This window comes from Arctopsyche grandis, chromosome 9 (assembly GCF_051622035.1).
Source record: "Arctopsyche grandis isolate Sample6627 chromosome 9, ASM5162203v2, whole genome shotgun sequence".
NCBI classification, from domain to species: Eukaryota; Metazoa; Arthropoda; class Insecta; order Trichoptera; family Hydropsychidae; genus Arctopsyche; species Arctopsyche grandis.
In genome coordinates, this window is record NC_135363.1 from 31,458,278 (window position 1) to 31,530,366 (window position 72,089).

Consider the following 72,089-nt stretch of genomic DNA (forward strand, 5'->3'; position numbering starts at 1 on the left):
AGCCGCCGTTATAATTGGTTTTCGAGGATTATCTCCTAATTGTTGGCTAACAATGGAGACCCCCCGAATGGACTTAGTGGTCGGTAACGGCATTCTGTCACTTCCCGCTAGAGTTCTCAGAACTGACAGCGCGAAAGTATGGGACTGTATGCCGAGACCGTGGAACTGCGTATCTGGTACTGATGACTGACTATAAGAATAATATAATACTCTGATTACTAACAAAATTAAATTAAAATTGTACAATAGAAAATTATCAGTAGATCAGTAGCTATTAAAATAGATATAAGATGTATTGTGAACATAATTTGGTAATAATAAAAAGCATTTAAAAATCAAAATCAAAATCATATACACAAGTCATACAAGTGATCATTTAAACAAATACACAACTCATACAAGTCATCAAGACCATTCATTTAACTGCATTGAACTTTATTGAAATGTATAATACATATACAATTGATAATCAACAAACATTTCAGCACATAAAAGACAACATTCAAGCTGTCATAAATGTAATTCGTCTACTTTTGTGTGAAAAGTTAACGGAAACTCACCTTCAAATTGTGTTGTGTTGTGTAAATTATAAACTTTCAGATACAAAAAATGATTTCCAATTTTCAATCATAAAATAAATATGTTTTATTTGAGAAAACTTTTGATACAACCGTTGGTTCACCCTCTATAACATCTTAACAAATTAATAAAAATAATACGAACACGTCTTTGGCCTTCGCATGTGAAGATGTTGCGTCAACTTTTTTAATTTCGCGCCATAAGTTTTTCCCTACAGATGGGGGAAAAATTACAATGCAAACCATAACTGCTACTACTATCTACCCCGAAAAAAAAACAAAAAAGTTTTAAGCAGTGAACCTTTGAAATCCCACATAATGAAAACTGCACGAGCGAAATACATAATTGCCTTTCTACACTGCTAGAAAACTTTCACAATGAATATATTACGTACAAAGTGCATATATGTAATTCTATACGAAGAAACGTAGAAGTTTCCCTGCGAGCGTACAAATATTATGTTTAATTTGTGGCATTAAAAGGGCACGAGCAAGATGGTTAAATTTAATATAAGCCATATATTATGCAAGTTATGCACATACGAGTGAAAATTTAAAACGATGTTAAAAAAGCGAGATAATGAATTAAAAAACTGAATAGTTAATATATATATGCTACATATGAAGCATCTTTGTCAGAAGATAAAAATCGTAAAACTTTCATAGTGAAAAATAAATTTGTTGGTCGCGTTGTAATTTCACTCTCCGCAAAGTTCTCTAAATACTGGCATTTCAGGATGAAAAGCATAAAAGAAAGTTAACCAGGGAATAGAATCCCATGGCGATCCTTTTGTACAACAAAAACCGTTTAAAAGTATCAATGAAATTTGAACGGTCAGTTTATTCGCATCATTTTCTCGTTATATCCCATTTGCCCTGTCGGACTTTTCAAGCTAAAAATAAATAAATTAAACTGTTTTGTGCAAGAAAGTGTATATGTACATATATATATATATATACACTCTATGTAGTGGGCCTAAAGTAAATTCGTCTGCTTTGTTCGATTAATAAACGTATACGCTTTTCTTATTTTGATAAAATTATCCTCATAGAAAAATATAAGTGGACAAGTAGAAAAACTGTATACAGAAAACAGGGCAAAAGAAACGATCATATACATTTTATTGTTTTATTTTTGAAAACTTTACTAAACTTTTATAAACCAATTTATAAACAGTTCTTATAGAGTCTTAAGTGTACAGTAGTTTAATTTGTAATTATAATATGCACATTTTATTACTATGTAGAATGGAATTAATTTTGTCGAACCTGTATTTACCAATAACTTTAAATATTTTGATCAGGTATTCTAATAAAAAATCAGTTGATAAAATAAACCATTAGTGGATTCGGATCACTAGACAAACAGTTAACTATACTTCAGTCAATATTTTACATTCAACAGTTAATACAGTTAAATGAACAGTTTATTTTAATAATTGGTTGCAAATCAAATTAGTTGCAGACCAAACGGATAAATCAACCGACTCATTTCGTATACACACACGTATGTACATAGTTACTGACCATTGAATTCAAAGGCTACGGACTAATTCTAATCAAAGCTTAGATGCATTGCTAACACTGTTCGACACGAAAAATGGTTCAGAGACGATATATGACTTTTATTATATATCTATGCCCAGTAAACACGAATCTGGTAATAAAAAATGTTGATTGGCTCGAGATTCGGAGATATATAATATGTGTTTTTTAAATCGCGCGATTTTTCTATATCTCGGTGTTGTTCGGTTGACGTCTCAAAATCTGTCAATTTCCGGTTCAAAATGAATATTGGAATCTATAGTCGGGTATTTTATCTTTTATTTTTAGTACCTTTCAGCTTTCAAATCTCTCTAAGTAGTCGTCCAGTTTAAATCAAAAGTCAAAAGTACGTATTTTCACTTGGGATTTTTTCCCACTGTTAATACTATTTTATATTGAGTATTTTCTATTGAAACGTGTTTATTGGAATAGTTTTCTAGCTACACTATTTTTTGTTTTCGTTTAAAAATGTTAGTTGGAAGTGTGCTGAATTTTAAATCGGTAAAATTGCATTGAAAAAAAAAGTTGTCATTTGTCGAACAGTATAATATGAGATTGAATATAAGACGATTTCAATGATTTTTTCATATTTTGTACGTATTGTAAAACGGCGTATTATATCATACTTACAAGACTCATACGTTGCATTTATTATTATCATTTTTCAAGCAATACATTTTTATTTCGCTGCAATACGTCCAAGTTGCATTTGTAAAGAATAGACTGAAAAATGCCATACACAATGAATTTTCCCGACATTTTCCTCCTGAAATGTTTACCGTGTTTTCTTTCACTTTTCAATATCCGAAGGAGGCGAACAAAGGTCGCCGTAAGCTCAACTTATGCATTTATTCCCGGATCTTGATAGAAAATCCAGATGGAAAGTAGCTGGAAAATCCGCAACGTGCTATGTACTAAACGAGTCGTGTCATTAGATATACAGTTTAAGTGTTGGGACGAAAACTTAGTGGCGATGAAAGTGCAACGATGCACCGGGAAATTAGTCGGTGCATGCTGCGTTTATTGCATGCCAAGATCAGACATTGATGGTGGTTGTAAAATTTTGCGACAAGAAAGTATCGCACCACATACAGGGTGGGGCAGAAACAATTAGACGATTCATAACTCGAACTTGATCACTTAAATTGATAAGTGAACATTTACTAGTGTTTTGAGTAACGACACAGTGATTCTAAAGGGATAAATTAGATTAGATATAAATAATATGAATTTGATCCTTAACAGCTTCAACAAAACTTGATGGAATTTGAAAGTTTGATTCAATTTTGGACACAGTGATGTGATGAAAATATATGTACATACTATGATCATAAATATATATGTATGTCCATTTTTGAATTTGTATCGAATTTGAAGTTTGTAGATGCTGGAATAATTCAGGTTTTTCCTTTCAAGGTAATTCATGTGGTTTATTAAAAGGAAAAACCTGAGTTATTCCAGCATCCACACACTTAAAATTCGATTACATATATATTTACATACAATATCTGTGCACCAAGCCATCGATATGTAATATATTTTTATATGGTATAATAATAGACTCGAAACGCAATTAATGAAATTAAAATCACCGTGTAGTATTTATTTTATTTTCGTGGCTTTACACAGACGCTATCAGCAAACTTTCACAATGGCGAGGTTCACTTGAGTCCTAGAGCTGAGGCTTTGGGTCCTTTATCACGAACGAATCTGAGGCCAAGTTTTTGTATAGAAAAGTTAACACCCTCGTCATCGGGAACAATAAATTCATCTGAAACACCGCAAAGAGGACGCGTTTCCACGAACAAGACAATAAAACAACATAATCGTGCATTTTTCGCGACTCACTTGTACCGACAGGATATATTTTTATTTTTAGTTTCAATATAATATATCATTTCAAAGAGTTTTTGAAAACCTTTCGACTAAGATTTAAAATATGGAAACCTGTTGTTAAATATCTAGCATCTAGTTAAATGTAAATGTCTAGCATCTCTCCAACGAAATCAGTTTTTGCAATACCCCTGAAAATACATTTTCCACAAACCACCATTGAAAAGGTGTACAAACCAACCAGATGAATTAACACTCACCCTTAGACCGTATCTGCAAGATTTATACTATAGGCACAATGTAGAGTATAACGATTCAAATATTATGTAATTTAGTCTTGTTTGTGAGTACCTTTTCTTGGAATGTGCCAACATTTCATATATATTTAAGGCACCTATATTAAATATTCTATTACATATATCTATGCTAATTCGTCGTCTGCCTGGCAAATATTATATGCTTGTATGTATGTATTATGGCGATGTTATTTCGGCGTCAGTCTAAGCATAACAACCGACAAGCAAATAAACTACGTTCTGCATGCTAATTGTTAACAAACCCACCCACCTGCTGAAAGCCCCATTCCCACCGTTTGAGAACAGCCTGTTGAAAGGACAAGTCTATTTACCAAAAAAGAGCTTTTCCCACTCGCTAATAGCATTGAAAAGGTCTCCAACGCACAGTATTTCCGAGTGTCAATTTGCCTGGACATTTTCAATTACAATATTTTCCGAAAAACTCAGATATTTATTTTTATACTGTCATTTATCTTGACTTTTACGTAATTTAAATGAATTTTGAATTAATAGCTCATGTAAGTTCATCACATTTAAATAAACTTGTAGCGTAACAAATTTGTTAAGTAACGAAGCAGATTTGTACTAGGTGCGTTTTTGACTTCTGGGATGGAGGCTATTTAAAGCCTTTTCGAAAACAATTTCTATCAATTGTTAAACTGATATTATAGGAGGAGATGTTTATGAATATTTTACTAGAATTTTATTGAAAATGATAAATACTTTTGTAGATATTTCAAATTTGGGCATCTATCCCGGGTTTGGTTTTTTTTTTCTAAATATATAAAGTTTTGTAAAGATTTCAATAAAGATATATTCTCGTGCAGGTAATTGTTTATACAATTGTCAAAGTTAAACTATTGAACTAATTGAAACGACAGAAAAAAGTTGCAATAACTTGCGAAAACATCTTCATTTTCTACGTCAAACTTTAGTCTCTTGTTTGGGACACTGATCAACAAATATTGGTCGATTGTTTACCATCATTGAAACGTAAATATACGAATATAAGAATGAAAACATATCTGTTGTGTAGTTTAAAAAGTCAATTAACCGATTTTATGACTAATAACTATTTCTTCTTAATATAATATACATACAAATATTCAAATAAAAATAAATTAAAACTTAATTCGGTGCGAAAGTAAACTATCACTTCTAGTTCATGGCGTTGTATCAAAATCTGATAAAATAAGAAAACATATATCAGTGAATCAAAGTTATACATATTTTAAGCTTAATATACACGTCACATTTTTTCGAAAAATAGTGTTTTAAAATAAAATAAGCGCATTTCGAGAGAAATCAGCAAACGGCAACACTGTGCGACATACTCATCCCGAACATCTACACTTTCCTACAAATACATATTCTATTTCGGCTATTTTTGCAAAATACCAATCAATTGCTTTGTTTTCGTGATAAACTTGCTAAGAGTTTTGGTGCAATAGTATGTGAGATGTTTGTAAATATGATAGAACTGGAATAAGACCACATTATAATACAAATAATTTATTTTATTTTAAAACTGACCGTTATGACTGATTTTAGTTTTAAATATACCAGTTGAATGGTCCTGTATTCAAATCTTAACCAGAATCGAAAAGTTTATTCTGGATGATTACGAGTATGTATGATTGTCGTTGATCTGGATGATAATAAAAGGAAGCTAAATTAAATTGTATGCAAATTTGGTCAGTTTATTGAGTAAATACTTTAGTGGTTTCAACAAAATGGCCATTGTATAAAATCACTCGATTTAGGTTTCAATGAACCGTTTAATATTATATAAGCACAATAGAACTTCATAATCTTCATAATATTATATAAGCACAATAGAATTTCTAATTTCAAAATAAACTGACTATTGAATTAAAGTACTAGTCGCTAAATATAAACTACTGAACAATCAACGTATACAATATATGTGTTGATTATATATGGTGATTTCGAAAAATTATGTTAAAACAGCACAAGAATCTCACTAAATATTTTCTCGATGTGAAATATTTAATTTTATGTTTGTGATAATGTAACGTGGGAACATGAGAAAGAATATCCACTGGATTCGTGGATGAACAATAGAGATCCCGGATTAGGCTATCGGGACTAAGTAAGTGCCCGAACCAATGATACGCTGGAGTTCTCACAGATTTGGGCGAGTGCGTGGGTATAGAATAGACTCGCTACGACCTTTACGTACGTAGACAATAAATACATTAATGGATCGGGGAAAGTGTACTGTGCAACTTGTCCTTTATAAGGAGGTACACACGGTAGATTACATTATTCTGGAGTAAGCGGTGGTTTCGTGTGAACCTTTAAAGTCGTTGAATAAATGCTGTGAAGCGACTTTGGCCTTTCATTTGGATCCTGAACTAGAGTTTCCAATCATTCGACTTCATCAAGTATTCGAATATCGAATAGTAAAAGTCTAAATATTAGAATAGTTTTAAACAATAGAAAACAGTGTGAAATATTATATAATTCAAAATAATTAAAATGAGTGGGTCTACATTTAAAAAATACATTAAAAAGAAAAAATAAATTTATCGTCATACATAAACTTTATTTTAATTTTAAAAATAATAATGTGTTAAACATTTCTCACCCTTAATTTTGTTTTTATTATTCCTGCTGTGAAGAACACTCTTTTAGTAGCAGTTGACGTTGGCTTAATTGTTAATAAAGTTTTTAGAAGGATATCTAAAGCTTTGGTTCGTTTTTTAAAGTTATCCAAGTACTTGAAATCTTTTTTTAACCTTTTGGAATTATCTTGGAATTTGAAAAACGTACTTTTATAACGTGCAAGCGCGTTCAATCAATTTATTTAATTTGATAAAAAATACCCGGATCGATAACGTCTCATTACGAACTCCGAAACACAAATGAAGTTCAAAATAACATAAATGAAACGAAATATGTCTGCTTATTCATAAAAATTGGGTTCCCGCTTCTAACTTTATTTTCGTTTCCATTTCAAATAAACCCTGCAATAAGTTCCCTTTCGTAAAATACATAAGTTCAATTTCTAAAACGAGGAATTCCAATGTCAAGTTCCACAAATCCATTACACTGAGGCGATGATAAAATAACTCCGAGTCGACGACTAATACGTCTTTCACACAATACACTGTTGCGTTACACATTTCGAGCTAAAAATAAAAATATATTCTGTAAAAAAAGTTCTAAATCTCAAAACCAATTAAAACGACGGCTCCTTTTTCGCATACGTTACAATACTAACTAAGGTATAATTTCTAACCGTTGTCTACTGACTAGAATATACCGTTTGATTCAATCACTGGGCATTTATTACAATAACTGATCAGAGTCCTTTAAACTTGATCAACTATATAAATACAGAAGGTTATATTAGTTGAACTATTATTCATCTAAGATTATTTTTATTTCGCTTTGGTACATATTCTCACTGCAAACCATTTCAAAATCACAAAAAGGGCTATTGAAGCATTAAAAATCTTCCCATTTTCCAAGCTAAGTGAACATGTTTAGATGAGTGGTACATTAATGTACGTATAATATTATATCGATGTGGAGATGATATCGTTCGGAAACTCAATATCGAGATAAAGACGTGTGCAAGTCGAAGTAAACACCAATTACACTCGACCACAGAACAGAAGTTGAGCACCCCTGAAATGGAGAATGAGAGTCGTGCAACAAGTATGAGCTTATGGTTTGTAATGGCTTATGATACGATTCTATCTATCGAATTTAAACTGTCATATTAACCCTATTCCTAGTACTATAAATTCAACTTCATATATGTATGTATTTGGAAAAATGATGGAATCTTACAATTTATAAATTATATTTTGGTGAATATTGTTCGAAAAGTTGCCATGGAACGAACAGATTTTTAATAAATCACTTTTATGTGTAATTTTCGGTTTGCGTAGTATGAATATTCAATTTAATTAACAGTGCAATCAAAATTTTGCTGTAGTTATTTTAAAACGAAGCCACGGAATTAATATTTGTTGTGGTAAAATGATAATACATACATACATGGTCATTTAATACGAATAGTTAATAATGTGAGTTGTATAATTGCTTTGTTTACACTGTAAATTTAATACATGCTGTGTCAAAAACAACTGGGATTTATTTTCGTATATCCGTTTTATTTTCATTTATCTACATACACGCTACCACAAGCCAGCAGTATGGCTTAATGGTAGCGTGTATGTTTAGCACCAAGTGGTCAGTGGGTTCGATCCGCCATACTGTTGGTTAGATTTGGGGGTATTTGTGACTCCATATCGATCGTTTCTTATCAGAGTTTGCCAATTTTATCTGATCATTGTTGAAACGGTTCCTCAAAATTGGCAAAAAATCATCTTTCCTGTTGTCACAATCTTCTGTATTTATTGTGTGTATAATTTGTAAAAATTATGTACAAAATCTAAATCCATAGATGTCTCAATGGATTAATTCTGTAATTAATTTTTATTTCGTGTTGTTCAGCTTCTGGAAATTCAGTGATTTATTTAATAATAAAATGCTGCATTGTTTGTAATTAATTGTCCAGGAAGGCGCATCGGGGTCTTCCTGTCAAGCCTTCCTGGTATATATCTATAACATATGTATGTACGTAGTAACAAAAGTTTAAGTTTTACGTAATGGGACCTCGAGATTTTGACTGATTTGAACTAAGGATCGATGATTGTTTACATCTTCATGGTTAAAAAGGTTGTTTTTGGCACTTTTTATATTCCCCAAATACATACATAGATTAAGTCATGGGTTGGTTACATATTTTGTGTTTTTTTTCAAAGAAAATGTTTATCATTTTAGAAATCATTGTTAAAAGTAATCATTATAGATTACAAATAACATTATCTTGAAATATATGAATGATTATGTAGACAAATTTATTTTTATGAAATTTAGAATTTATAAATGTACATATACAGGGTGTTATGAAAGTAAGTGTAAAGCCTTAAAGGGTTGATGGCTCATATAATTTAGATTATATATTGGTATTAGAACATAAACAATAAATAATTAAAAAAAAAAATTTAAGTCGCTTGAGAATGGCGACCTTTGTTTGGTGCGCTCCCTCAATTTGGTTTTTACATCCTAATTCTGATAATTGGCAAGACATCTGCAAGAGTGATATCTTAAAAGAAAGGGAAATAAACAGGCATGTTGTAGATGAATTTCGGATGGCAACATATCTTTTCTCAGCTCCTTTTAAGATTTCATTCAGAAGTGAAGTCAATTTTGACTCTTTTAATTTTAATAGGTTGATTGTTTTAGTAAAATCGTGTACTAGCCGAACTTGACAACCACTGATTTATATGTGTAATTTCATAATTTAAATTCGCATCAAACGAAGCAAAAGTATTGATGAAATAATTCGTTTCATATTTATGGTTCAATCTGTATGCTGTGATAAACATTTAATCACCGGTAGATAATACTAGTTTTAATTACTAATTCTAGGCTTCTCACTTTTTATTAAATTATACTCGTATTGTTGTTCGTTTGGACTTTGAAAATTAAATATATCTAATTCAATACCAAATATGATACAGAACCTATTAAATTTTATAGTAGATATCAGTAAAGATAAGTGGCTTATGAATATTTGATCAAATTGATTTGATTTTTTTTAATAGCACACATTACGTATTTCAATACAATTTATTATGACAAATACTTAAAAGGCTGTAATGAAATATTTATACATTAATGCATTGTATTTCACAATCAAACCAGTGATTTTATTTTTATTATCAAGCACGTATGTACGTATGTATTATATGTACTTTCATATTATATTACATTGTATAGGTATGTACATAGAATACTTTAAATGATTTATTCAAATGTGTATTTGAAGTACCTGAAAATAATGGATTTCGAATTGATTAAATCACATAATTGAATATAAATCGTACTCAAATTGGTCAAATTATTGACCAAAACCCTCTACCGCAAAGTCGATGTAACCCGATCGTGATTAATTATATTTGCAATCGTTGTATTTTGATGGGGAAAATTTACGATCTGGAAAAAAACATTTCTCATTACATTGCTGCTATTATTTTATCCAAAAAAAATAAAAAATAAACTGGTTAAAAATACATTACATGAAGTGCAATTAGCACTCGAACGAATAAATATAAGATAGGATTAGGAACTGGGTAAATGTTTGATACGATGTAATTGAAAGAAAACATTAAATTTTGTGTACATCAAATTCCGAATATATTTAATTGTAAGTTAAAAAATAAATATACAATATTTCACTTACATGTATTGCATTAAAATATAATAGATATTGCGCAAGATAGTGATCGATGCTATCAATATTCAAATTATTGATAAATCTTATCTCACCGTTCTTGAGAAATTATCGAAATATCCTTGAGTTATATACAGGATATTGTTGACACTTATAAACATCGATACATATTAGCATAAATTTCCGGCAAACGTTAGATTAATCGTAAGCCGAAGATTAGTACGTATTCATACAAACAAGCGCCATTTTGTACCACTATTTTTTTTCCTGACATGCGATCAATTTTAATGGCTTAAATGCATTGAAAAATCAACTAGACGGTGAAGATTAATTTTGAATTATCCGATTAGTGAACTGGATTTTTTATCTAGACTTTTAGCGCGCGATTATATACGGTGTTTGCTTTATTTATGTATATCTAAGTCTAGATTTTTTGTAAAGAAATTTGGTCATGTGCAAATCCTCTCTAATCCGCATTAATTTAATCGAACATTTTAAGGCCGGTTAATCTTTTCTTTCCTCTTTTTTATGATAAGCGAGATTAAATTCGCAATATTGTTCGCGTGACTTTATATTACATCACAAACAGAATCGTGCACGTAATGAAGTTAATATACTTTAATGCCCGCGATTTAATATAAATGCCATTTCATTTAATATTTACTCTTTCAATTTAAGTACTGGAGTTGACAGTCAATTTGTTCAACACGACTTCTCATTAAAAAATGTAGTATTCTAAGTAAATATATAGACTTTCAAGTAGTGTCATTAAATTTCCATAACAACAGGCTTTCGACAAAAAATCTTCAAGCCTCTTTTTATCTAAATCCCCTGCTAAAATAGGCCTTATTCTCATAAATTCTATTTTTCTTATTTTTTTTTACTATTGACAAACATTCTACATATGTACATATATTTGAAATATTATTGTAATTATAATACATTCTTATAAAATTGTAATACGTGATTTAATGCGAGTTTTAATATGAACACGTTCGTCTTGGGCAAATCTCATATACATATGTATAATTTGGAAAGAAACTTTGTATATAACCTTCGTTCGTTGGTTCGTATTTTTTTTTCGATTCATAGGCGCTGATTCAATTTTTTTCGATTCATAGGATTCGAAGTTCCCGGGGGCAAAGGCGACGAGGGCGAAGCCCTAGGGGGCGCAGGCACCGAATTCTGGTATACATGTAATTTCGAAAGAGACTTACTATATGTGTTTGTTTGTTCGTGACAGTCAATTTAATAAATTAAATTCAAATGAATATTCAAATAAATTTATATAAATTAAGCGGTTTATATTACAAATACCGAGCGAAGCCGGGTAATACAGCTAGTATTATATAAATACAAAAATAGCTATGATCATTATGGAGGGCTAAATGTATATAATACAAATAAATAGACCTAGTTTTTTTGGGTAATAAAAGAGCAAGTGAATATACGAGATCGAGATCTCCCAATAAAACATACATAATAACACGTTTCTGTTCAACTTTTCTTAAAAATATTTCATTACAAATAATTTAAATACATATTTCTGGCAAGTGAAAGTTTCTATGAAAACATTCAATAACAGTTTTCCTGAAATTAAATAAAAATTTTAAGCAAAGTGTTTCTGTAAACCCAGTCAGATGACAATAATGCTTCACAATAAATCATGCAAAATTTACGAATGATTCGGCATTCGAAAATATTCGATTGCTCGTACTCATTCGTCATACACTTCTCAATTATTCAGTTATGGGAAATTGACCGTTTCGATCTAATTCGTTGTTAAATATCGATTCGCATTCTCGGTGAATAATGCAAATATTAAACGTACGTGTTTGTTTACCGGTTTGAGATCGGAAAAGTGCGTGTATTGTTTATCGTTTTTTTTCATTTATTCATCGGATACGGTTAGAGAGCCAATGCCACCGATACACGTTCGATTTCTTTTGAGTTTTTTTTTAATATAATACAGACATACATATATTGCGAGAGATTTATTATTTATTTTTTGTTCAAGTTTTCGTAATAGCGTGAAGAATCGCTTTGAAAAATTGTCGCTTCCGATCGTGCGAGGGATTTAATGTTACACTTGAATATGTGTGTAAGTTTATTGCTTTGAATCGTAAAGATATTTTATTGATAGTTAAGATATTGATATTATATGTATCATGTAATATTTTAGCAGTTGGAAGATATAAATAGGAGAAACTTTATAGTCAATGAACACCACTATGTATTTAAGAAAAAAATCAATTCCAATGTTTTTTTTATATTTATATGCTAAATTAGATCACAAAAAAGTTCACGTTTCAAAAATATTTACATATATGAAACACTATAAATCTAACATTTTAATTATAAAGAAAAACTTTCAATGTTTTCATGGTAGTTAATTTAAATAAAATTAATGAAATTCTGTCCCACGGTGCATCGAATCTTATATAATTAAGCAAACTTAAATTGTATAAGTTTTGTTATAGTGCACTAGTTGTTTTACCCGGCTTCGTTCCGTATTTATAATATAAAAAGTGTAAACATGGCGCATCTAATAGTTAATATTCATTTGATTTTTTATTAAATTTATTTGAATCGAAAAAAATGTATATCGAATCGTCGTCATACATAGTTTCCAACCAAAAATACTTACAAACTTACATACAAAGTCTCTTTCGAAATTTTATAATAGATTTAAATGATTATGTGTAATTATCTATGTATATGATTTAGGTCTGTCAAAATCTATCGATAATATTAATGAAATATTTCATTAAAAAATTCTAGTGACTATACATATGTATAATATATTTGATAAAGAAAATTTAAATGGATTTATTTTTTTTTAAACATAATAAAAATTGATAAAAAAATTTAATCAATTTTTGGTGGCATTGAAAATGCATAGCTAAGATTTTAAATATTTAAAAAAATTGGAATTTTTAGTTACAAAATTCGTCAAAATTCAAATAAAAAAAACCTTAGAAAGGGCTCGGATTCCTTCCAAAATTCGTCTTCAATATAAAATATGGTATTATTATTTTATTTTTATTGTATAGATATATCATATGTGCTATGCCAGGAATTACCCCGAAGTGAAACATGTCGTTAGATTTTTTTTTCATGTGTAAGTATTAACAATTATTTTTCAAACATAACAAAACAATAGAGAAATCTATGGACAATCAAGAAAATCTTTGATACAAAGTAAATTTGCGAGAAATACATTATGTAGGTAGCATATTTATCATGAGATTTAACAAATCCGAGATGCTAATAACTCGAATTTGCGCGAAACTGAGGGAGAAGACCGATTTATTGGATCCGCCGTAAAGAATAAACGTATAATTTTCAATTTTTGCCTTTTTATACAATTTAGTCAAGGCTTTGTTTTTGTGTTAACGACCATAAATGCCATAATTGTCCATTTATTTTAATATCAATATTAAGTTCAAATCTCGAGCGTAGTCAATAAAAATATTCGATTTTCTCAATGATTATACGTATTCGTATTCCATAAATAAATTAATAATATCAACAACTTAATTTTTTATATTGAAATTTTATTAATGTAAATATTTCAAAATACGAAACACGAACTCGAAATTAACAAAAAATAAAAGTCAAATTCTACCGACCGCTATATGCACGAACAATGTTATTTCTTGACCAAAAATGCAATGCGAAACTGAAACGAAATGTAATTGACCATCGCAAGTCGAGTGGGGGGTGCATGATTTATTTAAATTTTACATAAGTTTCATGCTAGATCGGTTATCGACTATTAAAGCCCGCTCTAAAGATCAAGGAATTTGACCCTTAAAGCCCTCAACATGAGGCCACCCCCCCCTCTCCCCAACGAATACAGTTTAAGAGACCCTTTTGTCGGAGAACGAGACGGTTGTTCATGCATATCCCACAAGAACAACCGCACATCACTGCTCTAATTTAAAAAAACCACACTGTAACCAAGTACAAAATAAACAACAACGCATGGACACATAAAGCGCGCATGCGTTAGGAATTAATACCTGAAATGTGCCGTGCGAATGCACGCATACCTCAAGTAAACATATGGTTATCGACTATACTATTTTATAACCTTTATATCTATTTTATAACCTTTTCCAAATATTTTAATACTATAGTTTAATTATGCAATGTTCTACATATTTTGTCATGCCTTTATTCTTTACTTTTTAATTTGTTTTCCTTATATTTATCTTTTTCATTTTTGTAAAAATCTATTATTGGACTCGGATGTTACATTTATTATTTATTTACTATTTGTTTTTTTTTATACATATCTATGTACATCCTGTCTGTTGATTTTTCAATTAATAAAATAAAATAAAAATAAATAAAATAAATACTAATAGTAGGTAAAGAAATATAGATTTGCAGATGATTTTATTTTATTTTATTACATCAATTAATCATGCACACTCGCCTAACAGAACGCTCTAAAGCCACGAGTGTGCTAAACAGATTAAAATAGAAATATAAATACATGAATTACAGAATAAAACATAGATAAAGTAAAAAAAAGAAAGAGAAATAAAAATATATATATACATATTTACACATTTGTATTGCATACTATTTCAAACTTATTGTGTTTTGTCTTTAGTGGTCTACATGTTTATTTATTTATTTATAAGACATCAATTAATCAAGCACACTCGTCTAACAGATTGCTCCAAAGCGACGAGTGTGCTAAAAAGATTAAGAAAGGGTACATGAAATACAAGTAAAATAAATAGAAGAAAATATGACAAAATAAATTCTTAAAAAGTTCTTAACTGAGCAACTCAACCGTTCTAATTGGTCGCGACTTCTGTAACATAGGAAGTGGTGCAGAAAATGACGAGAGATCTGACAAATGTCAATGGCACCATCCAGTGAATGATGATTTCGCATTCACACTTCCATCGCTTCTGAGGGTGTGAACATATTTGCGATGACTTTCGCATGACGTCACGCGCATAGGTACGTCATACGTCGCTAATTTCCAGTCCGATTGATGGGATGAATTGAATTGTTTTTTTTTTTTTTTCTTTTCGTCTTCTTCATCATTTTTATTATGTACTTCACGTGACCGAACGAAATGAATAACGTCACGGAACGACAAATTTTCGCCGGCTCAGCTGTCGACCCGCTTAACCTTTAACCGGCGCATGTGAACCGGCGTGTATGGGTCGCACAAGTCGGCACGTGACTTATCAATATTAATAAAATGGTCGGCAAAAGTCAGTGCTTCAATAATGACGGCGAGTGCGTTGGTCGCGGACGTCTTTTGACAGTGCTGTGAGTGTGTGTGTGTGTGTGTGATAAGAAAGAAAAGCAAGGAAAAACTGTGGGAAAACTTTGGATTCGATTCGGAGCTGCTGTATGGTACGAAACAAACATTAACAAACATGTGAAAAAATATTACTTCTTTTTTATCAAAAGTTTGCATCTTCTGGTCGCAGTTGTTGTTTACTCAATTGAGTATTTGTTTATGCATTGTAGGAATCAGAGGTCAAATCTGAGTATTCGATTTTTTTAATAATGTTCACAATACATCTTATATCTATTTTAATAGCTACTGATCTACTGATCATTTACTATTTTACAATTTTAATTTAATTTTGTTAGTAATCATATTATTATATTATTATAATGTTATTATGTACAGCGTAATAGGAAAAAGAGCTCAAAAACCTATTTACAATTACATATCTACTTTAGTATGCGGTCTACCTTCACGTATTTACTTTAATATGCGGTCTCACTGTATCAGTTATAGCGAGTGACACTGAGACTGAACAATACCGACCCTAACAACCTAACCTATCTTAAATGAATAGCGCCAACCCTAACATAACCTAACCTAACTCGACCCTTAAATAAATAGGTGTTGGCTGCTCTTCCAAGGCCGTATCTTAACCTAACCTAACCTGACCCTTAAATAAATAGGTGTTGGCTGCTCTTCCAAGGCCGTATCTCTTATGAACCTACTTGTAATACATAGGTCATTGTTTATAAGGTGCCACTTTAGTATGCGGTCTACCCTCACATATCTACGTTAGTATGCGGTCTACCTTCACGTTTTTACTTTAATATGCGGACTCAGTTTTAGCGTATTACACTGAGACTGAATAATACCGACCCTAACAACCTAACCTAACCTAACCTAACCTATCCTGACTCTTAAATATGTAAATAGGTGTTGGCTGCTAAGATATTTTATCTGAGTTTTAGTTCATCAATATTTTCACAAAAAAAAACATATCTTAGCAGCCAACACCTATTTATTTAAGGGTCAGGACAGGTTAGGTTAAGTTAAGGTTGGCCCTATTAATTTAAGATTTGGTTAAGAGATATGTATCTGATGATGATATTTTGATAGAAATGCTTCGACAATATTATGGGGCGGCAGGAAAAAACAAAAATTGTAATAAACATTTCATTGCTACGATACAAATAAAAAAAATAGTAGACTGCGATTCAAAGGTAGATCGCATGCTAAGGTAGACCGCATACTAAAATAGTACCCAATTTTCATTTCCTTTGAAGGGAAAATCCCTAAAAAGTAACTTTTTTTTGTTTAAGTTTAATTTTTTTTTGCTTTTTATTATTACTTAATTATGTTTACAATACCATCTGTATATATATTCTAATAGCTACTGATCTATTGATCATTTTCTATTTATAAAACTCGATTTATGATACAAATTCGCTGAAAAAAGTACCGTGAAATTTCCCACAGGCAAAGGGCTAAGAGCCCTGCGAAAGGCTTTGAAAAATCACTAAGAAATTGTTTTAACTATTTAAAAATGATTTAAATCGAAAAGAAATACATTTGAACCATTATATTTGAAAGTGGCATAAGTCCACTTCATTTTGAGAATTTATTTAATTTATTTATTTAAATTTCATTTAGCAATATTGGACATGCGCTATTTTCAAACATTGCGGCTCATATAATCCTTGTGCGGTTGTTTTTATATCATCATTTACAGTCATTCACCATCCGCTTCAACACGCTTCTATTCGTCTCTGTTTTACCCGTATTCTTCTTTTCACCCTATTACATTCTTTCGGGTACCATTCTAGCATTTCCTTTGTCCATTCTTCAACATAGCTACGTGACCTGCCTATTGCCATTTAAATATTTTCACTCTCTCCATTATATCCACTCCTCTTGTTATACTTGTCACCAGGGCCGCCGAGAGGAACTATTAGAAAAATACCTTTATGTTGGCTTTTATAATAAGTAATTGAATAAGAAAGTATGATATTAACATTTATGATTTCTGACACGGGGCCCCTCGAGTAGTCCGGGCCCTGGAACTTTACCACGGCTCCCCTCCCCTCTCATCGGCCCTGCTTCTCACCCACGTATTCCGTTTACTATCTCTTATCATTATGCCAAGCATACGGCGTTTCATACTTCTTTGAGTGCACTGGACTTTATGTAGCATTTTGGCGTTCAATGTCCAAGTTTCACATTAATGTTTTTTATATACATATTATATGTAGAAATCATGTGTAAATCTAAAATGCGTCGTAGATGGAAATTTCATAGTATATGCATTTACATACATATATAAAACAGGCACCTTACATAAACTGATACATACATACATGCGCATTTTTCCATTAAAATATAATGGAAAAATGTAGTATCACATTTTCTCATTCAATTTTTTATATTAAAATATTGAAAAGTCATTTTTTAGAATACGATATTTAAATATATGTAATATACAATATATATTCCAGCGTTTTTTATACTTTGTATACATATATGTATGTTCAAATGATTAAATTACAATATCTATGTATATTAAACATAGAATTGAGTATTTATTCAAAGTGCACTAGTTTACTGTTGAAATCAGAATTTTTTTTTTGGATTTATAACTGTTGGGATTTATCACTTAAATTGACCTTTAAAGAATAATCTTTTCCATATGTTTTATTATCTAATAATCTAATATTGAGAAATTCTGTAAGATTAAACAATAGCTAGCAAATTTAATAACTGTTATAATTCATTAGAAAAATAATAGTTTGTAATTCCTTTTAAAAAATTTAAATTGCAATTTAAATTTTTTATTGATATACTATCTGAACTCGGCATGCGTTGCAATGCCAGAATAAGGCATGCAATTCCCGTTCCCGTTTCAAGTGATGGTTGGAGCTCAACTAACGTCTCTTCAAAGCTGTGTCGTCATAAACCAACTGGTAACGTTGTTACCAACGAACACATTTCCTTGACTACACAATGGGGCTTCAAACTTTTGCGTCAGTAAAATCGTTCTTTCTTTTCTTTTCACAGTAAGCTTTCCGGACATGCATACAACAAATCCTGAAAGTTTCATCGTAATCGGTTAGTGGCTGACTTCCCCTAGTTTAGATTCCTCCATGTTTCCATTATTGTCTGTTGACAAGTTCCATTTATCTGATTTACGCTACGGTTTTGGTAAAATTAAAAATATTAAATCTTTTGGACCAGATTTCATTCCAGATTTCATTTTAAAGGGTAGTGAGCCTGGACTCTCGTCTCCATTGATTTTTATTTTTAATCTAATGCTGAAGACTTCAGTTTTTCCTGTATCATGGAAGTGTTCGAAAGTAACTCCGATCCATAAAAAAGGTGATAAGTATTCCATTAGAAACTATCGCCCGGTTGCTATAATATCCTCTTCTGCAAAACTTTTTGAAATTATACTTCATAGGTATATTTTCAATCATTGCCAGAGTATGATTATTGATCAGCAACATGGATTTCGTCCACAACGTTCAACGACCACAAATTTGTTGTCATTTTCTGGTTTTGTAACAGGTTCCTTGGATGCTAATATTCAAACAGATACTGTTTACACGGATTTCGAAAAGGCTTTCGACAAAGTAAATCACTCCATCCTTATCAATAAACTAATTGGTTATGGTTTCTCATATGGTCTCTCTCAGTTATTCACAAATTATCTCAAGGATCGACGTCAGTTTGTAAAATATGGAATTTATTCTTCTGTTGAATACCCAACCTGCTCTGGTGTTCCACAGGGTTCTAATCTTGGCCCCTTACTATTCATTTTATTTGTTAATGATATTAGGGAAATATTCCACAACTGCAACTTCTTATTATATGCAGATGATCTAAAACTTTTTAGGTGCGTTGAATCTTCTTCCGATGCTCTACTGCTACAGAGCGATTTAGATTCACTCGTTATTTGGTCACACTCAAATTGTCTTCCGATAAGCGTTGAAAAGTGTCACATTGTCTCTTTTTCCAGATCTCGATCATCAATTGAATTTGGTTACAATATTGATGGCTCTATTCTTGCCCGTCACACACATATCAAGGATTTGGGAATTACTTTTTCAAATATCTGGAATTTTAATTCTCATATCCAAGATGTGTGCAATAGGGCTACAAAAACTTTAGGCTTCGTCATCAGAAACTCACGCGCCTTTAATAGCACCAGAGTGACGCGTTTACTGTATACTACATTGGTGCGCAGTTTGCTTGAATCTGGTTCGGCCATATGGAGTCCTAATCATTTAAGGTACACGCTAATGTTAGAGAGGGTGCAAAGAAAATTTCTTCGCTATCTCTACATGAGAGAGTTTGGGCGCTATCCCTACTTATTTCCTAGTAAGTTTGTCATGGGCTCCTTGGGCTTTGACTCCTTAGCTTCACGTAGAAACAATCATCTTGGTAAGCTTTTTCTAAAAATTCTAAGGGGTGAATATCATCTTCCTGAAGTTCTGTGTAATCTTAAACTTAGAGTACCTGAGAAACTGAGAGAATCTCGCTCCAGAACTCTATTCCTACCTATTCGGGCCAGGACTAATGTGCTTGATGACTCACCCCTTTCAAGAGCCATTCGACTATTTAACCGGCTTTCTGGGAGCCTTGATGTTTTTACTTCATCATACAGTTCTGTCAGGCAGCATATTTTAAATGACTTCTAGCTACATACATATTTACACATGTTGTTTTCATTTTGTAATGTTATTATTTAGCATAATGTGTATGTATGTTGGTTTTATCTATATTTATATATGTATGCTATTTTTTATTTATATATATATATATGTATATATATATATATATGAGTAATTTATCTTTATTTATGTGTATTGATGTGTTTATGTGTATATGCATGTATAATGTTTGTATGTTTATGGATGTATGTAATGTATGTGTATATGTATATGTATATGTGTATGTATGTATATGTATGTATGTATGTGTGGGTATATATATATATATATGTATATGTATATGTATATATATATGTATATATATATATATATATGTATATATATATATGTATGTGTATATGTATATATGTATGTATATGTATATATGTATATATATGTGTGTATGTATATGTATATATGTATATGTATGTGTGTATGTATATATATATATGTAGGTGTGTATGTATGTATATGTATATATGTGTATTTTTATATTTATGAATGTATGTATCTGTATTTGTGTATACGTGTAAGAATTTGTGTATATATGGATGGTATACATATATGTTTATATAATTGTCTTTGGCCAGGAAGGTGCATTGGGTTTACCTGTTAGGCCTTCTTGGTGTAAATTAAATGAAAAAATAAAATAAAATAAAATATGAAACAGACAGACATTCAATTATATATATTACTAGCTGTATTACCCGGCTTCACTCGGTACTTGTAATACATATAAACCGCTTAAACATGACTAATCTAATAATAAACATTTTATTAAATTTATCTGAATAGTTTTATTTTATATAAATTCATTTGAATACTCATTTGTTTTTTTTTATTAAATTCACTGTCACGAACAAAGATATAGTAAGTCTTTTTCTAAATTATATGCTTACCAGAATCCGGCGCCTGCGCCCCCTAGTGCTTTGCCTCCTAAGGCTTCGCCCTCGGTGGCGCCTTTGCCCCCGGGGACTTCGAATCCTTTGAATCGAAAAAAATCAAATCGGCGCCTATGAATCGAAAAAAATAAATCGAACGTCGTCTACGAACGAATCAACCAACCAATGTTACATACAAAGTCTCTTTCGAAATTATATATTAGATAAATTAGGGGTATTATTATGTAAGTGACATTACATATAAATATTTCCAGTGGCGACTCGTCTTCAAGGACAACTGGGGCACTGTTCCATACACATCTCTCCTAACCAAAAAAAAAAAAAAAACATTTTGCATATTGTTAATTTCTAGTCAAAAGACACGAGAGGCAAGTGTTTATTTATTCCACTCACCACACTGTGAACAGAACCGGTTCGTAATTCAGTTCAGGGCTGTTGCTTATCTGCCGTGGTCCCGTGCTCGCCAGCTTCAGTTTACTTGCTACTCTGGCACTTGCGAGTGGCACTGTGTAGAGTGTAGACAGTCAGTCAAAACAGAGAAAAAAGACCCGTATTAACTTATAAAGAAGGTCGCTTTTAGTAGGCTGCGTTAAGGTCTCTTTGGGGCAGAATACGTCAGCTATACGACTCGAAAAATACACAACACTGTCAACGTTTTTCGACGTTTCAACTATATTTTATGACAATTTTATCATTAAATATTTTTTATTAATTACTTTTTGCTATTTCAGAGCACATAATGAACGAAGTCGACAATTTGTTGATAAAAGTCATTTTCTTTGCATACAATGTCACTAAAAATATATAAATAAATATGTAGGAGGAAGAGGGGGGGGGGGTTAACTTTCTCATGCCTGTTTTTAGAGTCACGAGCCGCCTCTGAATATTTCTATTTATTAATAAAATAGTAAAATCACAAATTCTTCGCATGATTGACCACCAGAGGCGCTGCACCACCAAGGTTAAAATGGCGTCACATCAACATGTGATATTGCATACAAATCAAACTTTTTATTTGCGCTTTTTTGTTTATCAATTTCTGTGTCAGAAATGATGTGCTATTTTTTTTTTCATGTACTAAAAACGCTCAACGTAAATATTTTTGACAAAGTATTCATATAAAATCACAAATTGCAAATGTGATCATCATCATTTACAGCCATTCGCCATCCACTGCTGGATGAAGGCCTCTCCAACACGCTTCCACTCGTCTCTGTTTTGCGCAACACTCATCCATCTCATTCCGCACATTTTCCTAATTTCGTTCACCCATCTTCCTTGCGGTCTTCCTTTTACTCTTTTGCCTTCTCTCGGGTACCATTCAAGCACTTCTTTTGTCCACCTTTCGTCCATCCTCCTAGCTACGTGACCCGCCCATTGCCATTTCAATCTCTTCACTCTATCCACTATGTCCACTACCCTTGTCATATTTCTCACCCACGTGTTCCGCTTCCTGTCTTTCCTCGTTATGCCAAGCATACAGCGTTCCATACTTCTTTGAGTGCATTGGATTTTATTTTGCATCTTGGCGTTCAGTGTCCAAGTTTCACATCCATACGTCATCACTGGCAAAACGCATTGATCAAAGATCCTTTTCTTCAGGCAGAGTGGCATTTTTGATTTAAAAACAGCATTCATCCGTCCAAATGCACTCCACCCTAATTTCATACGTCTCTTTATCTCTTCATTTTTACTACCAGACATGTCAATTATTTGACCTAAATATAAATAATTATTTACTACTTCTACTGGTTTATCATCTAAGGGGATGCTATCAGGCATGCAATAACTATTGAACATTAGTTTAGTCTTATCTACGTTAATTTTTAATCCTACTTTTCTACTTTCCCTGTCCAGCTGTGTTAGTCTGATAAGTAGGTCAGCTGAATCACGAGCTACTAAAACTATATCGTCTGCGAACCGAAGGTGACTCAAAAAGCGACCATTGATGCTTACTCCGGCTGTATCCCAATCCAATTTCCTGAAAACTCCCTCAAGCACCGCATTGAATAACTTGGGCGAGATTGTATCTCCTTGTCTTACTCCTTTTCCTATGCTAAATCTATCTGTACCTGAAAAAATTTTAACCGAAGCTGTGGCATTCTTATATATTGCAGCTAACAGTCCCACATAGGTTTCCGGCACTCCCTGTGTTTTTAGAGCGTTAAGTACTGCATTATGACTAACTGTATCGAAGGCTTTCTCATAATCGACGAAACCTAGGCACAATGGCCGTTGATATTCGTTGGCGCGCTCGATTAGTTCGCCAACTACTTGGAGGTGGTCCATTGTGCTGAAATTTGCCCTAAACCCTGCCTGCTCTACAGGTTGGTTCTCGTCGAGGATATTCTTCAGCCTTTCTGTAATAACCTTCGTGAAGAGCTTGTAGACCGCTGAAAGTAGACTAATGGGTCGGTAGTTCTTGATATCGCTTTTGTCGCCTTTTTTGTGTATTAAAATGATAGTTGCGTTATTCCATCCTTCTGGTATAGCTTGGTTCTGGATGCATTTGCTGAAAAGCCTAGCTAAGATATTAATTAGGGGGGGGCCGCCACATTTTAGTAAGTCAATGGGAATATTATCTTCCCCTGGGGATTTACCGTTCTTTGCAGTTTTTAGCGCGGCCTCTACTTCGCTAGGCAATACTGCAGGAACCCTTTGGCCGTGTGTCGATTCCAGAGCGGGGAATTGGCCGTTGTCGTTCTCGTATAGTTTTGCATAGAACGTGTAAACTCTGTCTATGATTTCTTCTCTATTCCTAATTATTACTCCGCTCTCTGATCTGATTGCGATCATTTGGTTTTTGCCTAAGAAAAGATCCTGTTTGCACTTTTTCAGGCTACGGTTATTCTTAATGGTATTTTCTATTAGCTTGCTGTTAAAATCCCTGACATCCCTGACTATTCTCTTTTTAATTTCCTTATTTACTAGATTGTATTCTTGCTTATTATTATCCCTATCTAAATTCCTTTTATGCTTAATTAGGTTTTTTGTTTCCGCTGAAATTTTGCTTAATTTAATCTGTTTCCTGAATCCACCTAATTTCTTACCTGTTGAGGTTAGAACCGAACTAATTACAGTGTTCAATTCCTCGATGTCTGCTTCTGGGTTTAATTTCCCGTATCGATTTCCAAGTTCGAGTTCGAATTCCTTTTTCCTAGACCTTAGTTGAGCGAAATCTGGAGAGTTACTGCATCCTTTTATTAATTTCCTACGTTCGCAATTTATATTAATGGCCATCTTGGCACGGACTAATCTGTGATCGCTACCTATATCTACTTTACTTAAAACACTAACGTCTTTAACGGAGTGCAGGGCATTTGTTAGAATGAAATCGATCTCGTTTCTGTCTCCTTTAGGACTCTCCCAAGTCCACTTATTGTTGGTGTTTTTCCTGAAAAATGAATTAGTGATAAAGAGCCTGTTGTGTTCTGCGAATTCTATGAGGCGATCGCCTCTGTCGTTTCTTTGGCCGGTACCAAAATTGCCTACTGCTCTTTCAGTATTTGCCTTTTGTCCTATTTTTGCGTTAAAGTCGCCCATGATTATTTTAAAGTGGTGACGGCTATTATCGTATGCGTCCTGTATTTTTTCGTAGAAGTCTTCTATTTCCTCGTCTGGGTGGCTAGATGTGGGGGCGTACACTTGGAAGATTTGACAAGTGTACCTGCTCGAGATTCTTAATACTATATAGCATATACGTTCCGATATGTCGCTTATTTCTATAATATTTCTTTCTATTCTCTTATTGATAAGAAACCCTACTCCTCCTATTCTACCATTTGGTAGCCCTCTCCAGTAGAGACAGTTACCACTTTTTAGGATTATTTGGTTTTGCTGTTTTCGTCTTACTTCACTAAGTCCTATTATATCCCATTTGACATTTTCTAATTCATTCTCTAATGCAAGCACACTTCCTTCACTCGATAACGTTCTTACATTGTACGTGGCTAAATACAGGTTTCTATTAGCTAAGCTATCATCCATCGTCACTCTTACCTTGTTGGAGGTTTGGATATTATTTTTCTCGCATTTATCCAAGATGTGTTGAGAAAAAGGCGGTACTTGAGAGAGATTTCCATTCAAGGAGTGAGTTCTTACCGCCATAGACTCTTCTCTGTGGTCAGCTTTGACAGATAGTCATCCTAGGTATCACTTGGATCACTTATGAGTTATTACATGCCATTTAACAGGGTTACTTTGTAAGTGAAAGTAGTTAGTTATGATAATAATAGATTAGCAATTGTTATACTACTTTTTTACAGATCTTTATCGTGAGACGCCTCTTTGGAGACAACGGATTTATATATGTGAGTGCGGTTTGCAATTTAATATTTTAATAATAAATTTAGTAAAGAATATAAAATTACACGAATTACTTTAATATAAATTAAATATGAAAAAGAACTATTAGGCAGTTGGGAAACACCGTTTCTGTTTGCTATTATTCTATTAAGTAAAGTTCGTTAAAAATTTTTGTCTGAAAGCAATTATGTGGAAGATTTATTGCTTCTGTGGGACCGAATTTTGACTGGCGACCCTTATTTTTTTTTGTATTCAGGTAGGGAGATGTATCTCGTTCGTATACGCTTTTGTAACTGACACAAAATTAACACAAAATTTTTCGCAATCACTGATATTAAAAACGCTGTTAACGGCCGATCGTCTGTTTATTTTTACACTTAAATTATACTAGGATGCAATTAGTAAAATAAGTGATTAGATGGTTAAATTTTTAGATTAAATTTCGTGCAATAGCCGGGTTTAAGCGAGTAATAGCGGGAAGAACGCAGAAGCACGTCTTCCCCGCATGACACGAAAGACCGAACTCTATATCGGCCAAACTAACTCTGTTATTAAATGCAACTTAACAGGTCATCGAAAAGTGCCTCTTTCGCGCAAATTAATATGCAAATCGCAGTTTACTTTGCGGCCACGCTGTATACGTAGTGCATGACTTACGACCTCGATGATTTAGCAAAATTCACGACAATATTTAAACTTTGTAATTTTAAAACAGCTCTGAACTGATAATATCTCAACACACGTATATGTATATGTATTATATAAGTGAATGAAAATATACAATCAATCAAATCGATTTATTTATTATGCTATTTACGGGCTTATGCGTGTAATTTTCGTTGAAATAACAATGAAAAAATGGCTTGTTTTATGCATAAAGGTCAATTAACCTCCACTGAATTATTAATTCGTACAAACGGCCGTTTTCTTTCCACCTGATGAAAATTTACGCTTTTGCGCGTACATATTCGTTAATGAAATAAATAAATATTCAATGTGCGTTCATTACTATGAATGGATCAGTTTGGAAGGAATTTATAACTGCCAAATTTCTGTTCTGGTCTTCAACACTTTTTTAAATTTGTTGTGCACTTTTAACCACTACTTTAATACCTTTTAATCAGAAGAATACACTAGTGATTAGCATATAATGCTTTGAACGAAATGATCACCGGTTAAAATCCCACTGGTTTCTGCTGGCCAGACCTTAGACTTGACTCCAGGTCGATTGTTTCCTATAAGAGTTTACCAATTTATCTGATTTTCATTGAAACGGTTCTAATAAATTGGCAACCTTACCCATTTTCTCGCAAATTTCGAGTTTTCAGCAATATCGAATTTCGCTGAATTGTATCAAATGCTGCAAATTTACAAATTTAACCATAGATGTCTCTGTGGATGTTAATTGATATGTATTTACTGAATTTCGCTGAATTGTTTAAAAATGCTGCAAATTTACAAATTTGACCATACATATGTAGATATCTCTGTGCATGTTAATTGATATGTATTTACTTTGTAATAAAAAGTTTGCATAATATTTGTATCAAAATGTACAATGTTTCTGGTCAGGAAGGCGCATTGGGGTTACCTTCCTGTTATAAATTAAAAATAAAATAAATACATAACCTTTTTTCTATTCATGGTATGTTTATATTGCAATATACTTTTTGAAACTTTTTCTCACTGATCGAATTCATCAATTTGTATTTAAAATATCAAAGATGTTTTGATTGGGTGTGAATCTGTATGCTTCTCTGGCGGCAGCTAAAGGGTTAAAAAGAACGGGACACCTCACAAGTGCTCTTCACAAAAAATGAATTAGCCACAGTACACGGTTGTCAGCCTACTTACATATATAATATACATTATGTTAATGTTTTAGATGCATAACAAGAATAAGGCATCAAGCATGAGAAGGAAAAAACTGAGAGTGTCCCGAGACATCGCCATAGAAGGTACTTTTATAGATTTCGTGTGAAATTAAGTAGTTATAATGAATCGTTTGATCGTTTTGTTGAATTGCGTACAATTTGCAGAGGATAACGGAATGATTGCTCAGTCGCCTCTGGCATTATTCGCTTCTCAGTCCAAAGATTGGACTCCAAAAGTACCTTTGACGTACAAAGGGCATTGGAATTGTACTGGAGTGGCTTCGATCACGAACAATGGAATTACAGGTATTTAAAAACTAGCTCAATTGATTAATTAAAGTGTTTAAAACAATAAGCGTGTAATAACTCAATGACGGATCGGCTCACACGCAGTACGGAATTGAGTCCGTCGTAATTGACCAATTTAAAACGGTTCAATTTTTCCATCTGGATGACTGGGGTTTAATGATTGACGTTGCTATTGTTTTTCGTTGGTATCTTAAAGGTTGTGTTGGAAAAATCGCAAACGGAAATAAGTTGCAGTTGAATTTTGTATGCAATATTAATATTAGACTTGTACATATGTATATATATTTTGTTTCTATACTAAATCTCAAATTATTTTAATTGTATTGTGTGTTATTAAATTTGTAAGGTAATATTAATATCAAGAAATAAATATACGGTGAAAATATAATTGAAAAAGAATATCTGAAAGTGGTACTCTTGGTATTTTCTTCATTTTTGTTCATTTGGATTTTTTTAATACTACTTTTTTGATTTCATAACATTTATTCGAACATTAGTTAATCTTTAAATTAATATTTGAATGTATATTTGTTATAATGATTTTTATTAATTTTGTTATAATTTTTTTTTGGCACTGAAATGTTTGGGTGAAATTTTGAAAAAATGAAACGGGTGAAATTTTTTAGTACCAATCGTTATATGACATATTAAGTTGAAGTTTAAAAACCACTGACATTGCCATTCAACTTTCATAGAAGAAATCAGAGCGTGACTGAAACAAATACTAATTTATAAATGCATACATACAAAATGCACTAGAATTTCACAATGCTAATTTTATTTTGATTGAAAAATAACATTTTTTAGCACTAATGACATTTGTCGATAGAATCGAACGACCCATAATATACGGTGGTCCTTTGCTAAACGAATACAGGTTCGAACAGCTGCACTTCCATTGGGCTGAAGACGACCAGGCGGGGTCTGAACACGCTATAGACGGCGTTAAGTATGCATAACTATTCATTAGCATCTGAAATAAGGTCAAATCAAATTCATAAAATAACAAAAACATTGTACAGATGCGCGGCCGAAGCTCATTTGGTACATTACAACAGCAAATATTCAGGCTTTGAAGAAGCGTCCACGCAGAGAGACGGATTATCCGTGACCGGTTTCCTATTGAAAGTCACTCAAGTCCCAAACAAATCGTTCGAGCCCCTGACGAACGCCGTGTATGAAATATCCAAAATGAATCAATCTTCCACGCTTTCAGCCGGTACGTATATAAAATATATCTATATGTAATATAAACACATCTCGGTGAAATTGACAAATCACCACTATTAAGTTGAATGACATACTATACGTTTCATTGTGTAGATTGTTTGAAATGGATGCTAAGCATAAATCTGAACGAATATTACACATACAGAGGATCTTTGACAACGGATCCATTCTTGGAGTCCGTGACGTGGGTCGTCTACAAGAACCCAGTGGAAATATCTTCGGATCAGGTAAATGTTTTGGATTTGTATTTGAATTGGTATTTAATATTTTGTATGAGTTGAATTGATTATCAAATCAAAATAATTGTTCGTTTCAGATGAAGTCTTTCCGGCAAATGGAGAGTCAACACACCGGTGAGAAGATATTGTGCAATGCTAGAAGTCTCCAGCCTTGTCCTCCGGGACTTTGTATATACCATGTGAATCAAAAGACCAAGAACAACGAAATACCAGTTAGTTTCAATACTAGATCGAAGCTTTGACAAATACCTTTGTCCCGAAAACTTGTCCGTTAATACTGCTCTGCTGGTGTAAGACGTTTCGGGATATGTATGTATTTATATTACATATTGATTTTTTATATAATTCAAAGACTGTATAATTTAGAATGCATTCCACATTTGAAGCACTGATGAATATTGATTAGTATACGTATTCATATTTGAAATGTACACATTGTGATTATGTTAATGTTTAAAGAACTCGTTGATTAATAACAGTTTTGGGTGCAAAAAAGTGCAACATTTGTATACAACTAGCTAACAATTTTAGTATGCAATGGATTGGATATGTGAATTAAATGTGTACAACAGTGTAAGCATAGAAGTTTTTTTTTGTATTTTATTGTAGCTAATTTCTTGCCACTTGATGAATGTGATGTAGCAATGGAGAATTTCATTGTAAAGATATAATGTTGTATAGGTAATAATGTGCCTTATAAAAAGTGATTTACTTGGACGACAGAAAATAAATCGAAATATTACATATACATATACTAAAGTGGCCCTTATTTTGCTTAAAAAAAAAAGAAAAGATTTTTTAATAATCAAAAATAATCTTTAAATGTTCTATATTAAGTCACGAAAAGAAAACAAATATTCGTGTACTTATTGGAATATCAAAAATAAATCCATAATTTCAGTAAAATGAGAGCCATTAATAAACACGTGTTCAATTTGAATATATTTTGTAATAATTATATATAAACATATAGTTTCCGAATTGAAAATAAATTTATACAAAAAACCTCTTCTGTTTCAATAAACAAAAATTTTACATATTATATAAATTATTGTATCAAAAACATTTTAGTATAATGGACGAAATTAATGATGAAATATTATCAAAAAATATTCCAGAAAAGTTCACTGATGACAAATTAATCAGTAATACCATCAGTCCGATTAATATATCAATAACAGATGCATTGCCAATTCATTGCAAGCCTTTAAATTGGTTAAATTACGACGTATTACCAGAGAAGTTGGAGTTGATCAATACAGGACAAACAAGTTTGGCATTATACTATTTTTACTTATATAGATACATACATAGCTACCAAAATTATATTTAGTAACTATAGTATTCAGCAATTCTTTCTTAAACAGTAATGTTGATTGGAAAATGGCATTCCGAGAGACCATATTTAGAATCAGGACCATTACAGGGAAAATATATATTTTCACAATTACATTTCCATTGGGGGAACAGCTTTTTATATGGAAGTGAACATACAATAGATGGCAAACAGTCAGTGAACATTTATATTCAAATATAAACCATTTTTCCAACTTTAATTAATTACTACATTGTAGATATCCTCTAGAGATGCATGTCGTCCATTTTAAAAGAGATTACCTATTTCCAGATGAAGCTAGAAATTTTCAAGATGGTATAGTAATTGCAACTTATATTATACAGGTTTGTTAACGTTTGATGTATTTTAAATCATTAAAGTTTACATTGAAAATACATTGAACATAATTTTAGGTACAAGAGAATGATAATGAAATTTTTGAACAAATTTTATCTGGACTAAATGAATTTAAACCTGGCGTTAAAAGAGTAAAAGTAAATCCAATAGAACTTTCAAATATTTTTAATTGTTTTTCAAATGATTACTTTATGTATTGCGGTCGAATTGAATGTGAAAGTTCGTCAAATGTGGCTACATGGTTGATTTCAAGGAAATCGGTTGTAATATCTGAAAATCAGGTAAATGAAATAGTGGTCTAAAAAATTTACAACAATATGTAATAGTAGTTAATTTGGCAGTATGTGATTTTACTTTTAATTTCAAAATAAAAGTGAGTAGTTTTTATAAATTCGCCAAATATTGAGTTTCCCTTTTTATTTCTTTATCAAACGATAATACTCATCGTTGATCATGTTTTATTTCAGGCAAAAAGTATTTGTTCAATTCAAGATGAAAATGGCAAATGTATAAATAAAAATTCAAGGAATATAAATTCACTTACAAAACACAATGAGTTGTTTTTTGTAAATCCGTCCGATAATCAATATTCCACATTGTTAATGTTCTAATTGTATTTGTTAAGTGTAAAATTCTAAAAAAAATTAAAAAATATATTAATAAATGTTCAATACAAATAGGTCTGTTCATACCTAGTCAGAACGTACCGACTTCAGCAGGTATCCGGCCGTATGAAAAGTATTCTTTGGTACATTTTGTATTGGTATATTCATACCAACCGTCACGTTTACGCCACGGCAGGCTTACAGCAGTACCCGACATTTCCTGTTCATACCTTACAGCAACATCCGTCAACGTATCGTATCCGTTTTTTTGGCCATCGTGGAAATATACACGCGAATTACGTGCCATGAGTCTGCCGCTTTGCTGTTTTGGACCAATTATCGATAGTGACAGTTGACAGCTATTCAATCTTTCGACATGGTTTTGGCGCAAATATTTAAAAAAAATTTAAATTTTTACGGAAACATTTAAAAAAATTTTGTTCATCATCCACACGCTCCTTATACAGTGTCCAAAACTCTCCTTCGGTTTTTCTATTTTTTAACATGGGATGCACATCAAAACGCCTCCGTGCTTTTTTATTGCCTTCTTGAGCTTCTTCTTCCAACAACAGCGCGATTATACATAATTTTTCGTTCGATAAACGTCGAAACATTTTTGCTGACTTGTATTCTGACGCGTAGCTACGAATGCACGTGTATGCATTCATATTGCAAGTACTCGACAATACGACGTAAGCAATATTGCACCGTATCGTCATGGCCTCTAATGTATAAGTAAGCCGATTTTGCCTTGCACTCCGCCAAATTGCTGTAAACGTGACGTGCCGCAACGTGTAGGTAGATATGAATAGAAATGTAATAAAATGACATATTTGAAACGGAGTCGTGCAGTGCTGAAGCCGTGCAGTGCTGTTAAGTATGAACAGACCTTAACACAACATGATTTTTAATTAAACAATATAAAACTGAAGAAAAATAATAAAACTGACACGAATACATGGCTGTAAAATTGAATATTTAAAGCAATCATCTGTCAATGCGCAAGTTGGCAGTTGGCTAACTCGCATGCCAGTTAGTGGATTCATTCAAGAGTGAAGTTGAGGATGTCGATCCCCGCAGGTTATCCTGTGGAGCGAGCTGGAGTGGAGTACGGATGCCGGTGTGGTCAGAGACGACCTCTGACTCACCTCTACTTCTGCAGACATTGTTTACATCTTCGCTGTCCGTACTGCATCTCTCATGAGGTCACCAGCATACGCCCACTCGCCTAACCTCAAACTCCATATGTCACACTGACATTTCATACATTCATATGTGTTCACAGGTGGATTCGTTGTACTGCGCCAATTGCTTGGAGAACATGCCTTCGTCCGAGGCTCGTCTCAAGAAGAACCGGTGCGGCAGTTGCTTCGACTGTCCCAGTTGTTTTCACACCCTCTCCACTAGGGCTACCAGCATTCAAACCAAGCATTCTAGCGCTAAAGATGAACCGAAAACGGACGCTAAGCCCGATTCGAAAGTTGACCCCAAGGCGCCTAAAAAAATGTACTATTTGTCGTGTTTCAACTGTCGGTGGACTTCGAGAGATGTCGGCATGCCTGATCAACCCGTTGGTGAGTATTTATTCATTTTACATATACATATATTGAATTATTTACTATACAGACGCATTATTTGTACAAATTGTAGCTTTCATTTTATTTTGGATGTGTCCGAATATAAACCGAGTAAGGCTTAATATGTTTAACCTTTCCACCGCGTACGACTACTATACATGTCCTAGCGAACATGCCCTCAGCGCGCGAGACACGCATAGATGTCTTGGAAGTTCCAACCTGTATAAGAGCCGTCTATTGTGTTAAAATTTTATAACTTGGTTGAAAATATTACTAAATGTATACTTTACCAAATTCAATAGATGGCAGTAGTCAAAAAAAATAAATATAGGTTGTAAAATTCAAAAAAATATTACAACCTATATTTATAGTCGAAAACGCGATAACAAAATCCGCAAAAAAGCAGCCGCGTACAGGGCGTGTTCGCTAAATTTGGTGACGCGGGCAAAGGGTTAAGAAATTCAAACAGACAATTTTTGTTATTTATTTATATTTATATTTTTTACACATACCAGGAAAGCATTACAGGCAACCCCAATGCGCCTTCCTGGCCAATTACAAATATTGCAGCATTTTTCATTATATAAGTAACTGAATTACGAGACACTGAAAAACTTGCAAATCAATGAGACATCTATCAAATCGTACACAAACTTATTTACTGCACATTAATCAAACACAAATTATTGGTGACATATTGTATATGTAGGAAGGAATTTGGCCAATTTTTACCGGGAATCGTTTCAACAATGAAATCAGAGAAAATTGGCAAACTCTGATAGGAAACGATCAACCTGGAGTCACAAATCCAGGTCTAACCAGCAGCATACTCTGAAAAATTCATTTTCACTCGAGGCCCGGTCCTGGGATCGAACCCGGCACCTCACGACGCTAAGCAGAAGCTTAACAACCGAGCTATGCTGCTGGCTGGTTATGTAATATGGTGGCTTTCTTTCTGTGAAAATTTGATCTTATTATATTTTGACTTTGAATTATGGACTCCTTATATCGTATTGGCCATATAATCTTTTTTAAAATTACATTTTGTTATATTGGCCTCATACTCATACACACTCTATACATCTTATGTACTTTCTTTATATGATTGCCATGAATTATGAACTGCTTGTATCACATTTTCATTTTAAGCTATTTAAACATTGCACAAGCGTATTGCATATATGTATTACGCTAATTAGTAATGAAGCAACGCATTTTTTTCACAAGCTACTGGAGGATGGCCTGAACAGACGAGTATCTATTCTCAACGCATATCCCAATTGCAAGATCACTACAAGGCTTTAGCGCTTCAAGAGAAGCAGAGCAAACTCGAAAAGGAACGTAAGAAATTTATTATGAGCGGAAAATATATGACTTTGACTGTGAGTAATTTTCTTTTGTTAATTATGCATTAATCCAATATAGAAGAATACTTTATATAAACTTTTTGTAGGATAAAATTGGACTAACTAGTGCAATGGCTCGCGCTCGGGTCACGGGCTCTAGCTCATTGATCACAACGGGTGACGGGGCTCCGATTGCTGGACCGGCCACACCGAATGCAAATCCAAACGATTTACCAGCCGACATATTCACCAAGGAAGTGAATCTCAAATATGGTAATGTCTTGTAACGCTATAAAACAATATTATTGGATGGATTTAAACGTGTTTTATTAATTTTTCTTGCATTTTCTTCAGTTACCAATATGGAACAACGTTTGATTCAACCCGAATATCAACCGGCAACGGTCGATAAATTGTTTCCATCAGCCAAGCAATTGTTCATCAAGCGTTCGCAACGATGTCGTCAATGCGATCACAACGTCACCAAACCGGAGTACAATCCAGGATCGATCAAATTCAAAATCCAATTATTTGCATAGTATGAATCTTCAATTTAAACTTTACGAATAAGTTTGACCTGTATAAGATTGGTTTATTGTTTTTGTTTTCAGTTATCACATTCCAGAGATTCGCATAATATCGTGTGAACCGTTGAAGTCGGGAAAATCTTCCTGTTTAGTTTTAAAATTGTCGAATCCGACCGGACACGAGACGTTTATAAATTTACAAGCTCTCGCAATAGAAGCGACCGTCACGCCCGAAGAAACATCTGAAGAAGTCAAACCAGAAAATGAAGAAATCAAATCGAGATCTCAAGAGGTATGGATTGTTGAAGTTAAACTTGCATTTTTATATATAAATTTGAAGCCAAACTGAGCTGGATACTTTCGCTAATTCTTTCGTTCATTGAAAAGTAGTGACAGCATCAGTATTTGATGTGCGTACATTATCTTAGTATGCCGGTTGACAATATATTTTTGCACTTTTTCTTAAATCACCAATTTCTTGACAATTGAAGGCAATTTTTTCGTCTTTTATGCCATTTGCCAAGAGGGTTGTGTCTGCGTATTATAATTTGAAGTTGCCTTTTTCATTCATTGAGATATTTTCTCAATTTTATGTGAATATTTCCATCATTGAATAGCAAAGGTAACAAAATGTATCCTTGAGGTACTCCTGCAGATTTTTCGAGTCTGATACAAATTTTTCCTTTTGTTTTGGAAAGTGTATTTGAATGTCGTCCTCAATTCTAGATCGACAACGAATTTGCCAAAATGGAAATCACGTGCAATGCCAAATTAGTACCGCCTGAGGAAAAGTTGTGTTTGCCGCAGCGCGACGATGCGTCGGAATATGTGGAGGACACTCACAACTACAATGACGATACTAAGTATGCAAATGTATATATGCGTATCTGCCATATTTTTATAGGTAAGTATGTACATATTTAATTTTTTTGTTTTATTTTGTAGGGTTGTCGTATGGAGAAAGTCTAATAAGCTAGCTGTCAAAATGGAAGTTGTACCCGATGATAATCTAACTGCGGGTGATGACGTTTGTGTTGGGTGCGTTTTGTCGTATACATATACCAACACCGTTGCGAGCACACCTCGAGCTCCGTCGACCCATACCGTATCCCTGAACGTCTATCTTCACCTGGGGAAGGCTGTCGAAGAGTAGATGTTTATTTATGAACCAAATTTCTATATACATACATACTATATTGTAATTTATTTGCTGTTGTACTGTACGACTGTATGAATCTCAATATTGTAATATTATTCTGTCAGTTGAGTTAATATTGCAAAATTGATTGTGTATGTTTGTGCAATACTTAACAGTTTGTTTGTAAGGCCTCACGGCGTGTTGTCGAGGTCTCTGACTGTCGCAGGTTTTGATTAGATTGGAATTTTATTTTAATTATTTATATTAATGTAAGTATAAGATTCATCATAAGAATTTGACTCGTCTTAAAAAAACATTTCTACGCTTAACTTTGAATTTTTTTATTACATATATTATAACATATTTATTACTTAGAGCAGCTTTTCACAACTTTTGCTGTATAAATTAAGAACGATTACAATGTTTAACTCACGCTTCAAGTATTATAATACTGATTAACTCATGAGATTAAAATCCATTTCGTGTATGATTATGTTGTTGCATGCAATATATATTTTTTTCGTATTAATTGCTCATTAGATACAAATGGTATGCAAATTATTTAATATTTAAAAAACATTATGCGATATAATTTATACTTCAATTCACTTACCAAGTCACTATTGAGTCATTGGCAGTTTGAATTTTTTTTCTGTAATATGATCGTTAATTTACACCATTTATATGTACATATATAAAATTGAGTAATGTTTACTTTCAATAAATTATTGTATTATTAGATTCATTTATATTAGACATTTGAACAATAGCAAGAATTTTTGTAGTGCCTTCTTAAATGAAATTGAGTATAATATTGTAGTATTGGAAAGTGCTTTTATATGTATAATTTTTTTGGTAAATAAAGAGATTCAAACAGTGTAATTTTTTAATTAAAATATGTTAACAATCTTACAAAAAAATAAATGTGAATATATTAAGTTAAATTAGTAGATTCTACTGCTGTTAGTGCAGATAAGATTACATCATTCACTCCGACGCCATCATAAGAAGAGCCGCACAACGATAATGGAAGACTTTTATCTTGAATATATTTCCTAATACGTTTAACTCTATCGTGATGTCCGACTACGTATTGCGGAATACACTTCTCCAATATGTTGACTTTATAATTATCAGGCCGATCTTCGATATGTAATATATTCCGTATTTGCGTTTCGGCCACTTCGAGCATCTGACTCTCGCTCGGCTTGTCTCCAAAGTATTCTTCAAACCACTTCCCGCCCATCATCACTGTTATCACAGTGCCCTTTTGATTCGGGAAGCAGCAAGAGTCATAGATTACACCGAGGATTGGAAGCTTTTCCATTGGTGGCACTAAAAACCCGAAAGCGCTCTGCTTAAGAAGATTCTCTGCGTCATATTGTAAATTGATCACGGCCACATTTACGAATGGAATGTTCTTCAACTCTCCGGAGAGTTGCGGATGACTCTTGTCTAACAGCTCGCCGAGTTTGTACGCTGGCAAGCAACTGTAGAGATGATCTGAACAGAAAGCATAGTCGTCTTTGACTTTAATGTTAACTTTTTGATTGTTTTTATAAAATGCAATCTCTTGTATCTTATGATTAGTATACATTGGAATGTTATTTGCTTCCAACGACTTCTCTATGGCTTTTGGCAATACTTCCAATCCTCCTTTTAATGAATAAATGTTCCACTTTTCATCTTTAGCCTTCTGCGCTAAACTTCCCAACACATTTGCGTTTCTTTTGGACTTGTTGAACGCGTTTTTCAGAAGACCTTTAACGACTCCGCCGTGCTTCTGCTCCATATCGAATAGGTGACTTAATAGAAACTTCACCGAAATTTGCTTTGCATCGCCAGCACAGATCCCGCAAAGCATTGGACTTATCGCGTAATCTGCGAGCTCTTTGCCAAACCGACGACTTACAAAATTATACATGGAATCATCGTCCAAGTTCAATTTGGGCTTTGATTTCAAGTCGTGCAATAAAGCCATGGCTAGTGGTTTGGAGAATGGTGGTTTGGTTACAAGTGCACCCATCAAATTCGAAGGTAGTAGATGTAGTTTATTATTGGCATATATCATTCGATTCCGAGCTGCTACATGATCGGACGGTATGGGTAGGACAGCATCAGATAATCCGATATCCTCGATTAGATTCAAAGTATTGGCACCTGGTATGCCTTTTGGCCTGATCGTTCTCGGTCCGGCTTCAAAAAGAAAGTCTGCACGCTGATCAGATTTGACCCAGCCACCACATCTGTCGGAGCCTTCTAATAATAGTAATTTTAGACATGACTTTGAATATTTTTTGCTGAGGTAGTAAGCTGCTGATAAGCCTGAAAGGCCTCCTCCAGCGACGATTGGCATTTTGGTTAGAATCACGCTTGGCTCATGGTATAAATTTTGACAGTTAAACGTCAGCGTCAGCTGTCAAATGTCAACATTTTGGGAGTACCAACTAAGCATAAAAGGTGGAAAATATATTGACCACTGGATTGAGGTGTCGTTTGAGGAATTCGTGATTAAATTACGCTTTTCCTCTCAATCAGGGTTATAGTATAGTAAGGGGGGGGGGGGGCGTACAGTTTAAGGTAATAAAATCATTTATCAAAATATCAAGTTCATCATTCTTCGATAATTCTATTGGTCCCCGGAAAAATATACTGAATTGCACTGAATAGTAGCGCAGTTTCGAGAAGTCATCATTTTCAAAGACGCTCAAAGAGAACTTACGCAATAGAATTTCATAAAAAAAGGTTGGCATCCTCGAATAATATACAAATACCCCTTGATACTTTTATCGTTTTTTTTTTAAATATCGTTTCCCCAACTTTTTTAGAGTATTTCGTCGCAGAGTTTATATATATTCAAAACACAAATAAGATAATATTTTACATGGTGAAACATTTATTTTTCGACAAACATTAACTATTAAAAAAAATGGTAAACGGACTACTAGTCATATGTAATCAGTAGAGATAGGATAGCCAAGGTGCCGCTCATTGTTCCATTGTTGTAAATCCTTTGTAAAAAAGGTTCGGCAAACCTTTAACAATGCACTTACAACATTTGAACAATATGCGGCACCCTCTGGGTCCGGGCTTTAGTAATCAGTCATCAATCAGTCACAGGGCAACCGGTCGCTCTAGATCGGTCACACGGGATCACCCGTCACACTAAAACTGGTCACACCTTAAAACTGGTCACACCCTAAAATCGGTCACGAGAAAACTGGTTGACCAGTTTTCTCGTGACCAGTTTTAGTGTGACGGGTGATCACGCGTGACCGATCTAGAGCGACCGGTTGTCCTGTGACCGGTTCACATTTGACTAGTTATCACCGGACCGTTTCAAACGAATATTCTATATAATATAATCTTTTCCAGTAAAAAACTTGACAATAATTGAGTTCCGGCTCTTTTTTTACAAACCTCCTTTACGTTTCACTTACTATTACATTTAAGAGAACTTTTTTTATATCTCTTCTCTCTTATTGTAAATAGACGCCCTGCATATATGTATGTTTACAAAAAAATATTTTTATATGCTCCAAACTCCTGTTGGATCAGAGGGAAAGTTGAGAAAACGCGTCTCAAGATATTGCAAGTTGGTAGAACGGCGTGTACCGGTAATAATGTTACAGGATTCCTGTGGCGGCTCGTCCATATGAGCTTCGGGGCTGCAGTCCACCCAGTACAGTACAAATTCATGCTATTTTTTCGTCCACATGGGATGCGGGCTGCAGACCTCCCAGTATAGTACATATGCATGCTATTTTTGTTTTCATTCGACCACTGGTTTGTTTAATGAGCTACTACAGCCTGATTAATCTCTGCAGCCCCCCCCCCCCACTAATAATTCTCACGAGCCGCTACTGCAGGATTCTTATAACAAGCTTTTTATTATTTATTTTATAAATCCAAGTAACGACTCGAGTGTTTCCCTTACAGTTCCAAGAGTTTTAGCTACAAAAAATAATACTAATGTTTGTTTATGTTAAAATCTTTATATATTGTTTTTTTTCAATCATATGGTATTAGTTTAACGAAATGGCCGTAAAGTAAAGTGTTAAGTCGAATTGAGGCGGGAAACTGGCGCGAGTGGCTGTCGAAGTGTCAAAGTGAATTCTGTAAGTCTCTGGTGTGAAGTCTCTTCGGCAGATCTTCGAAATGAAGTGTTCGGTGCCGGAAATAGCTTGGCATAACAGAGAACCAGTGCTGTCTGTAGCTCTGCAACCAAACCCTGGATCCGTTTCAACTCCTCTCCGATTGGCATCAGGAGGTGCAGACTCCCACTTGCTGGTACGTACTATATATCAGATTTGTTTTGACAATTTATTATTTTTTGACAATGGATCTAATTACATATCTAAACCATTCCACAATGTATTTTGAAATGGTTTTTAACATTTAGTTGTGCACGTGATGATTCTCTATATGTTCCGGACAACTTAAGACAAATTTTCTTTTATGCTCCTGTCTCATTTGTGTCCTATCTTACATTTTCTGCCGTACCATTCGAATACCATGTATTGTTTTATAAACCTAATCCAGCGATGATGAACTATTTTGAGTTCACACACTAAAAGTCTAAAAGGTTCCATCATATAAAAACCACTGCCTACTACCCATAATTTAGCCACAATCAATATTTTCAAAATATACAACCCTTCTCCATTCTTTTGAACCTGCAAATTGTTTATGAATATTTGAAAAATAATTTCAGATTTGGTACGTCAAGTACGAAGAGGATTTTAATGTATCATTAGAGATCGTAGCCGATCTGGCGAGGCATCAAAAGGCTATCAATGTCGTTCGATGGTCACCTAACGGGGAATTGCTCGCTTCGGGCGACGATGAATCCATCATATTCATCTGGAAGCAAAAGACTGAAGTCGACCCACCACCGCTGGACCAAACCAGCGACGAAGACAGAGAAATTTGGCTACAGTACAAAGTAAAAAATGCTCACTCAACATTATAAAATCATTGATTTAATATTTTTTATATTATTACATTTATTTATAGGTACTGAGAGGACATTTGGAAGACATTTATGACATTAGCTGGTGTCCGTATGGTAATTTTTTAGCCAGCGGTTCTGTCGACAATACCGCTTTTGTATGGGACGTTCACAAGGGTAAAACAACTGGAGTTTTAACCGATCATAAAGGATTCGTTCAAGGCGTGACTTGGGATCCTAAAAACCAATACATAGCAACCATGTGTAGTGACAGGTTAGTATTGATTGATCAATTCCATAATCGATGGTGCAATTTATTTTTAATTCAACGAAATGTTATAGTGTGTTTCGGCTATTCGACATCAACACGAAGAAAGTCGTCGGTAGGAATTCAAAGACGACTCTTCCAGTTCCACCAACGCACCACTTACACGGACAAACCTTCAAATTATACTACGATGGTTCTTTGCAATCATATTTCAGACGATTGGACTACTGTCCTAATGGAGAATTGATAGCAGTTCCGACTGGGTTCATCGAGAGCGATGAAAATGGTGTTGTAAGTCACTTAAACGTCGCTTACATCTACAAAAGGTCTCAAATTAAAAGCCCTGTTTGTATGCTACCGTGCGGCGAGTCTCCTTCGCTCGTCGTCCGCTGGAGTCCCGTTACGTATGAGCTACGAGAAGACGGCCCGTCGCCGAAGATCCGCTTTCCGACACCTCATCGGTTTCTGCTCGCCATCGCCACCAGATCTACAATTCTAATCTACGACACGCAGCAGTCGACTCCACTAGCCGTCCTCACCAATATACACTACACGAGAATTACAGACTTAACCTGGTCACCGGACGGTAGCTTATTAGTTGCGTCTAGCACTGATGGCTTTTGTTCTATAATCAGATTCTCGCAAGGCGAACTCGGTGTAGCCGTTAAGAGTTTGAAAGTAATCGACACGGGAATGACTGATGCATCCAATAAAGAGAATGTGCAAGGTAGCGTCAATAAATCAGCGAACATAACACCGAATAAGAAAAAGGAAGTGAATAAACTGACGCCAAAGTCGAAAACGCTGACGCCGTCGGGTAAAAAGAAGCAAGCGTTGAATAAAAAAGATGAAGAGGCTGATGATAAGAGTGTGGTGCTTTTGGACGAAGCTGCGATGGAAGCGTGGTCTCAAGATGGTTTAAATTCGAGTAATAAAAGCCCGAGTGCCGAATCAAACATGAATGAAATGATAATTGACGATCCGACTGAAGATATTAAGATGGTGTATGAGGAGTCGCAGACCGAGGCTGCGGAAGATTCGGCTAAATCTTCTTCTCCTGAAAAACCAGTTGAAATGTCTCCAATTGTACCCGTAACTGTCGATTCGGCTAAAGTTTTACCGAAGACGCCAAGAAGAGTGAATTTCATTACACTCTCGAGTCCGAAGAACAAAAAAAATATTAAAGATTAATTGTTGATGGTATTATAGCATAAATTGACACATTTAATACTTTATAAAGGTGTAATCTTTATATAATGAATATCTGATTTAATGGTATTTTTAATATACATATTAGATTGATCTCAAACTATTGACACGTGAAGAAAAATATTAACTAAGGTGTTTTGAGCTTTTTCTATATTGGAGTGGCACAAAAGTCGGCTATAGTTTGAATGGATAATGATAAGGATAATATCATTGACGATAGAAAATTATGAAAAAAAAATGAAACATTTATTCTTTTTATCATGGCATGACATTGAAACTTCTAATTAATCCAGTTTTCGGGATTTTTTAAGGAAATTTCTTAATATTAATTTTCTTTTGAATGGAAAGGTTTCACAGACTATAATGTTATTGGGGGATGATGGCATAATGTTGGGGGCTTTAAGGATCAACTTTATTAGTTCATACTTAAAACATGGCCGAAATGAGGATTTTGATTAATAAATGTGTTTTTTTTTCTTTTAACTGCCGTACATATTATGTATACATTTAAAATATTTATAATAAAATTAAATAATTATCGTTTATTGAGCCTTAATATTCAAAATGAAATCACACAACTTTAGTTTAATAGTTGTAATTTTTTTATTATGAAATAAATATATTTTTTTAATCGTTATTGGCGTTTTTAATGTATTTATTCGGTCAGTATAAAATTTCGATTTTATTTAAAACATGTATAGGAACACATATATACAAATCAATTTTTACTTTGAATAAATGTGATATATTGTAATTCACAATTTTTTTTTTAAGTACATATATGTATATATTTATAATTATAATTATTATTTGATTAAGGTAGTTTTAAGTAAAAATCATTAAAATTTTAGTTATATATTTTTTTAATAAAAAAATGTAAAACTATTGACAAAACCTTTTTAAAAAAATGGAAGAGAGTTTCTTTTTCCTAGTTTTTTTTTTAATACCTATTTAATATCACAAGTATGTATATATGTATGTAGCGAGTCACACAGTTTGTACACATCAGGAACTAGACCGATCGAAAAAATCAGTCATACGGTGTTTGGATTTGAAATTATTATAAACTATAGTTAAAGCTGTGAAATATATGTAAAAGTAAAGGAATCGTACAAAATTACAGTTCACTATTTTTCAATACTTTCTCGAAATACTTCTTCTTCTCCACCGGGTTCGGTATAATCTGCAATCAAAACACATTTAAGTATACATGCATTGGTTTAAAGCTTACGGTTGATTTCATGTATCCATCATACCGTATCTTGTCCCGGTTTCCATCCAGCAGGACACACTTCTCCGTGATGGTCCGTGTATTGGAAGGCTTGCACAAGTCTCAGGGTTTCGTCCACGGATCGGCCGACCGGTAGATCGTTCATTGTGATCTGGCGTAGGATTCCCTTATCGTCGATGATGAACAAGCCTCTCAACGTGTGACCCAAGTCCTCTAGATACACTCCGTAATCTTTGCCTATGGCGTGTGTGATGTCGCTTAGGAGGGGGATTTTAATCTTTCCGAGACCGCCTTCCTTTCTCGGAGTGTTGATCCACGCCAGGTGGGTGAAGTGCGAGTCGACCGAGCACGCCACGACTTCCGTGTTCAGCTTACTGAATTCATCGATTCGGTCAGAGAATGCGAGTATTTCTGTCGGACAGACGAAGGTGCTGAAATATTTGCAGAGTAAAAATATCAATGTTTGAACAGATGAAAGACGAGTCTTTGTCTCGGTATGACGGTTTACATGATTCGAAAAATATATAGACATGTGTCGTGCACTTGGATTGTATTATTTTGCAGAAACGTTTTATGTACACTGTAATGTATTTGTCGTGTAAATTTTATGCAACAACTGTTTTTGCGATATTGTTTAATCGTGACTATTTTTTTAATCTATTGATATATTTTTCTGCGTTAGCAGAAAGTCGATAAATGAAATTGATTTCAAATTAAAATGGATTTTTATCTAAAAACCCATTGAAAATGAGGACTGGCAAGTTTTAAGTGTTTCAAAATGGAGGACTGAATTGTTTGAAATGATTCAAAATGGAGGACTGGAAAGTTTGAAATAAATAATATTGGACAATTGCAAGCTATCTAATGAAATTTTAGATACACTTATAAAGTTATCAACTCAATTTTTTTGATGTTATCAGAGATAATGAAAAATAATTACGTGAAAAAATAGTAATGGATGAAAAATAATGCGATCATTATTTTTGACCTTCTCAAGCACTGATTATTGGTTATTTTCATCTCTTTAGCCAAACGATGTGTGGGATGGTTTACTACATACATACGATACTGAATAAAAAAAATGAGCTAATAAAAGTGGAAATAGATCAAAATAGTACTAATTAACTTGAAGTATATAATTGCCAAATAGATTGTTAGTATAAATATAAGTAAATTTTCAATTTGTGGTTCATATTTAAAAGGTTGTGGCTATTTGCAGGTAATATATCTGCGAATTATTGGCTATTTGCAGGTACTATATCTGACTATACAAGGCTTTGAGCCTGTCGCAGATATAGTACCTGCAAATAGCCAATAATTCGCAGTTATAGTACCTGCAAATAGCCAATAATTTGCAGATATATAGTACCTGCAAATAGCCACAACCTATTTAAAATCGATAAACGTTACAAAGATCGACTGCAGATTTAATTATGCATGATAAAATACTTATGAAAGGTACAATTTTTGGACATGGGCTACTGAGTATACGAGTCAGAAGAGTTTGGGAACCGCTCATTTACAATGTTATTTATAAATAACTCTGAAGAAATGATTAAATATCTAAAGACAAGCTTATAAATTGAACCATCGTAGACACCCTAAGTAAGCCGTCTGTCGACGTTATCAAAAAGTAGATTAAATATGACCCAAATGAAGACGAGCTGAATATGTGACAGATTATCAAGACGTGCAAGACACAAGGGTCGTCCACACATAAGCAAACTTACAAATCTAGAGGATAGAAGAAGAACACGAGATATTTCCCTAGGAAGCTGGACATCGAGAGTTGGGTGAATTCACCGTTGACTACAGCCGTCGCTTCCCAATCCGGAGCTTGCTTGGATACTGAAATCAAATCGGACAAGGGTATAGTGGTATTTATAGATGGGATAGGACGATAGGCTCTCAAGCCAAGAGTGTGGGTACTCACTGACTGCTTTGGTGACCTGCAACCTGTGGTCTACTCTTCGGTTGCCCTCGGGGAATACATTCCCGCCGCCGAATGAGTAGCAGCTTCCGTCTTCCAAGTTGGTGAAGACCACTCCGAAGAGGCTCAGCGTCACCAGTGTGATGGTCAAGCGCGACAGGTCCAACATGACAGGTGTCGACAATCAACACACACACACGCACCTTCCCTGACAGCGACCGTGGCCGCACTGACGTGACACCGGCTTTGGATCAAACGTCACTTGTTCATGGGTTTCGTGAACACGTTGTGACGTTCGCGAGTTTAGCCACGCGTCTGCTACTTAAGTATGTACTTGGTTACTTGGCTACCTGTTTAACTGTCATGATTTTCTGTCTCTAGAAAAAACACCTAGGGATACATTGACTTTATTTTCTATAACCGGACAAAACAACCGAGATTTAAACATGCAAAATGTATATGTTACGGCCGGTAAACGGACTACTAGTACTTGTACATGATAATAATTTTCTAACAATTAACAATATTAACTAATTTGGATTATATTTTTTACTCTACGTCACTTAGAGGTTTAAAACAAAATTTTAACAGTAAACACGCTGACAGTGACAGTTCACACACACGCGCAGAAGACTTTGCGCCCGTCGCAGATATAGTACCTGCTAATAGCCAATAATTTGCAGATATAGTACCTGCAAATAGCCACAACATATAATAATAGAAGCAGAGAAATGTTATAATAATAGAAGCGCCTTTATGAATAAATAAATTGTTTAAATATTACGCGATACGTCTCCATAACTACGCTACAACGCACGGAATATAATCAGGTTCATCACATATTCACTACAGAAATTAAAGCTTTATTTTGATATAGATTTATTTACAATTTGAGTATATGGTCTGTCCTTGGGAACTCTTAAATTAACGTGTAATGTATAGCTTCAACAAAAAATATGTATAATATAAAATGAACGATGTTTATATTAATTGAACTTAAATAATTGGTCATTAATATAATTGAGTATTCGGCGCCACCAAGAGAAATGTTTTTAGATTTATTTAAAAATAATTTTTACATTTATCTGGTGCCACCCCTGAAAGTTTATGTAGAATACGGGCGATCGCCATGACACTTTTAAAAACTGTCAAACTATGATGTTAATTGAATAATACATATGTTACTTAAATGATAAATTTATTTTTAAAAATGTATCCCTTGTTTTTTCTCATGACTGCTATAAACTGGAAATTCGAGCGACTCTGATTCAGATGTCACATTTCTTTTTTATACTATAATGTATGTTGTACAAAAGTGTAATTGTAGTTATTAGTTTTATGTATGTATTCATAAAAGAAAAATACAATATTGTAGTTCATTATTTAAATTAAAATGAATATGTTCATTATATTATGATTTCAAAGTTTCAATTGGCTAAATTAAAAAAAATAGTCACAGGAGGTGCCACTACCTGCATATGTTGGTCGATTCATAAACTGAGTAATTAATTCCTGTTTATTTCCTGAAATGAGGCGATATTTTTGACAAACTCATGAAATAATTTCGTAACTATAAATAATAATATATTAAATATAATACATTCAGTAATGTTAGAGAATTCCCATTTTTTCGAATATTACATTCGAATGGCGAACAATTGTAATATTTTTCTGATATTAAAATGTAGGCGCTATTTTTAAAATTATTGACATTCAAAAGCATTCGAATTTAAAAAATTCAAAATTGCTAAAAATAATCCAACAAAACTATTCGTATATGCAAACAGATGAAACCGAATAAATAAATACATATATGAGTATACTTCATTCTGCTTTATATATTTGTTTTATCGATTTAATGTCATTTCAAACGAAAACGAATAGGAGATTATTGTGAAGTAAGGGAAGGGGGTGGGGGGGGGGGGGGGAGGATTTTTCTTTCGTAGAAGACTGTGGCTTGTCAAAATATTTTTCATCAAAACTTGATTGACATCTATGACAAGAGAAAATTGTCGACGTTTGTTGAAAAAAAAACATTTTTTTCGTCGAATATGAACAAGACCCTGCTGTTTCATATTAAGTAATATTAAATTTTGTACCTACATATACAATACGATAAGATTGAATACATATGTATATGTGTACATAATATTAGTTTTTATTATATTTATTCTAATTTTAAATTCGCTATTTTTAAAAAACACTTTTAAATTAAAAAAAAAAACAAAATAAGTATTCCCAGTCTGAAAAAAATTGCTCAAATAAAGTCAGGCGATCTTTATTAAATTGCTAGCTACGATACAAATATTGTGATTGAATAAAAAGCCAAATACCAGCTAATGTGTTTTTTTTTTGCATAGATATATACCAGGAAGGCTTGACAGGAAGACCCCAATGCGCCTTCCTGGATAATTAATTACAAACAATGTAGCATTTTATTATTACATAAATCACTGTATTTCGAGAAGCTGAAGAACACAAAATTAACAATTAATTAATGAATTAATCCATAGAGACATCTATGGATTTTTAGACTTGTACATAAATTTTTACAAATTGTACATACATTAATACAGAAGATTTGTGACAGCAGGTAGGATGATTTTTTGGAAAAAGTCGGAATTTTCGACAGGGTGGACCCTCTAGGCTCAAAAGCGAGGCTCGGTCGACCCGCTCCTTCCTGTCATTGGTTGCTCTTTGCGAGTACTAAGTATTGCCGTGCACTGAATTAACTCGACTTTTACCTGATGAAATACTCCCGACATATACTGCCTGGTTCGCATATAATTTCGAACGGTTGGGCAGCGTACGGAAATATTCCGAATTCCGGTAAAAGTGGTTATAATTTCGTAGATCCGAATGATAGTGAACTACATATGCAAAATGTGGAAAATATGTGGATGAGTGTGAAACGAAAGATGAGGCGTCAATTTGGCGGGTCTACGTGACGAGACAGAATGTTAAATTACAGAAAACACAAATATCGGAAGGCAAAGATCGAAAATCGAAAGATCTTAAGTCGAAAGATCAAAAAAAAAAAAAATGGTGCATGGTAAACGGTACATACTCACTTAATTTGCGCGAGCAGGATACAACAGGAACAAGAGGAACATGCTTTTCCTCCCGTATTCTGCGCGCGCACATTAATACGGGAGGAAAAGCCTGTTCCTCTTGTTCCTGTTGTATCCTGCTCGCGTTTACTTTTTTTTTTTGATCTTTCGACTTGAGATCTTTCGATTTTCGATCTTTGCCTTCCGATATTTGCGTTTTCTGTAATTTAACATTCTGTATCGTCACGGAGACCGCAATTTGGCACAACGCGTGCCCGTTTTGATTCATATTTAGATGAATTTGTATTGAACCACAAACGAATGCGTGTATATTCCATTTGCAATATGTGGAATATTTCCGTACGCTGTCCAACCGTCCGGAATTACATATATGCGAACCAGGCAGTATATGTCGGAGTATTTCATCAGGTAAAAGTCAAGTTAATTCACGGCAATACAAAGAGTAGCCAATCACAGAAAGGAGCGAGTCGACTGAGCCTCGCTTCCGACCCTAGAGAGTCCTTCTTGTCGAGAATTCCGATTTTTTTGCCAATTTTAAGGAACCGTTTCAACAATGATCAGATAAAATTGACAAACTCTGATAAGAAACGATCGACTTGGACTCACAAACATCCAAGTCTTACCAGCAGTATGCTAAAGATTAGCCCAGGATCGAACCCAATAATCTCTTGGTGCTAAACATAAACGCATCCACTGAGCTATACTGCTGCTGTTGTGTGTTATAGCTAGAGGCAGTGGCGGACTGGCCATACAAGCGAACATGCCCGATGGCATGTGGGCCCCACTATCTGTTAGAAAATATGGGCTCCTCAGTAAAATTAAATAACTTTTTAACTATGTATTTCACGTGTGTAAAAATTTATAGGATATTGCACTTTGGGAACTAAAGTTTGGGTATTTCAACAAAACAAATTTCTTACGATATATGTACACAAACAACTAATACCTGCTTTAACAGCCCAAGGATCGGTTAACTTTTTTTATTAGGCTCGAAATGTAAGTTTCATCATTTGCTTGGGCCCTTTTGCCGGGCCCATTTCCAACCTCAAGATTATGTATATACCAATACCTATGTAACAACTACCTACTTTAATAAAAATGGGAATAAACAAATTTTCGTGAATAATATAAACTGAATTGCTTAAAACAATTTTGATAGGACGATTCATCATCAACCAGCGATTTAAATTTACTTCATACTTTCAAAATAACATTTGATTATACTTCGATAATATAGTAAGATTTAAATACACAATTTTAAACAGTTTCCGAATATAAAATCTATTCCTAATCTAGACACATCCATGTAAATAGAAATATAGGATAGGGGCCCCCTTCCCAAAATCCCGATTTTCGATTAACATTAATTGAAAATATTGTGCATTTTTTTCAGGGACGTAATTTGGGGGTTATAGGGGGGCATTTTTTTAACCATGGGTGGGCCCCCTTTGACTCCTGGCATGCATTGATTTCAGTCCCAGTCCACCACTGGCTAGAGGTAGGATAGTTACAGTGCTATCCATTGTTTGGCAAACCTTTAACAATGCATTTACAACCTTTGAACAATACACGGCCCCCTCAGGCTCCGGTGACTAGTTATAGCATCGTTTTATACATATAATTTTATGGGATGCAACGATGTGGTACAGAATGTAAAGACGCTCAGCAGGGGGAATGTGCAGAATGTTCAGTTGTTAGTTCCACCATAAACATATCGGAAAATTTGACGGTAGCCATCATATTTTGGTTGATAACAGCCAACAGCCGAGACGGATTGTCGCCGGAGTCATAATCGCAGATGGGTCACGATCGATGGCCATTTTGTTCCTCGGGAAGGGGTTGGGCGAATTGGGAGGAGGTGTTATGTCCTTAACCCTTTCCCGTCCGGTAATGACCGTCAGCCGGCGCGCACAAAGTTGTTACCCGTAACGAGCTGGTTATCTAATCATTCTCGGGCGTAATTAGCGCCCTCCTCGCCGCGCAGATTCTTAGCGAATTTGTTCTAATTAATCGTTAAGTTAATGAAGCGGATCCAGCCGGGGAACAATGACTCGTGCGCCGACCAAACTTTGTTGCACGTACAACGCAAATTTGTCCAGGGGTTGGGATTTCGGGGGTGGGATGGGCACGGGGGCTGGTCGGTGGGCAGCTCGTTAAAGTTGAACCTTCCGACCTCCAAGAACAATGACCGAATAGGCAACCCTGGTATCGGATGCACGATCGTATTTTGTCAACCCTGATCTAATAATCATATTTGTGACTCATCCATTAAAAAACAACGGTTATACTATTTGATATTGTATTTAATCTATTATCTCTGGCTTTTTTATTTTGATCAATGGGAGCAGAAAGATCACCTGTAATGCTACAATAACCCGACCTTTTAAATCTAATATACGTATTATATAATTTCGAAAGAGACTTTACTTATATTTATTTATTTTTATTTAATTTACACCAAGAAGGCCTAACAGGTAAACCCAATGCACCTTCCTGGCCAAAGACAATTATATAAACATATATGCACACCATCCATATATACACAAATTCTTACACGTATACACAAATACACATACATACATTCATAAATATAAAAATACACATATATACATATACATACATACACACCTACACATATATATATATATATATATATATTCACATATACATACATACACATATACATATACATATACATATACACATACACATACATTACAAACATTATACATGCATATACACATAAACACATAAATACACATAAATAAAGATAAATTACTCATATACATATATATAAAAATAAAAAATAGCATACATATATAAATAAAGATAAAACCAACATACATACACATTATGCTAAATAATAAAATTACAAAATGAAAACAACATGTGTAAATATGTATGTAGCTAGAAGTCATTTAAAATATGCTGCCTGACAGAACTGTATGATGAAGTAAAAACATCAAGGCTCCCGGAAAGCAGGTTAAATAGTCGAATGGCTCTTGAAAGGGGTGAGTCATCAAGCACATTAGTTCTGGCCCGAATAGGCAGGAATAGAGTTCTGGAGCGAGATTCGCTCAGTTTCTCAGGTACTCTAAGTTTAAGGTTACACAGAACTTCAGGAAGATGACATTCACCCCTTAGAATTTTTAGAAAAAGCTTACCAAGATGATTGTTTCTACGTGAAGCTAAGGAGTCAAAGCCCAAGGAGCTCATGACAAACTTACTGGGAAATAAGTAGGGATAGCGCCCAAACTCTCTCATGTAGAGATAGCGAAGAAATTTTCTTTGCACCCTCTCTAACATTAGCGTGTACCTTAAATGATTAGGACTCCATATGGCCGAACCAGATTCAAGCAAACTGCATATATGTATGTATGTATGTAAGTATTGTTCGTTGGGAAACGAAAGCAACACATTCGATTTTTTTTTTTTTCGATTCATAGGTGCCGATTCAGAGGATTTGAAGTCTCTGGGCGCAAAGGCTCTGGGGGGGGGGGGGGGGGCGCCAGATTTCGGTATACATATAATTTCGGAAGAGTATATATGTTCGTTTGTTCGTGAGAGTCAATTTAATAAAAAAAAAAACAAATGAGTATTCAAATAAATTTATATAAAATAAAACTATTCAAAGAAATTTAATAAAATGTTTACTATTAGATTAGTCATGTTTAAGCGGTTTATATTACAAAATACCGACTGGAAAAGTGTGTAATTGTGGTTGTTAATAATGACTCCTTTCTGTTGCTTTTCTTTCCTTTATTGAAGAAGAGAAGAGGGACTGCCGGCTGGTGTGTGGTGATTGGCACATCACCTATCGAATGTTAAATTGATACTACTATTAATGAACACAGTGCACCGTCACTGAAACGAAAACAACACATTATATTTTATTTTTTCGATTCATAGGTGCCGATTCGATTCGAAGTCCACTGGTGCAAAGGCGTCGAGGGCGAAGCCCAAGGGGGCGGAGCCCTAGGGGGCGCAGACGCTGGATTTTGGTATACATATAATTTCGAAAGAGAGTTTGTTTGTTCGTGACAGTCAATTTAATAAGAAAAACAAATGAGTATTCAAATAAATTTATATAAAATAAAGCTATTCAAATAAATTTAATAAAATATTTACTATAAGATTAGTGATGTTTAAGCGGTTTATATTACAAATACCGAGCGAAGCCGGGTAAAGCCACTAGTAATAAATAAGAAATGCTTAAGATACATATTTCATCTACTATGTACGAGTCCTCGAGTCCTCGCCACTGCTGGTTAGATTTGGGGGTTTTGTGACTTCAAATCGATCGTTTCCGCCTGCAGCCCTCTTTTTAATTTATCTATGTTTATTTTCCATATAATTTATATATGCGTTCTAAGACTTACATACATATAATTCATCCGTATATACAACTTTCATATTAAATCGTAATAAATTATTAATATTTCTTCCTTAGAGGAGGCCGGGGGGGGGGGGGGGGAGGATAATTCTATTTTATTGAGGATAAGGATAAAAATATCAAAAACAAAATTTTCCTCTTCAATATGTTTAATAACAACAAAAATACACCGCAGGCGATAATTCTTAAATATAAATGTACATATTTATGAAGTTATGAATATTTGAGATGACATATTTTTATATATTAAAAGCAAAACAACCAAAATATCCCAAAATGGCTTGTAAAAAATATATACCTAAAGCTGGCGCTATCCAGATTTATTCGGGCGGATAAAATCTAAGAAAAGATTACGATTGGTGGTTATTAAAAATGTTAAAAAAAATGGCATTGCTTGGGTGTTTTTATATGTCAGCCCTTTGACTCAAACTCGGTTGTTTTTTTATTTATTATACATGTATGTATAATATATTGAAAACTGTGGAATTAAATATAGAAAAAACACACGTGCCCTGCGTCACCTTGGTTTTTTTTTGAGAGCCACGTTTTTAAATGTAGGACCTGTTTGTTAGGAGACATAGATGGTAATGTAAGATGAGAATCGTTGAGCAGCTTAAAACATTGTTTACTTGACGGAGCGCCGCAACGATCTAAGCAACACATTATGCATGCAAACTTCATGCATGCCAACTTTATCATTCATACATGCATTCTTCTAGGACAGCGGTTCCCAACCTTTTTTGACTCGCCTACCACTTGGTAATACATTACGCTAAATTGTGCCACCATATAAAAATGATTGTATTTCATGAAATTTGCTATCGCAAGTGTAAATCTATAGTATGGAATGTAAAGACGCAATGGATGTAATCCACCTCACAGAGTACAGCGGTCGGATTGGATGCCGTCTCACTTGCACCCAACACATTATTCCCAACCCAAAAATTCGTATTGTTACATGAAAGTTATTCATCTTTATTTATCGTATTAATACGATGTTTGTAATATCTGACCATAGATGTCAGATATTGTTTAGATTTACATGTATCTATGAAATAATTATGTGGATCAGGAAGGCGCATTTGGGGTTTACCTGTTAAGCCTTCCTGGTATATTTGTATATATGTATGTAAATTACGCGTTACAACCATATACACAAGCATTTAAATTGCAATTATCGCTTAAGTTAGTACGTTTAGATAGAAAAGAAAAATATTGAGATAGAAAACCAATCCTTATAAACGTGGTGAAATAAAAAATTTGCCAAATAAATGAAAAATAGCACGGAAAAAAATCCGTAAAAAAAATATATTTTTGACTTTTAAAATTCGCTAGACAATTAATTATAAGTATTTTAAAGCAATGAAATATCACAATCAATAGGAAAAACATCTGACTATTGATTCCAATACTCACTTTGAGCATAGCAATACTAGATTTTGAGTTAAAGACCGCAAAAGCCAAAAAAATGTAAAAATCGCGCATTTTTTTAAACGCTCATATCTCGTAAACGATCACCAACCAACAAAAATCATTATCATATTCGAATTCAGTGGGTCAAAGTTAGTAGAGAGTGGTTAGTCTCTGCTCTGGTAACTCAAAAACGTGATTTTTTGTTGCTCAGTGTTATTAGTCGCCAATACAGTTCAAATATATGCATTTGTTTCCTATCTTATGTATGTAATAATTGTTTATTGCGCGTGTGCTCGCGTGCCTACGTGTCAAGTGCGTGTTGATGTTCGCTAATAAGCTCTCTTTCTCCCCTTGGAATCGTATATCAACGAAAGAGACGTGGCATAGTATGGGCTTTGCGTATGCGCGTCTCATTTGCTCCATCTCTCTTTCTCCCCTTGGAATCGTGGAAAGAGATGCGGCATATAATAATATTTAAAATTTAATGAATTTTTTTGAAAAAAAAATCGTATTTTTAATTTATTCTTTTTTTAATTTCGGACAATCCTTATGGAAGCTTACGTTGATACGAATTGCGATTCGTACAAGTATGTGTACACAGGCCACTAGTATATAATATTTAGATCCCGACCAATATAATTTTTAAAATACACCTTCGTGAGGTTACAACACTTACATATTCGTGTACAATGTATATGATGGATTTTGAGTCTATTTCTCGGAATAAAATCGACGCTTTCAGCATCTTTCCATTCTCCCATTGTTATGTAAATAGGAATTGAATCAATCGAATGCGAAGACAGGTTGTTTTGGGTCTAGTGCTTTTGGCCGGAGCTCAACCACTACTACTACCTACCACCTACTCGGTTTTTGTATGTTGAGAAATAACCAGAATAGGTGAAAATAACCCTACGACTGAAAGGAGTGGTAGGAGGGAGAACTGAGAAGAGTGGAATGGTTGCTTGGGTTAAGGTGGATATTTCATTACCGAGTTCAACTGGCATTTTTCCCAAGCACTTATGTAGTTAATCCCCTCCAGTCCGTTCACTGGTTACTACTACTACTGCTACCTATGTATATAATACTATACTATACATATAATACTACCACTCGAGGTCATTTTTCTTTTTCATTTTCGGACGTGTTATTTGCGGCAATTTTTCTATACTGCTTTGTGTGTACAACCCAACCGATAAAATCTCTCAGGAATATTATGTTATTTTACTGTGTTAACTGTTTCTAGAATAACAGGGTGATTTTGAGTGAGTTGAGGATATTGAAATTACTTGTGTATGAAATTCAACTAACCCTTTACATCGCTGGTCGCCACGCGGGCTTTTATTGGCCGTAAAAATTCATTCCATATTCTCGATGATTACGAATATGTATTTCGCTACTGCTTTTTACCAGTTATTAAATCTGGATGCAAATTTATATTACTTAATTCTTGTGACGGTTACAATAAAGTTAACATCCCCTCCATTTTTCGCAAGTTTGGCAAGTCCAAATATATTGATTGTTTCACGGTTACATATGATGTTGCTTTGTGATTTGTTTCTATTATATTTATATTCAAATTTAAATTTTACTGTCGATTTAGGGTGACCTCTCATAATACCAATGGCATATGATATGTGAATTGATTCTAATGATGTATAGTTTTAATTACTTTTTTTTTTCAGGAGCAAATCATAAACAAGATATTTGTAGAGAAGGCAAAGTTCGAAGTATGATGCCATGAAACAAGAAAAGCACTGCGAAGCATTTTTTTTGTTGGGAACCAGAGGTATCTTTATTCAAATCCAAAAATACTCGGATCCAAATCGTTTTGTTAGTTCGAATTATAATTTTAGTTAATATCGGCGTGCAGCGAATTCTATGTGAGAAAAAAAGATATCTTGAGTGAGACATTTAATATTTATTTATATGAGCCGTTATAATTGAAAGTGGCATAAGTCGACTTTTCTTCATTTCGAGAAATTTCTGGCAAAACATTAAATATAAAGTTTTGCGTTTAACAATATTTAAAAAAACAGGTGGCCTGTAATATGTATGTTTATTCTGCTTTTCCAAGATTCTGGACATATCGAATTAAAATAAGTGAATACAATTGTGAATTAAGTTAAATAGAAATTTTGTTTTTTGAACATGAGATTTCCGCCACTTTCAAATATAACGGCTCATAAGTAGAGGTAGGACCGGAAGTGTGATTTTTCTAGAAAATAGGGCGTTTTGGGTCTATTTTCCAGGAAACAGGGCAAACTACAAAGCTAGAGAGCATAAAAAAAGGTTCATCATAAAAATGAACAAAGCACGGCGAATAATGACCAAAAAAAACGGCGCAAAGTTGTTTCGCTTTTTATTCATAAGTCCAAATATAAAAGCTTGGGGCGTAAAGGAAATGATTTAATGGTAATATTTTATTTATTTTATTGTCACAAATCAATACACACTCGCCATTACAGATTTGCTCCAATGCGACGGGTGTACGTTAACGAAATACACAATACATAAACAATCAGAAATCAGAAATACAATAATACATACATATACAATCAGAATATATAGCATACAACAATTAATCAGAAATAATAATCATAGTGACATCTATGGATTATTTTTAGATTTTTTTTTGTATACAATTTTTATACATACTATAAATACGAAATTATAGAGATGTCGATAGAGATATCTATAGATTTCAGATTACTGTGTATAATTATTACAAATTATACACAGGCAGATTTTGTGACAACAGGATTAGATCTAATACCAATTTTCAGGAACCGTTTCAGCAATGATCAGATAAAATTGGCAAACTCTGATAGAGAAACGATCGATTTGGAGTCACAAAACCCCCAAATCTAACCAGCAGTGGCGAGGACTCGAACCTTTGACCTCAGTGATGCTAAATACATATATACGCTACCACTAAGCCAAACTGCTAGCTTATGTTTATGGAATTATAAAATAAGTAGGACACGTCTGGATTGGGCCTTTATATAACGCGATATAATATTTCCGAGGAATATTCGCATCGATCTGAACGAGAGCGTTTCGATAAACAAATTAGTTAACGTTTTAATTAAAACGTGTGGTTTTCCAAGTACATAGGTACACAACCAACCGGTACACGGCTCTTGGAAGCATCAAAGGAGATTTACAGCTTTTGAAAAATGAAATTCTAAAAAAACAGAAATATAGTATGAAGGACGTGAGCTGAAATGCGGACAGACAGGTGGGGGATGGGGGAAGGGAAATAGGGTGTCTGGAAGAAGGTGTTTTATTTCCATTATCAAACGGGAAGTGCATCTCATAAAATGCACGTGACGTGGTTGCCAGGTAGCGAAAACGTCTTCCGGTTTGCAGAGAGAGCCGCACTTCAAATCATACATAACGTATGGATTTAAATTTTTCCCACATTTTATCCCATTCAGATTGCCCGGATCGATGTTTCTGCTTTGGAATATTTCTTACGCTGAGAAATAAAAGCAACCGAAAACCAAATCGTAAAATGTGTAAAATCTTTTGGGAACGGATCAACCAGAAACGGTAACATATCGCACTAGTCTTGTATGTAAGGTCTCTCGAAACTCGCCTTGTATTTTCGTTCAAACCCGTATTATATTTTTATGAGGACTATTTAATTGCGTATTTTATTAAACAAATGCGCATTTATCGTAAGCATTTCATTAAATTTGTGTGAATTAAGAAATAAATATTTTCATTTAATAATATAAATTAGCCAGCAGCACAGCTCGGTCGTTAAGCTTCTGCTTAGCACCGAGAGGCGCCGGGTTCGATCCCATGAGCTGACCTCGATTGGAAACGAATTTTTCTGAGTACATCTGTAGTGCTGCTGGTCAGACTTGGATATTTTGACTCCAGGTCGATCGTTTCCTATCAGAGTTTGTTAATTTTCTCTGATTTCATTGTTGAAACGGTTCCCGTTTAAAAAATTGGCTATAAATTTTTCCCTACCTACTATGTCACCACTATTTGAAGTATGATTAATGTGCAATACAATTCATAGATGTCTCGTTAATTTGCGACTTGTAATAAAAATGCTGCATTTTAATTGTAATTGGTCAGGAAGGCGCATTGGGGTTTACCTGTAAGGCCTTCCTGGTATATATGTATGTATAATTTAATATTTAAAATAAATTTATAATTTAAAAATATTTTCTAATATATTAAAGAAAATAAAACCATAGAAAAAAAAAAATAAAAAAACTTGAAAAACGAACAAATCAGAAAAATTAATTATTTAAAAAACCACAGTAAAAAATGTAGCAGCCTAAAATGAATGAAATGCGCATAAATGTATCCTATATGTGCAAATATTCACTTTCACGATTTTGCCACGTCTCTCGAGCGTTATTTTATATTACATACGAATTTTATTTTACATACCAGGAAGGCTTGACAGGAAGACCCCAATGCGCCTACTTATACAATATGTTACAAAAAATGCAGCATTTTTTTTTATACATAAATCACTGTATTTCGAGTGGCTGAAGAACAGGAAATTAACAATTAATTAATTAATCCATTGAGACATCTGTGGATTTAGATTTGTAAATATTTTTACAAATTGTACATACAGAAGATTTGTGACAGCAGGTAGGATGGTTTTTTTTGCCAATTTTAAGGAACAATGATCAGATAAAATTGGCAAACTCTGATAAGAAACGATCGACTTGTACTCACAAACATCCAAGTCTTACCAGCAGTATATTATAGATAAGCGCGGGATCGAACCCAATAATCTCTTGGTGCTAAACATAAACGTAACCACTGAGCTATACTGCTTTTTTTTACCATGATTTTTAATGACCTAGCACTATATTTTTCATTTATTATTTTGGATTGCGCATTTTTTATTTAATACTACAAATAAAATATTAGACTTTATAATACTATTTATTTCACAGAAAAATCTTCATATAATGCACAATTTCTTTTATTCTAATGCGCAAATGATTCGTTCAAAGGAGCAAAGCTATTTTTTTAAACGCACTGTTTAACCGTACCCTATTTGCATGTATGAATTTATTTGAAGGGTCAATTCATGTACTACATCAATAATATAGGGAAGGGTTTAATATACATACATTTTTAGTATTAAATTTTATGGTATAGAAATATTTTTTGATATAAAACAAATTGCAACTATTAAGGCAGTTTATTAATTGTCATTTCTATGCTTCGACGTTGATACATTTTATATTGTAAAAATATTTCATAACTCGGCGATATCTTATCACGTAAAATTCGTCCATAAATTTTATATAATAGATTCAAATCGAATAAGCGAGCAATTTTTCACGATTAAGTTAAAAATTAATCATTTTTGAGATTTAAGATCATTATAAAGTTGGGTCTAGATTGAAAGTTGACTGTGAACGCAGCCATCTTTTAAAATTACGTACACTTTAATCGAATGAGATTTTTTCCGAGTACGAAATATGAGCCGCTTTACGGGCTACGAATAAAAGCGTTTCCGGTTTCATATTGCATGCAAATAAGTACGAAAAAAATTGCGCTTTTGATGCACTCGTAGTTCAGGTGCTCTTCTTGTCGCTGCAAGAGAGACGTTTCTGGAATTCATACCTTTCAGTGCATTTTTAGACCAAGACGTGCCAGTTTCAAAATTCGATATTCACCTTCAAGCTGATTTTGCGACTCGTGCATAAATTCAAATCCTGTTTTTTTTTTACGTTATCTACATACATTTGTATAAACGAGGTATCAATATATAAAGTTCGAAAACAATTCGTTGTTTTTACTGAATGGTTCAAATGAAAGTTCGCGAACGTGATCGTGTAAATCGAAATTCGAATTTGAATATACATATTAATTGAATCGTATAGTCATAAGCGTATTAATTATAAGTCAGATAGCAAAGACAAGTCGATTTATTGTATATCGAAGCTTATTTTGTTATTTTGGCGAACTGTCTGAATGTGTAGATGGTTACGTTCGCCATCTGCGCGAATATGGCATCTACACGCTCGAGGAACAAATCAGCACGACTGGTTCATTTGCCGAACATTTTGCGGATCAATGTTGAGTAATATCCAATATGTTAAGAGTCGGGTCGTTTGTAGGAAATGGAGACGTAGCATCAGTAAAGCTAGAGAGAAATCAAAACAAAAAACACGTGCGTGAAAAATAAAAACAAAACGCAAGAAAAATCACAATGCGCGTAAGAATTTGTGCGTGTTTTTTTGTATTTATTTTTTGTTTTCAAAAAAGCAAACATGATGGAACGGTTTGTTTTGGGTGTCGATAGATTTCCCGAGTGGCTCGGATCTATTTCTCTTCGCTGGATTTACCTCGAACAAACGTTCCCTTTGTGTATTATCGTGGGGTAGGGAAGAGGGGAGCTGGTTTTTCCTGTAGGAATTTTCACCCCTTCCTCGGTGTTTTCCCCCTAACTTTTTCTGAGGCGTACTTACGAAAGGATCACTTTCAATTGGGTACGAACGGGAATATTTCAAAGGACACATAATTATTTTCTTTCATATTATCGACAATGGGCGACGGGCTAAAGAAAACTATTGGGTTTGGATCGGATTGAAAAAGTAATCCGAGAGTAGACAGCGGATAGCGTAAAGCGGTGTTGGGATTTTTTTCTTCCTTTTTGGTATTATCACCGCTGTCCTGCACCGATGATAATAAAGTTTTCCCGGCGGAAGATTGAATTTCGCCAGGATCGTTGAATTTATCAGACGTCCTTTGTGACGGAAAAGTTCTTTTTAAAATTCTATCAACGGATCAGATTCGATCGCACGTCTTTTGACAGTCGCATTGAAGAAGACGCCGATCGTCACGACTCAAATGTGACGTCTAACGGAAAAGTTTGATGATAATCTTTAGCGATGGTGAAAAGATGTTTTCCAATAATTGTATGGACATTCTTTAATACTGTTGCGTAGGGGTGGGTGGAGGATCCAAGTAAAAGGCCTCAGTCGTTTCACAGCATTTATTGATGATTAAGGAGATACACGCACTGGCAGTGCTCAGTCCAGAATGCCTACGTACCGCCTTATAAAGGGTAGATCTCTCAGGACGTCTAATCTGTTTACCTATTGTATAGTCACGTATTCGGATATGTATTCCCACGACATTAGGTCTACCGATTCTGAGAAAGGACTAATAACGGTCATTGTTTAGCCTAAATGCACTTCCAGATATAATCCTGGAAGTAAGTGCAGGCACTTAGTTAATCCGTTAACACATATCCGTTGATTCTAAGTGCAAGAACTTAGTTAATCCGTTAACAGATAACCCTTGGACGGTCACATAGTCTCTGGGATTCTATTCGCTTAATCCGCGGCGTACGTTACAATACTGGTGCGTAGGGATGGGTGGAGGATCCAAATAAAAGGCCAAAGTCGCTTAACAGCATTTATTGAGTGATTAAGGAGATCCACGCACAGCCAGTGTTCCGTCCAGAATGCCTTGATATGACCTAAGAACCTGCTTATAAAGTGCAGGTTGCTCACTGCATCTTCCTCGATGCGTTTTTTTACCTATTGTTATAGTCACGTACTAGATACGTAGTCCCACGGTCTCGGCTCGCAGTCCCACGCTTTCGCGCTGTCAGTTCTGAGAACTCTAGCGGGAGTGCCGTTACCGACCATTTACGGACCACTAAGTCAATTCGGGGGTCTCCATTGTTAGCCGACTGCACTTAAGCCTGGAGATACATATAATCATCGACACGAATTAAAACGGAAGTTCCTTTTTGCATACGCTACAACACTATAGTTGTGCCCGTTGATATTTCAACGGGTGGTTTCGGAAAAGGAATTGATACATAAATTAAAATACAGTTATATGACATTGCAATTGTAATATGACACAAATTCTGTAAATTTTTAGTCATGTCTATCGCTTAGGAATATTATTATCAGAATATGATAAACCCGATGGAAAATCATCGCATGGGTTATAACATAATAAGTCATTCAATAAAAAAAATTAAAATAAATATGTATAAAATATAATAAATATGTATATATATTTTTTTAATTTATTTTTTTCAAATATCTTTAAAATATATGTAATTAATTTTAACCTGGTGTTGTGGCAGATGTTCTAAACCACTGTATTATAAGAGGATCCGAACTATTAATGTATCGCAATCCGAACGGAATTTCCTTACGCGTGGGAAAACGTTGTCGACTTTTCACTTGCTGGGATTTTTGACGCCACATTTTGCGGATCAAATTAGCGGCCATGTTTGCCCGGAAGTAAACCGGGGTTTGAATATTATTTCTGCTCTATATCCACGTCTGTCGGGCCTCGGGATATTAATGCTGAAACTTCCGCCCCGCCAGCCGACATCTCATTTTACAACATTTAATACACGTACTATGATACAAAGTATAGTATAATATGTACCTATGAAGTGCCTTGTTTGACTTTGGCTCAAATTGTTTCGTATGGCGTGCATCTTCCGATATTATTATTATACGATACATGAGCCTTAATCTGATAAGTCGGTTCGATTTTTCAATATTATATACTTTGTGCTATCTCTCACATCCTGGATAATATTTTTCAATGGTAAACATAGTCAGATTTCAATATAAGAAAATTATTGTCTCATACCCCTTCATTCAGTATTTTCTATGTACGGATTGAGAATAAAACAATAGGACGATCAGCGTTATGAAAATTAGCATTTTAATTTTAAAACAGACTAGATGATATAGTGGTTTTCACGCAAAACTTTACCGTAGTTGTATAATTGACATCAGAAATTAAATTAAAGCAATTTGTAGACAAATTTTAAAATATTGAAATAATAATTCTATGTACATATATTTAATGATTTTTTAAAAAAAAGCACGTGCCGTAGGCAATTTTTTTTAACACCCTTAATTTATATTAAAGATATTATTTCAATGTTGAAAACTTTTTATTTCATTTTTAAGTATAAGTCTTATATATATTTTTAAAAACGAATGTTTGTTTGTTTGCCTTTTATGTAAGTCTACAACTTTTTTTAACTTATATGTATACAGTAAATAGTTAACGGAATTATTTTGAGTTTTCAGAAGTTAACTTTCATCCTTCCGAGCAACGCCGGCTTGTCAATAATGTTAATCTAAAGTTGTAAAATCTTAAGTTTCAATTTGATTTTAGAAAGCTTTTTATTGTGCATATATGTACATATAGTATTTTCACAAAATATCTTAGGCCTATTTTCATAGCTTATGATACAGTAATCATTATCTATTACTATTACATATATGTATATAACTAGTGGTTTTACCCGGCTTCACTCGGTGTTTTTAATATAAACCGCTTAAACATGGCTAAAAACTTTATACCTACCTACCTACATGTAAACAATATAAAACAGCAATAAATTAAATTAATTTATTAAAATTAAATTAATAGATAAAGAGGAAATTTCGATACGAATAATATACATATAGACAGGTTTTTCCACCCAAACCTTACTTACATGTGTACTTACAAAGTCTCTTTCGAAATTACATACATACATATGTATATATTAGATAGATACTAGATACTAGATATATATATATATATATATATATATATATATATATATATATATATATATATATATATATATATATATATATATATATCATCATCATCATCATCATCATCATTTACAGCCACTCGCCATCCACTGCTGGATGAAGGCCTCTCCAACACGCTTCCACCCGTCTCTGTTTTGCGCAACACTCATCCATCTCACCCCGCACATTTTCCTAATTTCGTTCACCCATCTTCCTTGCGGTCTTCCTTTTACCCTTTTGCATTCTCTCGGGTACCATTCAAGCACTTCTTTTGTCCACCTTTCGTCCATCCTCCTAGCTACGTGACCCGCCCATTGCCATTTCAATCTCCTCACTCTATCCACTATGTCCACTACTCTTGTCATACTTCTCACCCACGTGGTCCACTTTCTGTCTTTCCTCGTTATGTCAAGCATACAGCGCTCCATACTTCTTTGAGTGCATTGGATTTTATATAGCATCTTGGTGTTAAGTGTCCAAGTTTCACATCCATACGTCATCACTGGCAAAACGCATTGATCAAAGATCTTTTTCTTCAGGCAGAGTGGCATTTTTGATTTAAAAACAGCATTCATCCGTCCAAATGCACTCCATCCTAATTTCATACGTCTCTTTATCTCTTCATCTTTACTACCAGACATGTCAATTATTTGACCTAAATATAAATAATTATTTACTACTTCTACTGGTTTATCATCTAATGGGATGCTATCAGGCATGCAATAACTATTGAACATTAGTTTAGTCTTATCTACGTTAATTTTTAATCCTACTTTTCTACTTTCCCTGTCCAGCTGTGTTAGTCTGTTAAGTAGTTCAGCTGCATCACGAGCTATTAAAACTATATCGTCTGCGAACCGAAGGTGACTCAAGAAACGACCGTTGATGCTTACTCCGGCTGTGTCCCACTCCAAGTTCCTGAAAACTCCCTCAAGCACCGCATTGAATAACTTGGGCGAGATTGTATCTCCTTGTCTTACTCCTTTTCCTATGCTAAATCTATCTGTACCTGAAAATTTTTTTACCGAAGCTGTGGCATTCTTATATATTGCAGCTAACAGCCCCACATAGGGTTCCGGTACTCCCTGTTTTTGTAGAGCGTTAAGTACAGCATTGTGGCTCACTGTATCGAAGGCTTTCTCATAATCGACGAAACCTAGGCACAATGGCCGTTGATATTCGTTGGCGCGTTCGATTAGTTCGCTAACTACTTGGAGGTGGTCCATTGTGCTGAAATTTGCCCTAAATCCTGCCTGTTCTATAGGTTGGTTCTCGTCGAGGATATTCTTCAGCCTTTCTGTAATAACCTTCGTGAAAAGCTTGTAGACCGCTGAAAGTAAACTAATATGTATATATATATATATATATATATATATATATATATATATATATATATATATATATATATATATATAAATATATAAATATGCATATATATTTTTGAAATACATATGTACATATGTACATACATATGTTCATACATCATACCGTGTAACATGACAGGTATTAAGTACCCCAAGGCGACACATTTGGTTAGATTAATTTTGTACAAAAGTACTTACAACTTTTCAAACATAACAGTACATATAATACATAACAGTACATATAATACATCTATGGACAATCAACAATTTTTTTTAATAGTCAAAAAAAAGTTTGTGATTTATTGAATCCATCACAACAATCCAGCTAGAAAAAAATCGGAAAGTTCTAGCAGGAGACGGTCGATATGTGTTTTAATAATCACCCCTCTCTACTGGAATGCATTAGCTCTACTAGTGCACTATGCTGTGCCTGTAATAATATATATAAAAAGAGACATGACCGATGTGGATATGTGACTATGTGTGTGGCAGACACGTGGACACACACCCAATCAGAGCAAAGTATTCGAGACGCGGGGTAGCGTGGTAGCGGCGAAGTGGGGGAGGGGGGGGGGGCGTGGAGCGTCATTTGATGACAGGCATGTGCAACGTTGGGCCGAGTTATGGGTTACACACACACTTTTTATTACGATTAATTTTAAGTTAGGGTAACCCTAACTTTTTCTACCTAGATTTTGAAATGGCTCGGTGCACTGGAGCGAAGGACTCCCATATAAAAATTTTCGAGTGTTTTTTATGTATTTACGTACATAAAGAAATAAATATTTGTACAGTTTTAAATTTACCTAGTGTCCGTTGCATTTTTATAATAACATGCAAGAAGTGTCCGTGTTTCGTTTCACGATATGAAATATTGCTTCGAAACGAAACGTTATTTATGAGAGAATGGCAACATTCCGTCGTGAGCGTCGCGTTTTCGGAAAATTCGCAAAATTCTCGACATAATTCTCTGTATATCCGAATATTTGCGTAAATAAATTACTCAAAGAATAAATTAACGTAAAAGCTATTTATAAATCGGGTGTTAAATGTCTATTTCGGGGCGAATTTTAAAGCATCGCATTGTTTGCTAAATAAATATTTCGCATGGAGGTAATTAAATAAATATTTAACGTGTAATTTTAAATGTACATATAATATAAATCTATACGTCGGATTGTTTTCGCTATTTTAATAATTTCCGTAAGATAATAAACGATTCTATTTTGTAATTAAATGCTTGAAATAAAAGTTTTGTTTTACAATCTACATATGTATATTAAAATTTAATTTTTAATTACTACATTATATAAAAGTATGACGGTGTAATTCAATATTCGTAGTATGCAATATTTATATCTACGCGATTTAATCTTTTATTTAAATCTACACTATATGTATAATAATTTGTTTTCAGCAAAAAAAATCTGAATATGTTAAAATGTTAATCCATTTAGTGATATTTTTCGTATGTTTACAAAATGGATTGAAAAACAATTTTTTTTCATACTCGGCTAACACCTGAAAATATTCATTAATTCAAACAAACGTATGCGTGTGCTGAATAGACGCATTTTGTTTTTAAATTTTAAATAATTTATAGCCGGAAATAATGCATTTACATAAAAGCAAAAAAACACCGCGCCCGGAACATTATTTAAGTAAACATAAAAATCCAAAATAAAATAATACAAATTCCTGTCTATAATGTACATATATACATAATTCTATACCTGATTATTAAATAAAATATTCATTTAGTAAAAAATGGGATTCGTGATTATGTGTAAAGCTTTCAACTGAGAAGTCAAGGGTTCATTCCCTGGCCCGGTGTTGGTGGCCAGACTTTGAATATATGTATGTGTCTACAGGTCGATTGTCAGATTTATCAGAGTTTGCCAATTTATTTGATGTCATTGTTGAAAGGATTCCACCAAAATTGGCAGTTTATATATGTATATAATAGCGTGGACTACTGGTTAGCATATTATGCTTTCGAGCGGGGTAGTCACGGTTTGATTCCCACTAGTTGCTGTTGGCCAGACCTTGGTTTGTGACTTCAAGTCGATGGTTTCCCTTCAGTTTGCCAATTTTTCTGATTTTCATTGAAACGGTTCCTGTAAATTTCTAAATCTCCTTTCCGATCTCTCTTGAAAATCTTAAGTTATTCAACCTTATTCAGGTTCGCCAAATTCTAAAATAAAATGCTGCAAAATTTCTCCATAGATGTCACTGTGGATGATGTTTGTATGAATTAGCATTGTATTAAATGCTTGTATTAATTGTATTATTGTATTGTATCTGTATAAGAAATTTCAAATAAATAAATATATATTTTTTTACATACCTAGTTTACGTTTCACATGGCTTTCGTGTCAGTGGTCATTTTTATCTCTTATCCGATCGTTTTCATACTTTGCCATATTGCTCATTTTGGTCATCAATATACGTAAATGTATCGTCTGCCATTACGTTGGAGATAAAATATCGTATACAATGCGTAACAAATATCCAGAATCTCGGATACGGTGACGTTTATGACGGTACGTAAGGCTACCATAATCTATCTTCAACCTTTTCGCCTTGATATGCTATTTCAGATTTTAATTGTTTAAACGCCTATAATTCACTCTATATTTTATAAAATTTGCTCTATAGGTTCTCGTTATCTCTAATATTTAAATATTTATAGTTTTAACTCTCATATGTATATATAAATTTCAAATTTGGCGTCTAGCTTCATGTAATGTAATACACGATATATATTGATTTTTGGCCAAATATGTCAAATCTGACATTTACACTGTATATCTCCTCAGTCGGTTTTATCTGCGAGATAAGTATTCAATAAGAAGTTATGTTGTATCTAATTGTTAATATGATTTACAATAAGCTTACGAACATTTAGTTTTTTACAATAAGCTTACATACATACATCACATACAATTATTTTTAGTTATCAGCTGATTTAATTTATTTTAACTTTCAATCAATTACAAATGGTACCTCTTCTTATGGATCTCATTTTTAATATTTGTTCTCTCATAAGCTGCATGTATTTAGTCATATATTATATAATGCTTATGTAAGTTACATGAAAACAATTTTTATTTAAGAAAATATTTTACATTTTGATTCTCACAATATGGTTAAATCGCCCAGTTTAAATTTACAAAGTTTATACGCGTGTAACATAATATAGCTTACATATATTACATGTATGTATATGTATGTATATAAAGTCGACTCTTACATTCGAGTTTGTAGCAAAAGTACCCAAGACCTTTCGTACCTTACGACTTCTTTACGACCCAACGGAACGAATAATCCGACCATACCATCACCGAGGATACTTCTCGTCTGTTCAACTATTTTTATTTTCAAAAAAGAAAACAAAAAAAAGCACACCTAGGGAAAACTTTGAAATTGCAACGTTTCGCCTCTTCCGTCTATAATAAAATATAAAATTAGACCGTATCTCCAAAAACGCTAAAATTTTATCGCTCAATATGGGACACGTGTCATAAATTCAATTCAGCAGGTGGATCTTGATTCCCATTGGTAGACGACTTTTGTCCGAACCTTGCACACGATTCAAGTACCTTTGTATATTGTATACCAGCAGCGTGGACTAGTGGTTAGAATATATGCTTTCGAACATAGTGGTCACGGGTTCGAGTCCCACTGGTTGCTGCCGGCCAGACCTTGGTTTGTGACGCCAGGTAGATCGTTTCCTATCAGAGTTTACCAATTTATCTGATTTTCATTGAAAGTGGCATTGTCTAGTGGCGAGTGTTGTATTCTTTCGTGCAGGGTGTCACGGGTTCGATTCCCACTAGAGTCTCGTTGTTGGCCAGACCTTGGTGTGTCGAGGTCGATCGTTTCTTATCAGAATTTGCCAATATTTCTGATTTTCATTGAAACAGTTCCTGTAAAATTGGCTTTTCCTTTCCAATTCTCTACTGCAAACCTTGAGTTATTGTTATATCTCAGGTTTCGCCAGATTTCTCTCCGTAGATGTCTCTGTGGATGTTTATTGAATATAAAAAAATCGTATTGTTACATGATAAATGTTATTCTTTGTATTGTATACGATGTTTGTAATGTCTGACCATATATGTCAGGTATTGTTTCGATTTACATGTGCATGTATGTAATAATTATGTATTTAGATATCTCGTTAATTATGAATTTTCAATGTCTTGTAATAAATTAGCCATAGTGACGACCTGGAGCTAATCTGTAATGTCACTATGGCGAAATTTAAAAAAAATAAAAATTTAAATCAATGTTGCACAGCGCATACATGATTGGGAAATGCAAATTGGGAAGAAAAAGCCAATTTTACAGGAAGCGTTTCAATGAAAATCAGAAAAATTGACAAATTCTGATAACAAAAGATCGACCTCGATAAACCAAGGTCTGGCCAACAACGAGACTCTTAGTGGGAATCGAACCCATGACATCAAGCACAAAACAATTCAATACTCACCACTAGACCACGCTGCAGGTTGATATATACATATGTGCACACCGTGCAGAACATTCGCCAAATGCATACATACTTTTTTTTTGTATAATTTTTATTTACCTATACTACGAAGATACCTGAAAGTCATAACGTGGCGGGTCACTATGTCTCGGTTATATTTTTGACCAATAGCGATTATATATTTTTCTACCTATGTACATAATATGTGCAGTGAAATTCTCGATTGCATTTGGATTATTTTCAAATATATTTTTCGTTTTAAGTATACGTACGTTTGCCGGATTTTACAGTATGTCACGCGTTTCGGATTCCGGATATTGGAATTATTCCGGACAACAATGCACCAAGTGCACGGTTCGGTGCAGTTGCGCAGTTTAAATATCACCGGTCGTTGAATTCGAAAGGATAAAAGGTATGTGTTCGATATGCGATAGTTTGACTACACAATTTATATTCGAATATTGCGGTCGAATAGGGTGACTATGAAGCTGCCGAATTTCAATAAAATTTAGAGCTATAAATATAAGAATTTGAATAGTGTATGGTCGACACTACCTCAAGTACAAATCAAATTGAAAAAGGAATATTCAATTCAAATTTATTATCATTTGGAATATGTATATTTATTTTTTTTTAAATTATTATTTTTAAAAATATTGATTTTAAAATTTATGTGCCTTTACGGGTTTCTTCCCAAGGCGACACCTATGGACGAATTTATACGTATGCAATTTAAATAAATTTATTGCATTATTATTATAAATTTGAAATTATATTCAAATGCATATAAGAAAAGGTTGCCAATTTCTTTGGAACCGTTTCAACTATGAAATTAGATAAAATGGCGAACTATGATAGGGAATGATCGACCTAGTGTCACAAATATTCACGGTCTGGCCAGCAACACCAGACCTGGGTTTTAATTCATGACCCCTCAGTTAATTAGAGCTATGTTGCTGGTTATGTACACACCACGGAATGATACGAGTCGTCTATAGGGACTGCAGTACCTCAATCAAACCAATTTTTGTATAAAGACATTCATAACATTTAAATTATAACCGCAGACTACTTTTGAAAGAAGTCACACGCCGGAGTGTTTCGGGGTAAATTGGAAGTATTGATTCGATTTAAATAATTTAATACTCATTATTTATTTATTTATTTATTTATTTACATATATACCAGGAAGGCCTTACAGGTAAATTCCAATTATTATTATATTTTTTTTATAATTATTATGCTTTGATTGATAGTATGATAATATGTATATGATTTTTAAAACAGGGAGGAAGGGTAGGGGTGTCAAATTCTTTTCACAACTCTTTTCTCATATTCAACACTTGCCAAACTGTGATGGATAGTGATTGATCAAGACTTTTATTTTATTTTATATCTCCAAATATACTAAATGCAGGGTCTTCATATTTTATGTATTCCTTATCAAAACCTATATGATTCGAATGATGTCGTTACGAAATAATAAAAAAATCAGTATCAACGGAAATAATTATTTTTGCGAGAAGCCCCTTGTACACGTTAGGTATATATTATGGTATATATTATGTTACAGTGAAATTATATGTCAAGTATATTTTATATATTTTCAATGTCGTTTCAGTGAAATCATAACCAGTTACATTTTCCGGGTTGGTTTTATTCATTTAAGATTAGATTGGTATGATTTGATTTAAGGATTGGTATGGTATGATTTAAGGGTTAGTATAGGTTAGGCTGAGTAAGGGTTGGCCCTATTAATTTAAGATTGGGTTGTTAGGGTTAAATTTATACGTTGTTAGAGTTAAACGTTGTAAATTCATTGTTTGGTACATTTTTAATGCTTGAATTGGTGAAAATATATTTTCACTTTAGATATGCTTTTGCTGTAACATTTATGTATGTACATATATATGTAAAAAAAATTCATTCATTTTTTTATATTAAATTTATTT

The 72,089-nt window shown here is 33.7% G+C and overlaps 5 protein-coding genes across 5 annotated transcripts; 3 read left to right on the forward strand and 2 right to left on the reverse strand.

Moving 5' to 3' along the window:
- Positions 1 to 15,783: 15,783 nt before the first annotated feature.
- Positions 15,784 to 30,359, forward strand: LOC143917404 (carbonic anhydrase-like). The gene is made up of 7 exons (XM_077438908.1): positions 15,784 to 15,917; positions 27,594 to 27,666; positions 27,748 to 27,888; positions 28,699 to 28,840; positions 28,914 to 29,110; positions 29,215 to 29,348; positions 29,438 to 30,359. The coding sequence occupies exons 1-7, from the start codon at positions 15,915 to 15,917 to the stop codon at positions 29,600 to 29,602; spliced, it is 855 nt and encodes a 284-aa protein (XP_077295034.1). The 5' UTR covers positions 15,784 to 15,914; the 3' UTR covers positions 29,603 to 30,359.
- A 2,295-nt stretch (positions 30,360 to 32,654) lies between these two features.
- Positions 32,655 to 37,187, forward strand: DCTN4-p62 (dynactin subunit 4). The gene is made up of 8 exons (XM_077438906.1): positions 32,655 to 32,863; positions 32,944 to 33,232; positions 34,463 to 34,617; positions 34,689 to 34,854; positions 34,936 to 35,119; positions 35,193 to 35,400; positions 35,835 to 35,971; positions 36,054 to 37,187. Exons 1-8 carry the CDS (start codon positions 32,723 to 32,725, stop codon positions 36,259 to 36,261), a joined length of 1,488 nt encoding a protein of 495 aa, XP_077295032.1. The 5' UTR covers positions 32,655 to 32,722; the 3' UTR covers positions 36,262 to 37,187.
- Ppox (protoporphyrinogen oxidase) lies at positions 36,580 to 38,695 on the reverse strand. Its single transcript, XM_077438907.1, has one exon. It carries the CDS (start codon positions 38,600 to 38,602, stop codon positions 37,181 to 37,183), a length of 1,422 nt encoding a protein of 473 aa, XP_077295033.1. The 5' UTR covers positions 38,603 to 38,695; the 3' UTR covers positions 36,580 to 37,180.
- A 1,602-nt stretch (positions 38,696 to 40,297) lies between these two features.
- On the forward strand, positions 40,298 to 42,903 carry LOC143916487 (chromatin assembly factor 1 subunit B-like). The gene is made up of 4 exons (XM_077437618.1): positions 40,298 to 40,536; positions 40,961 to 41,191; positions 41,263 to 41,471; positions 41,540 to 42,903. Exons 1-4 carry the CDS (start codon positions 40,405 to 40,407, stop codon positions 42,654 to 42,656), a joined length of 1,689 nt encoding a protein of 562 aa, XP_077293744.1. The 5' UTR covers positions 40,298 to 40,404; the 3' UTR covers positions 42,657 to 42,903.
- Positions 42,904 to 43,197: 294 nt separating this feature from the next.
- Prx4 (Peroxiredoxin 4) lies at positions 43,198 to 55,416 on the reverse strand. The gene is made up of 5 exons (XM_077438909.1): positions 55,389 to 55,416; positions 45,839 to 46,212; positions 45,636 to 45,753; positions 43,931 to 44,336; positions 43,198 to 43,857 (listed from the first exon to the last, which is right to left on the reverse strand). Exons 2-5 carry the CDS (start codon positions 46,002 to 46,004, stop codon positions 43,792 to 43,794), a joined length of 756 nt encoding a protein of 251 aa, XP_077295035.1. The 5' UTR covers positions 46,005 to 46,212; positions 55,389 to 55,416; the 3' UTR covers positions 43,198 to 43,791.
- Positions 55,417 to 72,089: the final 16,673 nt, after the last annotated feature.

Bases quoted from the DNA above. Each gene is read 5' to 3' on its own strand.
- Ppox (XM_077438907.1), bottom strand. From the start codon at position 38,602: ATGCCAATCGTCGCTGGAGGAGGCCTTTCAGGCTTATCAGCAGCTTAC.
- DCTN4-p62 (XM_077438906.1), top strand. From the start codon at position 32,723: ATGTCGATCCCCGCAGGTTATCCTGTGGAGCGAGCTGGAGTGGAGTAC. The intron at 32,864-32,943 runs GTCACCAGCATA...ATGTGTTCACAG, and splicing joins CGTACTGCATCTCTCATGAG to GTGGATTCGTTGTACTGCGC. The intron at 35,401-35,834 runs GTATGGATTGTT...CCTCAATTCTAG, and splicing joins TCAAATCGAGATCTCAAGAG to ATCGACAACGAATTTGCCAA.
- LOC143916487 (XM_077437618.1), top strand. From the start codon at position 40,405: ATGAAGTGTTCGGTGCCGGAAATAGCTTGGCATAACAGAGAACCAGTG. The intron at 40,537-40,960 runs GTACGTACTATA...AAATAATTTCAG, and splicing joins GTGCAGACTCCCACTTGCTG to ATTTGGTACGTCAAGTACGA. The intron at 41,192-41,262 runs GTAAAAAATGCT...ATTTATTTATAG, and splicing joins AAATTTGGCTACAGTACAAA to GTACTGAGAGGACATTTGGA.
- Prx4 (XM_077438909.1), bottom strand. From the start codon at position 46,004: ATGTTGGACCTGTCGCGCTTGACCATCACACTGGTGACGCTGAGCCTC. The intron at 44,337-45,635 runs GTAAGTTTGCTT...CAAATATTTCAG, and splicing joins TTCTTCTATCCTCTAGATTT to CACCTTCGTCTGTCCGACAG. The intron at 43,858-43,930 runs GTATGATGGATA...TTTTGATTGCAG, and splicing joins GGAAACCGGGACAAGATACG to ATTATACCGAACCCGGTGGA.
- LOC143917404 (XM_077438908.1), top strand. The intron at 27,889-28,698 runs GTATTTAAAAAC...AACATTTTTTAG, and splicing joins CACGAACAATGGAATTACAG to CACTAATGACATTTGTCGAT. The intron at 29,111-29,214 runs GTACGTATATAA...TTCATTGTGTAG, and splicing joins ATCTTCCACGCTTTCAGCCG to ATTGTTTGAAATGGATGCTA.